At 30.8% G+C, this 72089-nt stretch overlaps 8 protein-coding genes across 12 annotated transcripts in view; 3 read left to right on the forward strand and 5 right to left on the reverse strand.

Annotated features, from left to right (window-relative positions):
- The window catches only part of LOC107413673 (uncharacterized), a 5550-nt gene extending 4896 nt beyond the window's left edge, over positions 1–654 (forward strand). For 2 of the 3 annotated variants that reach the window (XM_048469582.2, XM_048469583.2), the window contains exon 9: positions 1–654. This exon is cut by the window's left edge. In XM_048469582.2, the coding sequence (XP_048325539.1) occupies positions 1–216 (216 nt within the window). In that variant the 3' untranslated portion in view covers positions 217–654. The other variant, XM_048469584.2, reaches the window with a different exon arrangement.
- A 467-nt stretch (positions 655–1121) lies between these two features.
- On the reverse strand, positions 1122–3344 carry LOC125421232 (small ribosomal subunit protein uS12). The gene is made up of 4 exons (XM_048469464.2): positions 3187–3344; positions 2159–2314; positions 1937–2063; positions 1122–1479 (listed from the first exon to the last, which is right to left on the reverse strand). Exons 1-4 carry the CDS (start codon positions 3189–3191, stop codon positions 1339–1341), a joined length of 429 nt encoding a protein of 142 aa, XP_048325421.1. The 5' UTR covers positions 3192–3344; the 3' UTR covers positions 1122–1338.
- Positions 3345–16561: 13217 nt separating this feature from the next.
- LOC107408746 (small ribosomal subunit protein uS12) lies at positions 16562–18806 on the reverse strand. The gene is made up of 4 exons (XM_016016154.3): positions 18648–18806; positions 17553–17708; positions 17333–17459; positions 16562–16885 (listed from the first exon to the last, which is right to left on the reverse strand). Exons 1-4 carry the CDS (start codon positions 18650–18652, stop codon positions 16745–16747), a joined length of 429 nt encoding a protein of 142 aa, XP_015871640.1. The 5' UTR covers positions 18653–18806; the 3' UTR covers positions 16562–16744.
- A 3782-nt stretch (positions 18807–22588) lies between these two features.
- On the reverse strand, positions 22589–23112 carry LOC107413679 (low temperature-induced protein lt101.2-like). Its single transcript, XM_016021692.4, has 2 exons — positions 22942–23112; positions 22589–22775 (listed from the first exon to the last, which is right to left on the reverse strand). Exons 1-2 carry the CDS (start codon positions 23020–23022, stop codon positions 22692–22694), a joined length of 165 nt encoding a protein of 54 aa, XP_015877178.1. The 5' UTR covers positions 23023–23112; the 3' UTR covers positions 22589–22691.
- Positions 23113–31950: 8838 nt separating this feature from the next.
- On the forward strand, positions 31951–37859 carry LOC132805130 (uncharacterized). The gene is made up of 4 exons (XM_060819964.1): positions 31951–32091; positions 32721–32790; positions 34441–34508; positions 36814–37859. The coding sequence occupies exons 1-4, from the start codon at positions 32085–32087 to the stop codon at positions 37107–37109; spliced, it is 441 nt and encodes a 146-aa protein (XP_060675947.1). The 5' UTR covers positions 31951–32084; the 3' UTR covers positions 37110–37859.
- Positions 37860–39457: 1598 nt separating this feature from the next.
- On the reverse strand, positions 39458–42945 carry LOC107413677 (uncharacterized). Of its 2 annotated transcripts, none has more exons than XM_016021690.4 (3): positions 42793–42945; positions 40405–40662; positions 39458–39845 (listed from the first exon to the last, which is right to left on the reverse strand). In XM_016021690.4, the coding sequence occupies exons 2-3, from the start codon at positions 40621–40623 to the stop codon at positions 39732–39734; spliced, it is 333 nt and encodes a 110-aa protein (XP_015877176.1). In that variant the 5' UTR covers positions 40624–40662; positions 42793–42945; the 3' UTR covers positions 39458–39731. The 2 variants fall into 2 exon arrangements, with proteins under 2 accessions (XP_015877176.1, XP_048326583.1); XM_048470626.2 differs by having other exon boundaries at positions 40405–40653; positions 42793–42922.
- A 252-nt stretch (positions 42946–43197) lies between these two features.
- On the forward strand, positions 43198–50902 carry LOC107413680 (protein GET4). 2 transcript variants are annotated; one of them, XM_016021693.4, is made up of 12 exons: positions 43198–43446; positions 44120–44199; positions 44504–44582; positions 45055–45136; positions 45400–45553; positions 46257–46347; positions 47497–47580; positions 48035–48081; positions 49619–49747; positions 50043–50127; positions 50315–50395; positions 50671–50902. In XM_016021693.4, exons 1-12 carry the CDS (start codon positions 43399–43401, stop codon positions 50689–50691), a joined length of 981 nt encoding a protein of 326 aa, XP_015877179.1. In that variant the 5' UTR covers positions 43198–43398; the 3' UTR covers positions 50692–50902. The 2 variants fall into 2 exon arrangements, with proteins under 2 accessions (XP_015877179.1, XP_015877180.1); XM_016021694.4 differs by having other exon boundaries at positions 43390–43446; positions 44464–44582.
- Positions 50903–51318: 416 nt separating this feature from the next.
- LOC107413681 (uncharacterized) lies at positions 51319–53953 on the reverse strand. The gene is made up of 3 exons (XM_048469775.2): positions 53729–53953; positions 52842–53190; positions 51319–51523 (listed from the first exon to the last, which is right to left on the reverse strand). The coding sequence occupies exons 1-3, from the start codon at positions 53887–53889 to the stop codon at positions 51458–51460; spliced, it is 576 nt and encodes a 191-aa protein (XP_048325732.1). The 5' UTR covers positions 53890–53953; the 3' UTR covers positions 51319–51457.
- Positions 53954–72089: the final 18136 nt, after the last annotated feature.

The following is a 72089-nucleotide window of genomic DNA, read 5'->3' on the forward strand; positions in this document are numbered from 1 at the left end:
TCTGCCAGGAACAATAAGGGCAGAAAGCATGTGGAGAGCACCCTTTACAGGCCCATTAAGAAATCTCTTAATGAGTATGAGCTCCCAAACTCAAAATTTCCTAGAGATTATCCATATCAAATTTATGACAAGGAAAATATTTACAGGTTCAAAGATGAAGTTGATGGTATAAGTAGACATATTGGTGCCTTTAAACTTGGCAATAATGCGGTTTGATTGAGCTAAAGGCAAAGACAAACTTGCTCCAAGTGGTCAGCCTGGCATCTTGAAGTCTGAAAAATATGTTTGACTAGCATCTTCATCCTCAGTGAAGTTCTTAACAAAAGGAAATTTCCGTAAGGGATCTTATCTTAAGAATAGTTGAATTTGTTTTGCATATTATTACGTGTAGTATGGATTCTTGAAAAACAGGAATCTGGTGGTTTTCAAGGGCATCAACCATTTAAGGACACTGAGAATAAGTAGGTGAAGCATTTAGTTATTTTGTGGGTTAAAAATAATCGAGGCATCTGATTGTGTTGTGTAAATAGGATGGCGGTGTAAAGTATGCGTCCAAACTTGCATATTTTTGTTATTCTGGTTGTATATTTGGGAAACTAGAGATCCAAATTCTAGTGCTTTTGTTGTGAAATTTATGTTATATGAATTTTATTAGCTTAGTTTATTTTAGGACTAATTCATTTTTCGTTCTCATTAGGTGCAAAATAGGGCAATGTTTATGTCATAATATGAGTGAATTGAGGCTTTCAATAATTAGATAAAACACGTTCCTTAAATCTTTCATCACAAGAAATTGAAATTTACAATACCCTTATGATATCTTAATTTTGTTCTAAAAAGTTCAAAATAGACACTGACACTGACAAAATAAACTTTTGACCTTATACTAAAAGTGCGATGCTATAAATATCGGAACAAAAACAGTTCAATTAACTAACTATTAAACTACCTAAAAGTCTGGTGAAGAAACGACTATACAAATGCAATTTTTTTGAGTGGCAAAATAGTTTCTTTAAACGTCGAAAAGCTCATAATATCAATAATAATTTATAGAACCAAAGACTTGCGATTCATAACGCTATCAATGGGCATATAATCCTACAAAGGGGACACAAATGATATGTAATATATAATACCTCAAAATGACAGAATAACATTAATCATCAATAATCCTCCATTTTCAAAAATTTGTCTCTTTGAACAGGATACAAGCACATATTTGATGATATAACAGTGTTGACAAAAAATCCTCACTGAATTGCACGAACACTATAATCCTACGGAAAAACAAAACTGAGAACGGAGATGTAATGTAAACATCAGCAATCGCCAGTAAGCTTAGGACCTCGGCTTTTCCTTCTTCTCTTTAAAGAGAGCCAAAAGTGACACTCCAGATACCTTCACAACCTTGAATCTGACACCAGGAATATCTCCCACAGCATGCCCTTTCCGTCCAAATCCTGCAATCAAGACTTCATCCTGCAACAGGAATACCATATTTTATAAGCTGTGCAGTTGGACACGTCACAATGATTATAAAACAAAGAACACTTGCAATTCATTCCAAAAGATAGATGAACCCATGCAGTACTCCACAAGCCCCCCAAAGGTGAAGATGGTAGCAGTTAAGGCTAAACACTATATTTGATCAATTTTCATCAGAGGGTTGAAACTCAAGACCACATGTTTTCATCCTCTAACATCCACACTCTAGGGGCCAGACCTCATATATTGGCATAAAAAGAATTAAGCAAAAAAGATAAAAGATAAAAGATAAAAGAGGTCAAACATAACCATAAATTACAAAACAGTTGAAGGTGTCTAGATCTTTTTACTAGATGAATATATTTTATGTTAAACTAAATATTGTGATATTATTATATTGGCATATCATATCCAAAAAACTTGAATTCATTTCCATTGCTAGTAAACTTACATTTTCCTCAATGTAGTTTAAGCAACCGTCATTGGGTACAAAGGCTGCAATCTTCTTCCCATTCTTGATCAGCTGAACACGGGCACATTTTCTAATAGCAGAGTTGGGCTGCTTGGCTTCAATGCCTCTGTATCAAGACCAGTCGCAAATTGTTAATATTCCATGATTTAACTAAAATTACTAGTATGGATTAAATTTATTAACATGGACCATCCATCTCACATCTTTTCTAGAACAATGCCTTTTGCATGAGATGATCCAGCAAATGGTTTTTTCCATTCATTCCCAAGATGGGACTTCTTGTAAGCCTTGTCAGCCCACCTCTGCCTTCTGCGGTGGGACTTCAGTTTACGACCAGCTCCCATTCCACGTGTCTTCCTGCAATTATCGCACATTTCTCAAGTTAAAAAACTTACTTCAATGAGTGAAATTGGTATCTTAATGTAAATCCATCCATCTTCAAGGCTACCAGATATTAGTTCGAAAATTGTAATATGCAACGGGAAGACAAAAGTATCATATAAAGGCACCGCAACATAAATCAATGCGCAAGTTTGTTGACCATCATATTGATCATCATTCGTAGTCTTAACGATATCTAATTGCTTAACTTCCGTCACCTTTTTATATGCTATTCAACCGGCATAATCAATTTCCACTATATAATCATGTTATCTTTCATATTAACTACCAACTCCAGTTTCATACTTACTCATCAGCTTAAATTTTTAAGTAGTTCCTCCAGGTAAAGAACAATTTGCATTTCAAACAGGAGTCGTAGATGTTAATATACAGTGAATTTGGTTGCTTGAAACTCACAAAGCGAAGATGCAAACCATCACAATTTTGCAAGTTTTTTAGCCCAGTAACAGGTATATACTGTAATTATCAGACCCATCAAACTGTAATAAGGTTAAAAAAAAAAAAATGAAAATTGTCGGATATAAAACCTATATTCAAAAAACCTAATTATTCCCATGAATGGTTTTAAGTAGCAGACAACGAAAACGAATTATTCAAAACCCTTTTAGTGTATTGCCCGTTTTCTTTTTTTCAGAAAGCTTGCTAGCCAACTAAGCATTCAAAAACAAAAATAAAAATAAAAATTGAAGTCTTAAAAATATGAAGAAAAGAAAATGTGGTAGAAAGCAAATAATTGTTCTTTTTGGCTATTTTCTTTGAGAAAATGTTCTCTACACGGATCTCAACTACTGATTTACAATAAGAGATAAAAAGAATTAAAAATTTACCCCATGGCTGAAAGATATTGGGTTGGTCTGCTGCTACAGATGAAACTGGAGAGTGGCTAGCTGATTTGCAGAGAAGCAACGGCTGCTTAGAAAAACCCTAGCCTATAATTTTGAATCCCACGAAACCGTGCGTATTTTCGTTATATACTGTTGGTTTGCTTACGTATTTTTTTATTGACGGAAATGGGCTTTGTATTTTAACGATATGACAAATCTGTCATCCTTCCCCGTCTCTTATTTATTTATAAATATTTTATAATTCTACAAACTGTGTTTTAAATTCCTCAAATTGTAATTACATATGATATAGATTTTATTTTTTATTGAGCAATACTACATTTACGAAATTTTTTATCAAAATTTTGATAAACAATTAAGTAATAATTTTTTATTGATATTAAATTAATATTATTTTATGTATATAGACAGATAAATTATTTAAAAAATATTAAATTATGAATATTAAAATTTTGAAAAAATTTGATTACTTTATATTTTTTTGTTTTTTATTTATAATATAATGAAATTAGAGCTAAAATGCTATGTAAATATCAACTTTTTGCAAAATAATGTTAAATGCACCATGCTACCATTTAGTTTGGATAAAGTTCATTTTGGGTTCTTTACATTTTTTTTTCTTTTTTGTCTTTTTTTTTTTTTTTTTTTTTTTTGTTGCATTTGAAACTCTTTGAATTTAAAAAAAAATTATGTTTTGAAGACAATGTGTTAAAAGTTAAGGGAAACCATTAAATTCATCTATTTTTTAACACCAAGTCAAATTTCCTGTTAAAAAACACTAAATTTATTTTTTAGTTTTTTTATCTTTAATTAATTTTAAAATAATCCAAAATTAACTATTTAGCAGACAAAATAATAATAATAAAAGAATTTTAGGCTAAAAAGGAATGGAATTTAACAATTTCAAAGAATTTTAAGCTATAAAGGAATGGAATTTAACAATTTCCGTTATGTTGAACAGTTTATTACCGAATGTAATTTTTTGAAACTTAAAGAAAATTGATTAAAAAAAGTTATAAATAATTCGAAATGATCTATGCTCATACGAGAGGATACATTGTAATGTGCATTTAACTCTAAAAAATACTTTTATATGAAATGTTGGCATGGTAAATCCCTTACATTAGAAATTTAAATAAGTGGGTTATAATAACGATACTAATTTAAATTGTAAAACTTCATTCCACAAAAAGAAAAATAAAGATATAGAAATTTAAATTAGTGACCAGATATATATAAATTAACATTTACAATTACTTATTCTAATATATTTGGTGGTATTAAAATCCAAGATAGTCTAATCCATTAAATACATATAATAATAAAATTTAGCATCACAGTTTTTTTATTTAAAAAAAAATTAACAAATAAATATAAAGAAAATTAGAGCCTTGGATTACTGCTTGCAGGAGGAGTTAGCAAGAGATGGACGCTGCATGGTGATCTTGTGTCAAGATTCAATATCGACCTTTAGCTTTAGGGTTATGGAATCGAACAGTTAGGTATGTTATTGAAAAATTGCTATTAGATTTTATACATTGTATACTAAATATATACATATATATATATATATATATATATATATTTTTTTTTTTTCCATCTTAACTAACCAAAACCTTGTTTTGTGCTTCTTCTGTCAAATTAACAAAAAGAAATGATCACATGCAAAACATGTGAGTCTTCCATAGGGACAAAATTATATTTTTGCCCTTAATTTCTCTCTCTCTCTCTCTCTCTCTCTCTCTCTCTCTCTCTCTCTCTCTCTCTCTCTCTCTCTCTCTCTCTCTCTCTCTCTCTCTCTCTCTCTCTCTCTCTCTCTCTCTCTCTCTCTCTCTCTCTCTCTCTCTCTCTCTCTCTCTCTCTCTCTCTCTCTCTCTCTCTCTCTCTCTCTCTCTCTCTCTCTCTCTCTCTCTCTCTCTCTCTCTCAGCTATGACTTCCACAAGCTTCAAATAGCCAAACCCAATGCTTACCTATGAAGGCTAACTTGAGGATGTAATTTTATGAAAATATCAATAAAAAATATTGTTATGAAAATATCGATAAAATTATGAAAATTGTAAATATTTAATTTAAAATATAAATTTTCGTATATGAAATAATTAATATAATAAAATAATATAAAAAAATATAATAATTAGACTAAAATGATAATAAAATAGTCTATAAATATAAAAAATTATCGTAAGTAAAGAAAATACAAATAATACTAAGGTACATAAAATTCTCAAATATCATTCATAATACACTATCAATACCAAAAAAACTCCTTGGGGTTTTAAATTGATGATCATATTCAGATGTTTCACAAATATAACAATAGACATTCCAACTCATCATATTATAGAAATTTTCTATGTAATTATGGATATGCCAAGCATTCGTTTTGAGATATAGGATAACTAAAGATACTATCACCGTAATCATTGTGAGGATTATGTGATCTCATTTGACCACTTGGATACACAATTGGAATTTCAAAATTTTCTGTAAAAATATCTTTGTACGTCATTTCTACAAAAAATATACTTTTCGCCCATGTTTCTACTTGTTTAGGAGTTCTTAAACCTGAAGAGTTATTTCAGACTATGAACTACTATGCTATGGATGATGCACTTGACATACTTGGCCATGAGAAAGAAGAACTTTTGCCATCCGAGTCTTTGGAACCAGAGAGCACAAGCAAAATTGATAAATGTGATTTGTGCAAAAGTTTAGCTTGGGCTATTGCCTTCTTTACAAATTAAGGCATGCTTAACCTAGCAGAGACCATTTTACAACAATGTTCTCTAACTTTGTGTTGCAACATATGTCAAATGGTAAAAAGTGTGTCATGCATGGTAAGATAGATATTGTACGTATTATTCCTTTTGGTCAATAAATATTATCTATATTAGGACATGCATATTTGTGCATCCATATGCTTATAGTTGTTTATAGTGCTCCTAGAAACTTTTATTCATTGTCTTTTTTAATCGATTGTAAGTATATCTAGCATAAATAATGTACATTCTAAACAATCACATAATTATATTGAAGTCATTAAACAAATTTCTAATGCATCATCATCATCATCATCCTTAGGTGCAAATGATTCTCATTCACAATAAAACTAGTATATTTTAAACAAAAGGCATCGTGTTGATTAATTTTGCATATTGTACATACTGATGAGCTGCAATATTGGAAAGACTTGCACATTAAGTTTCATTTTTTTCCCTAGACAATGCACTATCTAACAACCATGTTTTGTAAGAGCTGCTATTGAACTTTAATGCTATATATCATTGCAAGAGCTTCTTTTATTTTATTTTTCTACATTTATCTTCTAAATATATCATTGTTGTGCCCAGGAGTTTTGGATCCTGAGGAATTGTCCATTGTGAATCAAGGATTCAAGAAACGTGGGACTTCTCTGCCTAGAAGATGTTTGGAGGTCTACAGAGTCAAACTCTACAATAGAGAGTGGCACTTCTTCTTTATCAAGCCTTGTGATTGATATTTTTGAAGATATGAAAGCTTCAATGCATAAATACACTAGTGCATCTGATTTGGCAGCTTCAAGTCTTAAATTGCTAAGAGGAGAAAGGAACATAAATCTCCATAGTAGGTGCACTTATATTCGTGGTATATTATCTAAGAATTGGAAGAGGCAATCATGCCTCCCACTTGTAAAAGAGGAACATTTGTCCAGATTTGGCTTTTGCATCATTTATTTTAACAGTTGGTTATGGTACAATGTTTAATTTACGATGCAGTTGAGGGGTCCACCAAGCAACATGTACATTTTTTTATTATATTGTAGTAGCAATATAGAACATATTTAAATTTTAATGTGGTAGCATACCCCATGCATTCTGTAGCTTCAACATCGTTTGTTTGGAAATTTTCCTATCTTATACGTTTCATTTGTGTAAATGTATACTTGTTTTGTCACTACTTTTCAGCTTCAAAGGAACTGGAGGCATCCTCTCGAACAACGGTGAGTTTTGTCATTGCTCAATGCTCATCTTCTCTGTTAAGTTAGTTTTACACTGAAGTTATACATTTTGAAATTTCAGATGAGGGACATGCCAATTTCTAGAAAGACAAGTACCAAGCTGCATAGAGTAGAGAAGTCTAAGGGGTCTTCTGTATTAGTGGCCTCCCAAAAACAGGTATGTTTTTCTGAACAGCAATGCTGTGTATCCTAACCATGATTCTTTACAGTTATGCTCGCACCACGCACGCATTGCCATGTTGCATTGTGTGGATCCCTCCATAGCTATGTGGCACTCCCTGAGGGTTTTTGTTTGGAAAAAATAATATGAATATATATGTAAATACATGTGGAAAAATTAATGCAAAATAAATAAAATTACATAAAATAATCAAATAAATTTTAGAACGTGTAGATCCTTATTAATTGTCCATTTTTCGTAAAATTGATCGAGGCCTGTGTGGTACCACAGTGTCCTTAAGACGTTTTCGCCCACCGATGTAGGAGTTTTGTGATAAACGGCTGCAAAAGTTTTCAGATCTAGCACCTCTGAAGCTTTTCTCTTCGAACTATCAGTGTATCTTTGCTTTACCACAGTCAATATATTTCTCTCTGGTGTTTCACGTATATTTCTCTGTTTTTTTTTTTTTTTTCTCTGAAAAACCTAAAACTGAAAAATACGTTAAAAGAACGTGTAAAACTCAATCTCTCAAACATTAAGTTTTTGCTTCCTCAAAACACTCAACTCCCACATTCAAAAAAAAAAAATTTATTTTATTTTATTTAATCAAAATGATCAAAATCCTCATTTTTCCAACCAACCCATAGGAAAATTAAAAGCTCAAAATCATTCACATGTGGGCCTCGGCCCAAAACTATAACAATCCCTTACATGAATGATTTGACTTCTAAAACAAAATATGACTCTGATGGTAAAGCTCTCTAGTTGGAACCTGTATAGGATAGGTAGATATTACTCTTTGAACCTTCCCTTGTAAGACTACATCTTCTTTACTGACTTATGGTAAATGTGATATCTTTGAACCATTTTGTCCTTTGTGTAAATGACAACATAGCCAACACATGATTCCTTCCTGGTACACTTCAGTTCGCACTGTTGTGTTCATTTTGGCCCTGAACACCTCCTTGGTTCTGTGAGAGTTTCTAAATAATTGCGCCCAAACAATTCTCCTTTGAAGCGGCCACTCTTCTCTCTCACATAGGTGATTCCTATTCCCAATGTAATCAGCATAACTATGCATAGATTACCACACACACTTATAGGAATCATTAAAAGCACATTTTATACTTAACCTCTTTCTATCACTATTTCATCATAGGAATGGACAGAGGATTAACCCCCACAGTAATCCTATCAGTCTTTACAATTGCGTTGTCTCATTGAACCTAGATCTTGAGATCTCCACTCAACTAGGTTGGGTTTCCATCGTATCGACTTTACTCATGGGTTTCAATTCCATTCCCTTCGATAACTTCTCAACTAATTTTCTATTTAACTCTTTGGCTACCGGATCCGCAATGTTATTTTTCGACTTCACATAGTCTATTGAGATAGCTCTAGTTGAGATTAACTGTCTAATAGAATTGTGTCTACGACGAATATGTCTAGATTTTCCATTATACATAATATTCTGTGCCCTGCCAATCGCAGATTGACTATGACAATGTAAACTTACTGTTGGCACAGGTTTAGGCCACCTAGGAATGTCTTCTAAAAATTGGCGTAGCCATTCTACCTCTTCACCACATTTATCTAATGCGATAAACTCAGATTTCATCATGGATCGAGCTATCACAGTTTGTTTTGAGAACTTCCATGTCACAACTACACCTGCTAATGTGAACACATCGCCACTGGTAGATTTTAAATCCTTGATATCTGATATCTAATTTACATCACTGTATCCTTCTAATATAGTAGGATATCTTGTATAGTGCATTTCATATTCACGAGTATCTCATAAGTATCTTAGTACTCTAACGATCACTTTCCAACGATCTTCATATGGATTACTCGTGTATCTACTTAGTTTACTTATTGCGTAGACTAAGTCTGGTCTAGTGTATCTCATCAAATACATCAGACTTCCAATCACCCTAGCGTATTCCACTTGAGATATACCTTCTTCTTTATTTTTGGATAAGTGTAAACTCATGTCTATGGATGTTCTGGCTATACTAGTATCATCATTACTAAACTTATCTAGCATTTTATCTACATAATAAGTTTGACTAAGAATGATTACATTCGAGGTTCTCGTGATTTTCATACCTAAAATCACATCTACAAGTCCCATATCTTTCATGTCAAATTTGGAATTTAACATAACTTTTGTAGCTCGGATCATATTGTTGTCACTACTTACTATGAGTATGTCATCTATATACAAATATAGAATGAAATATCCATTCTCTGTATCTTTTACATAGATATATTTGTCACACTCATTTATCTTAAACCCATCTTTTAGAATGGCATTATCAAATTTTTGATGTCATTGCTTTGGAGCTTGTTTAAGTCCATATAAAGATTTAATCAATCTACAGACTTTCTTTTCTTGTCCTGGAGCGGTGAAACCCTCAGGTTGCTCCATGTAGATATCTTCATCTAGATCTCCATTCAGAAATGTTGTTTTCACATCAATTTGATGTACTTCAAGATCCCGCAATGCAGCAATCACCAATACCATCCTTATGAAATTTATCTTCGTTACTGGAGAATAAGTGTCAAAATAATCAAGATCTTTTTTTTGCTTGTATCCCTTGATTACAAGCTTGCCTTGTATTTATCTATTATTCCATCTGCTTTCATCTTCCTTTTAAAAATCCATTTGTAACCCAAAAGTTTACAACCTGGAGGAAGATCTACTAATTCCCATGTGTGATTCTGCAAGGTGGAATCAATATCACTTTTTACAGCTTCTTTTTATAAATTTTCTTCAGGAGAATTTACAACCTCTTGGAAGTTTTGAGGTTCACCTTCTAGTATATAAGTAAGAAAATCCAGACCGTAGGATTTTTCAGCTCTTACTCTTTTGCTACGTCTAATCTCAACTTCAGTCTCATCTTCATTCTCTTGTTCTCGATCACTATCGTTATCATCATCACTGATAGCATCGTAAGCTCGTTTAGATGAACTCGGTCCTTCTTCCGCTTTATATGAAAAAATATGTTCGAAAAATAATGCATTTCTCGATTCCATTATTGTGTTCTTATCAATATCAGAAATTTCTAACCTATATACAAGAAACCGATACGCACTACTATTCTATGCATATCCTATAAAAATGCAATCAACTGTTTTGGGATCTATCTTCACCTTCTTAGGTGTAGGTACCACTACTTTAGTTAAACACCCCCATACTCATAAATATTTGTAGGAGGGTTGTCTTCCCTTCCACAACTCATAGGGTATCTTTACTTGATCTTTCCGGGGCACCTTATTTAAAAGGTCGTTCCCCAACAAAATGACTTCCCCCCACAAGTTTTGAGGTACTTCAGAACTTATTAGTATTGCATTTATTATTTCTTTCAACGTTCTATTTTTCCGTTCAACCACGCCATTTGATTGTGATGAATATGGTGGAGTAACTTCATGTATTATGCCATGTTGAGCACAATACTCTCCAAATGAAGTCACATACTCCTCACCACAATCACTTCTGATTATTTTAACTTTCCTATTGAGTTGATTCTCAACTTTCATTTTATAGAGAATAAATTTCTCTATAGCCTCATTTTTGCTCTTTAACAGGTATACATAGCAATATTTCATACTATCATCAATAAAGATGATAAAATACTTATTACCACTTCTAGTCGTTGTAAATTTTAAATCACATACATCACTATATATTAAATCCTAAGGTTCATTATTTCTATCAATTGTTTGATATGATGACCTCATTGATTTTGCTTCCACACAAGTTTCACACTTATGATTGGAATCAATTTCAAACATGGGAATATGATTTTAATTAATTAACCTCCACAGAAAATTATAATTAACATGTCCTAGTCTACCATACAACAAAATGGAAGACTCAAGCAAGTAAACAGAAAAACTACTAGCTTTATTTATTTCTTTACGCTTTACAGTCATTACATTGAGTTTAAATAAACCATTGACTGCATAGCCCTTTCCCATAAACATCCCAAATTTGGACAAAATAATCTTATCTGACTCAAACACTAAGCGAAAACCATATTTGCTCAACAGCAATCCAGATACCAGATTCTTGCGAATGTCTGGAACATACAGTACATTATTCAGAGTCATCTCTTTCCTCGAGGTCATCTTCAGGATTACTTTGCCCGCATCTTGGATTTCTGAGGTAGCGGAGTTATCCATGAATAACTTCTCTCCATTCTTCTTTGGTTTGAAGGAAGTGAACATGCTCCTATCTGAACACACATGGCGAATCGCACCAGTATCTACCCACCATTCTTTAGGATCACCAAGTTCACCTCAGAGATCACAACACTAAGGTCAATGTCATCAACCTCTCGAGTGATGTCCTCCATCACCTGTGCCTGGTTTCTCTTTCTCTTTGGAAGCTTGCATTCCATAGCTCTATGACCCATCTTGTCACAGTTAAAGCACCTACCTTGAAACTTGGCCTTCTTGGAAATTCCTCCTTTAGGCCCCAACTTGGAAGCTTTCCCAGTCTTCTTCTTATTCTTGGAGCTTTGACCATGCTCTACAACATTAGCCTTCAATACGGCCTTCGAAGCTCTCTTATCAGACTTTCTGTTGTCATCTTCAATGCGAAGCTTGCTAATAAGAGCCTCCATATCCATCTCCTTTCTTTTGTGCTTCAGATAATTCCTGAAGTCACTCTAACTTGGAGGTAGCTTTTCAATTATACAAGCCACTTGCAAGGCTTCATTCATGATCATCCCCTCATCAAGCATTTCTTGAATCAACAATTGCAACTCACGCACCTGATTCATTAATGGCTTCACATCCACCATCATGTAGTCCAAGGATCGGCCTGTAATAAACTTGCCAAACCCAGGATTCTCAGTCTTGTATTTCCAGTCCAGTGTTTCCCATCGTTGTTTAGCTGACTTCGTGCCATAATATCTTGCGTACAGGGCATAAGAAAGGCTATTCAGGACATAATTCCAACATAAGTAATTGGAATTATTCCATGCATCCACCACCATAAGTGTATCCCTATCACTCTTTTCATTATTGGATGGCGCATCTTCAATCAAGTACTTTGCAAGTCCCAAGGCGGTCAAATAAAATAGTATCTTCTGCTGCCACCTCTTGAAGTTTGCTCTATTAAACTTCTCAGGTTTCTCTGTGTGACTAGCAGAAAGAGGCATCTGAATCCCAGAAGTCTGATTAGGCACAGTTTTATTATCTTCACTTGCCATTTCTGTACAATCACAAAACAAAAATCAATTAGTTGTTATTTTCTATCTCAACAAACTAATTATAAGCAATTTCAAATAGGAAAACACAAAAAATACGATTTTTAAGGCTTCTGTATACACCACAAAATTACTATATATACTCGAAAATCACAGTTCACATGTCACTATTCATCGACATTGTTCATAGCCACGTGTGTCACTGCACTGACGTGGCACACTGCCATGTGGCACAAAAGCTGACATGGCATCCACCACATCAGCATCGAGCTGAAGTGGCCCATGGCACGTCATCACTCGCTGACGTGGCACACTGCCACGTCATCATATAGCTGACATGGCACATTGACACGTCATCATATCGCTGACATTATACTGCCACATGGATCCACGGCTAATGCGACGTTGCCATGTGGCATGCCTGACACATGGCGTGCCCAGAAGGCAACACGTGGTGGACACTAAGACGGACACATGTCACATGTGACAGTTGACACTTGGCTTCACGCTTGGTCGACACGTCCTAGCCACGGTGCACCACATGGCCTTGCCACTGTGTGACACTTGTCAGCATTTAGTCTCGCCACGTGGCGCTCTATCATCGTGACATGTGCGCGAGCCCATTTCCATTCGGGCCTTTTCTCTTGGGCCTGGGTCTAAATCGGGCCTGGATCCTAGGCTGAATAGTAGCCTGTTCTAACCACGGGCTGGGGGCTAGATCTAATAAAATTTTTAAATCAGTCCCACTTCTCCCAGAACCACCCCATACCCTTTTTTCGACCTAATAATCCTTTTCTGACCCGTCTTCAACCTTTAGCCGGGTTTTCTCGACCCGTTTAATTGGTAAACGGGGTTTTCCGACCTGGTTCGAATGTTTCATCTCTTTTCCACTGTTCCGGTGATAAAAAAATACTGAAAATTCACCAAAAGGCTTAGAAATTCATGGGCAATTCAATTTTGAAAAGAATTTTGAATTAAAACAAAAATTTAATAATTGCCCAAAAATTTTTAAACCTCATGGGTTTGAAGAAATTTTTTTTTTCTCTTTATTAATAAAAACAACAATTATATGTAAAGTACACATATAAAACAAACATCCAAGTAAAATCATCCAACCACGGCATGAAGACATAATTAACAAAAGACATAAAACCCAACCAGTTAAAACATGCATGAGTTCTTTAAAATTTTTTTTCTTTTCTTCAAAACCGAAGCACACAGAAAAGCCTATTTTTCGTAAAATTGACCAAGGCCTGTGCGGTACGATAGTATCCCTAAGACGTTTTTGCCCACCGATGCAGGAGTTTTGTGACGAGATACAACGGCTACAAAAGATTTCAGATTTAGCACCTCCGAAGCTTTTCTCTTCGAACTATCAGTGTATCTTTGCTTTACCACAGTCAATATATCTCTTTCTAGTATTTCACGTATATTTCTCTATGTTTTTTTTTTCGTCTCTGAAAAACCTAAAACTGAAAAATACGTTGAAAGAACATGTAAAACTCAATCTCTCAAACACAGAGTTTTTGCTTCCTCAAAACACTCAACTCCCATGTTCACAAAAAAAAAGATATTGTTTTATTTTATTTAATCAAAATGATCAAAATCCTCATTTTTCCAATCAACCAGTAAGAAAATTAAAAGCTCAAAATCATTCACATGTGGACCTGGCCCAAAACTATAACAGTTTCAACCCAACTGTACAAATTTACAGTCGGGATAGAAAGCTTTTTCCTTTATTGAATGATCTGCATGCTGGCACTTTGATGAGACTTGGAGATGGGGCAATTATTAAGTTAATATAGTCCTTTTTGCAGCCAGTTGTTAAAGTACATTTCATGCACTATTTCTAGGATGAATATGGTCAAGGTGACAAAAATTAATTATTTTGTTGAAGCGTTCCGCTGGAAGTGGGGAAATCAATTCATCATCCTCTCCGAAGCCACCAAAGATATTTGATCGGGTTAAACAAATACCTGCCTCAACAAAAAAGGCTTCCTTAGTTGCTCATGTTGTCAAAGATGGACCACTTGCTTGAACAAATAAGGCTTCCTCAATTGCTAATGTTGTCAAAGATGGAAAACCTGGTTCAGGTGAGAAAATCCCCTAGAATGTGGAATTTGTAGTTTGTATTATTCTTTTATTGGCTCTTATCTTGCCTGAACTGTAATTCAAGCAGGACATTATTTGACCATGATGAGGAAACCTTGTCCAGGGGATTCCTTGTCGAATGTAGTATGGATTCTTTAAAAATAGGAAGGCTTTTTTGATGTGGTTAGTTTTTCTATTCTTTTTCACTGGTATGATGAATGGCTAACAATTTTCAAGTTGGATTTTAAAGTTGTTATAGTTTCATACCACTCACATTGAGCTAATGCTAATGTTAGGTGTTTTTTCCTTCTAGCAGGAAGATTATTCATTGCCAACTGCAGTAAGGAATCTTGCAGTTTTTTTGTGGTAAACAAAGTGCAGAGTCTAGAGTTGGATCTGGCATCAATAATCCTAATGGAGCTACTAACCAAGCTAGATCTAGCAAGCTTCATCCATCAAGAGCATTACCTGGGACTAGCAAGCAAAATGTTTGCCAGCCTTCTATCCACGTAAGGCCTACACATTCGGCACAGATTGAAGAAGTGCAGACTGCATCTGTAGCTGAGCATGCCAAAGAGGACACCATTAAAAATTGCTCCACCATGACTTTTGAAGATGAGAATGATTTGCCTTGCAAAACATGTTGTAAAGACCGCCTGGTAACTGAGAAAGTGGGAAGTAAGGATGATGAAGCTGCAGATTTTGTCATCCGTACCAAGGCAGAAAATGAAGGTACCAAAGGTTCTGCCAGGAACAATAAGGGCAGAAAGCATGTGGAGAGCACCCTTCACAGGCCCATTAAGAAGTCTCTTAATGAGTATGAGCTCCCAAACTCAAAATTTCCTAGAGATTATCCATATCAAATTTATGACAAGGAAAATATTTACAGGTTCAAAGATGAAGTTGATGGTATAAGCAGACATGTTGGTGCCCTTAAACTTGGCATTAACGCGGTTTGATTGAGCTAAAGGCAAAGACAAACTTGCTCCAAGTGGTCAGCCTGGCATCTTGAAGCCTGAAAACTATGTTTGACCAGCATCGTCATCCTCAGTGAAGTTCTTAACAAAAGGACATTTCCATAAGGGTCTTATCTTAAGAATAGTTGAATTTGTTTTACATATTATTATGTGTAGTATGGATTCTTGAAAAACAGGAATCTGGTTTCAAGGGCATTAACCATTTAAGGACACTGAGAATAAGCAGGTGAAGCATTTAGTTATTTTGCGGGTTAAAAATAATCGAGGCATCTGATTGTGTTGTGTAAATAGGATGGCGGTGTAAAGTATGCGTCCAAACTTGCATATTTTTGTTATTCTGCTTGTATATTTGGGATTAGAACTCGTGTTCTATCAATCTAGAGATCAAAATTCTAGTACTTCTGTTTTGAAATTTATGCTTTATACTAATTCATTTTTAGTTCTCATTTGGTGCAAAATAGGGTAATGTTTGTCATAATATGAGTTAATTGAGGCTTTCTATAATTAGATAAAACATGTTCCTTAAAATCTTTCAGCACAAGAAATTGAAATTTACAATACCCTGATCATATCTTAATTTTGTTCTAAAAAGTTCAAAATAGACACTGAGACTGACAAAATTAACTTTCACCTTATACCAAAAGTGCTATGCTATAAAGATCGGAACTAAAACAGTTCATTATCTAACTATTATACTACCTAAATATAAAGTCTCGTGAAGAAACGACTATACAAATGAAATTTTTTGAAGTGGCAAAATTGTTTCATTAAACGTTGAAAAGCTGGACTCATAATATTAATAATGATTTATAGAACCAAAGACTTACGATTCATAACTCTATCAATGTATGATCCTATAAAGGGGACACAAATGATATGTAATATATAATACCTCAAAATAACAGAGAATAACATTAATCATAATCCTCCATTTTAAAAAAATTGTCTCTTTGAACAGGATACAAGCATATATTTGATGATATAAAAGTGTTGACAAAAATCCTCACTGAATTGCACGAACACTATAATCCTACGTAAAAACAAAACTGAGAATGGAGATGTAACGTAAACATCAGCAGTCAGCCAGGAAGTTTAGGACCTTGGCTTTTCCTTCTTCTCTTTAAAGAGAGCCAAAAGTGACACTCCAGATACCTTCACAACCTTGAATCTGACACCAGGAATATCTCCCACAGCATGCCCTTTCCGTCCAAATCCTGCAATCAAGACTTCATCCTGCAACAGGAATACCATATTTTATAAGCTGCGCAGTTGGACACGTCACAATGATTATAAAACAAAGAACACTTGCAATTCATTCTAAAAGATAGATGAACCCATGCAGTACTCCACAAGCCCCCAAAAGTGAAGATGGTAGCAGTTAAAGGTTAAACACTATATTTGATCAATTTTCATCAGAAGGTTGAAACTCAAAACCACATGATTTCATCTTGTAACATCCAAACTCTAGAGGCCAGACCTCATATATTGGCATTAAAAGAATTAAGAAAAAAGGATAAAAGAGGTAAAACACAACCATAAAATTTCGAAACAGTTGAAGGTGTCTAGATCTTTTTACTAGACGAATATATTTTATGTTAAACTAGATCTAAATATTGTGATATTATATTGGCATCTCATATCCAAAAAACTTGAATTCATTTCCATTGCTAGTAAACTTACATTTTCCTCAATGTAGTTTAAGCAACCGTCATTGGGTACAAAGGCTGCAATCTTCTTCCCATTTTTGATCAGCTGAACACGGGCACATTTTCTAATAGCAGAGTTGGGCTGCTTGGCTTCAATGCCACTGTATCAAGACCAGTCACAAATTGTTAATATTCCATGATTAACTAGAATTACTAGTATGGATTAAATTTATTAACATGAATCATCATCTCACATCTTTTCTAGAACAATGCCTTTTGCATGAGATGATCCAGCAAATGGTTTTTTCCATTCATTCCCAAGATGGGACTTCTTGTAGGCCTTGTCAGCCCACCTCTGCCTTCTGCGGTGGGACTTCAGCTTACGACCAGCTCCCATTCCACGTGTCTTCCTGCAATTAACACACATTTCTCCAGTTAAATAACCTACTTCAATGAGTAAAACTGGTATCCAAATGTAAATCCATCCATCTTCAAGGCTCCCAGATATTAGTTTAAAAATTGTAATATGCAACGGGAAGACAAAAGTATCATATAAAGGCACCGCAACATAAATCAATGCTCAAGTTTGTTGACCATCATACCGATCATCATTCCTAGTCTTAACTACATTTAATTGCCTAACTTCCCCACCTTTTATATGCTATTCAACCGGCATAATCAATTTCCACTATATAATCATGTTCAATCTTTCATACTAACTACCAACTCCAGTTTCATATTTACTCATCAACTTAAATTTTTAAGTACTTCCTCCAGGTAAAGAACAATTTGTATTTCAAACAGGAGTCGTAGATGTTAATGTACAGTGAATTTGGTGTTGCTTGAGTTAAAACGAAAATGCAAACAATCACAATTTTGCAAGTTCTTAGCCCAGTAATAAATATATACTGTAATTATCAGACCCATCAAACTGTAATAAGGTAAAAAAAAAAAAAAAAAAAAAATTGTTGGATATAACTCCTATATTCACAAAAACTAATTAGCCCCATGACTGGTTTTAAGTAGCAGACAACGAAAACGAATTATTCAAAACCCTTTTAGTGCATTGCCAACGAATTATTCAAAACCCTTTTAGTGCATTGCCCTTTTTTCTTTTCTTTTTTTTAAGAAAGCTTGCTAGCCAACCAAGCATTCAAACAAAAAAAAAAAAAAAACAAAAAAAACAAAAAAAACAAAAAAAAAAAATTGAAATCTTAAAAATATGAAAAAAAGAAATGTGGTAGAAAGCAAATAATTGTTTTCTTTGGCTATTTTCTTTGAGAAAATGTTCTATACACGGATCTCAACCACAGATTTACAATAAGAGATAAAAAGAATTAAAAATTTACCCCATGGCTGAAAGATATTGGGTTGGTCTGCTGCTGCAGATGAAATTGGAGAGTGGCTAGCCGATTTGCAGAGAAGCGACGGCCGCTTAGAAAAACCCTAGCCTATAATTTTGAATCCCGTGAAACCGTGCGTATTTTCCTTATATACTGTTGGTTTGCTTAAGCATTTTTTTATTGACGGAAATGGGCGCTCTATTTTAACGATATGACAAATCTGTCATCCTTCCCCGTCTCTTATTTATTTATTTATATTTTATAATTCTATAAATTCTTAAAATTGTAATTACACATGGTATAGATTTTATGTTTTTATTTATAATGTAATAAAATTAGAGCTAAAATACTATGTAAATGTCAACTCTCTATGTAAATGTCAACTCTTGCAAAATAGTGTTGAATGCACTATGCTCCCATTTAGTTTGGAAACAGATTGATGACTAAATACACATACCAATGACTAAATAGCAACTCTATCTAATTCACAAATCAAATTGAGCACTAATCCAAAATATAATAATGATCAAACAATGCATTTGGTCTCTAATAAGCATTTAGTCTATGAAAGAGGAAAAATAACATAGATATTATATCTTTTTCTCAGCAAACAATATCTAAAGGAAACCAAGCATATATATATATATATATAACATGGCTTTAATATAATAATAATATATATATACACACATAATAATAATAATATATATATATATATACTACAAAAAACATATTGTGAAATTTATGTGTGCAGCTCTGATAACAATTGTAAAATAAACAAATAGATTATTCTAACATGTAAAAAATCGTACACATGAAAATTTTTCTATACTAAATAATTAAATAATATTGGTATAGCTGCTAACTTCTAAAAGCTGTCATTGATATTTCTATTATAATTTGTGATCCTATAAAATAGAAAATAAAGTGGTAGCAATGCTTAAATGAACATATTCTAACCCTGTCTCATAGAACGATAATGATCTCGTAAATCCTAAGAAAATAAGTTGTATGTATTCTCACAGGCTTGCCCAAGTGATAATGCTTTAGCCTTTTAAGACTGAAGTCATTTACAAGTCACATGGTTTAACCATTAATTTTAACAAATATTAATATAATAATTCAATAATAATATATATAATAAAATATAGATAGGACAAATATGCTTTTTAAGAGTGTTGGTTCTCTAATATAATAGACTAACTGAAATATTATAGAAAATGTGTGTGCAAGGTTTCTATTGAATAAAAATAATTTTTTTTTATTTTATCTTTTGTCTATTTTTTTGTCTAATTTTTAATTTTTTATAGTTTGATCATAAAAATTATTATAAACTTTTGCTGTAAAAAATTATTTGATTTAATTTTGGTTTAATAAAAATATTTTTACTAAAGCAAAAATTCCAATTTTATTTCATCTAATTTTATTTTTCTAATTTCGGTCTAAATTTTTTATGGCATAGGTGTAAAAGATTATTATTAATTTTTGGTCTAATAATTTTTTTAATAGATCAAAATTCCAATTTCATTTTTTCTTTTTTCTATTTTGGTCTTTTTTTATGGTTTGGACATAAACAGTTATTATTACTTTTTGATCCAACAAAATTATTTTATTTAATTTTTTTATTAGACTGAAATTTCAATTTTATTTTAAATTTTTATATTTTTTCAAAATTTAGGTAAAAATATTTAATTTCTTTGCAATCTTAAATTAAATAAAATAGGAATGAACATAATTTTTCAAGAAAAAAAAAACCATAAATATAAAATAGAAAAATAATAAATTTATCTTTTTAAACAAAATATTTTTTATTTTTTATTAAAAAATAAATTTTGACATCAATATGATGTAAGCATACAAAAATCATCCTACGATAAAATTAATTATATAAGCCAATTCGACTAATTTGTAACAAATTTGAAAACTTTAAGAGTTTAATTTAAGAAATTTCCAAATTATAGAATTCAAATTGTGCAACCAAGTACTAATCAACAAGTAACGCATTTTAATATTGATTGGTCAATTTTATATAAATGTAACAAAAACTTTTAATAGAGCGATTAGAGTGATAAATCGAGACTATGACAAAGTATAAGGACAAACTGCTTAAAGGGGAAAAAATAAAAAAAGTTAATGATCCAAATTAAAACTTAGTGAAAATTCAAGGGGATATTTGTAATTTATTCTTTAATATTTATAGTTCATAACTTTATTTTATTTGGAAAAAGTAGAAGCTATATCACTTTTGGACTTTTGCTCTCTCTCTCTCTCTCTATATATATATACAACCTGAAATTTAATTTATATTTATCAATTACTATACCAATTTGAATTATAAATAGAATTTTATTATATTATTCAATTTGTATTTCAGTATTTTTAAATTTAATTTATCACTTTTGATATAATCGAAAAATTAATAAAAAAAAAGCTAATAAAAAAATTTGATATTAAAAATATAAAACTGTTTTAATATTAGTCTAACTGTAGATATATATATAGATATATTATAATGTATATATTTTATTTTAAATATTTTTCATAATTATGATATTTTTAAGAATAAAAATCTAATATGGATAACCTTTTCTCCAAAAAAAAAAAAAAAAAAAAAAAGAAATGTTATGTGTAACATCTCCCATGATCATGGGATGCCCCAATAACTAGTTAAATTGTTATGTGATAGACTTTTCAAAAAAAAAAAAAAAAAAAAAAAAGAATGTCATGTGTAACGTCTTCTGTGATCGTGTGAGGCCCAACAAGGTCGTAGCCTTCGCGTTCGAAACAGAGAAAGATGCACCGTATCCTACAACATCACCGCCTTCGTCTTCCCGGACAAAGAGCTTCTCACGATAAAGATCTTCTCGTCAAAGTGGATTCCGGGGACTCTCAGTCTCTCCTTCCTTTTGACCAACTCTAAGTTCATGTATTAATAAAAAAGCTTCCGAATTTTATTATAAATACTTGAATAAATTGTTATGGTTCACCTTTTTTTTTTTTAAATATAATTTGGACATATATATATTGTTTGTACATACAACAATTTTAATATTAATTGGTTAATTTCATACAAATCTAACAAAAAATTTTAATAGAGGTATGAATTGAGACTATTACAAAGTTTGGAAGGAAAATTGCTTAAAGAAACAAAAAAGTGGTAGAGGCCAAATTGAAACTTGAGTCACAATTTAACGGGATATTTTTTTTAATTTATTCTTTTATATAGTCCAAAACTTTCTTTTATTCGAAAAAGTAAAAAAATATCACTTTTCAACTCTTACGGTATATATATATATATACTTTTTCGTAATATATGTATTTTGTTTTAATATATAATCATAAGATCGTTACAAAATATGTAGAAGCTATATTTTTGTATCTTATTGAAAAAAAATAAAAATGGATTCATTTCAAGAAAGACAAATCCATTATATTTTGTTTCAAAAATTTGTCGGAATTTATTTAAATAGTTGACGGACTGTGTTTGCTAGCCAGGAACACTTCATGGGCAGCGGCCTAGATTTTATATTATTTGAAGCAACAAGTAGTTCTTGATGGGTTTTATGGATCTCACCATTAACCAAGGCTTAAAACAAAACTTCTGCATCATTTGAAGCATATATATATAATCCAAGAATGGTAGGAGGAACACAACTTTTCCAATTTCCCCAAAGAGAACATGCTTTTCCATTTGCCAAACGAACAGATCAAGACTTGTTCTTTAAAAGAGGCCTATATATATTTAAATTAACCACTCTCGTTTATAGTTTGCAATACAATTTTTACCAAGTTTAGCTCTTAAAAAGGATAAATTAATGCAACCTTTTGAGAGATTATTTTGAAGACTTTAAGTAGAAAATTTAATCTATAAACTCTATAAAATTTGAAAGAAAAAAAAGGAGAAGTTTTCCCATAAGAAAAAAACAAAAAAAAAACACCATTATAAATAAAGAAACATAACATCCATATATATATATATATATATATATATATATATTTTAAAGATGTAAATTAAACATGTCAGTTAAAATGATTACCAAAACTATTCAACTATCCAACAAGTACATAGAGTGCATATATGATTCCTGGTATATATCCCAAAATTGTCAGCAACAAATCTATCCAGAATTCCATCTGCAAGTACATACATTCAAACATTACAACAAAATCAATGAAAACCCTTTAAATAATTAAAAATTAAAAATTAAAAAAAGGAGACATTGAAATATAAATCTAATTACAAAAGAACTATTTAATTGGGCATTGTCAAAAGGTGTATATATATATATATATATATTACCGCACAGCCATAACGAAGGAAAACTCCAACGGGTGGAAGAAGAATTGCTAGGATCACTTCCAGGAAAGTTTCAGCGCCCATTTTGAAGAAGATATTGTATATGGTAGTTCAGCTGAGTTTGGAGGAAATTTTCACGTAAAACTTGAACAGAGAAACAGAGTAGACCGGATTTGGTAGAAGTATAAAAGAAGAAGAAGAAAATAAATAAAAATCCGAAGTCAGGTTGGAAACAGGTGTCACTAGTTGACGACTTTTGGGTGCCACGAGAGTGAAATGCTTTACACGTGTGAAGTTGTAGATAAATTTGTTGTCATGCTCATATCCATCTTGATTTGTTAGAATAATTTATTATTATTATTATTTTTTTTGCTATCCTTGGCATTTCTCATTCATGAAACTTGAACTCAATACATTTGTGGGCACAAATAACACTTTACCATTGGAGTTACCGTTTCATGTCTAATTTATTATTCTGATTATTATTGTTATTATTATTTTCATATAATTTATTTGTTACAATCATATCCAAATTGAAGCAATATGTTTTTTTTTATTACTATAATATTAAATATGTTAAATGTATTTATCAAATAATATATATTGAAATATTATTAATTTATATATACATATAACTTAAATATAGATCAATAAATTTTTAAATAAAAATTTATATTAAAAAAATAAATCAATTAAATATTACTAAATTATCAATCATATTTATTTAGTAAAATAAATTTATTAAATATTTTAATAAGTCTAATATTATTATTATTTTATATGATTGGCGTAATTTGAAATTAGAACTCTATATAAGTTAGGGTTGGACATTACCACTAAATTATCCACATAAAGACAATGCAATATGTTTTTATTGCTGCATTTGCATTTTTATTTACAAGGTTGCACTTTATTTTTCTCTTGTTTTATTCATATTATTTTATATTCCAATCCTCTAATTATATTTTTTCAAATTAGGCAACATTTATGCCTTTGATTTTTATGTTTTTCTTTTTTCTTTCTTAAAGGTCACTTAACTTGCATAATTGACTTATATTATCCTCCTTAACAATGCTTTTATACATTCATATATATATATATATATATATATATATGTTTTGTATATATATACTTTACCAATCTTTTATAAAATTAAAAAAAAAATCCTTTATATTGTCTCATAAACTATTACTGACTTATTAATTAAGTCTAGATATATTTTGACAGATAAATTTAATGAAATTAAACATGTACAACTTATATAATTTTATTTTAGGGATATTGGCAATGAAAAATCCTAAACTATACACGTTTTGATACTTTGCACGCTATTTTTTTTTTTTTTTTTTTTTAACATTATATGCTTCAAACTTTACCCTTTTTTTTTTTTTTTCTTTTAAGCACTTTACACTCTATTTCCTTTTTATGTTAACTTTTTAACGGAATTATTATATGACTGACATATGGGACCAAAAGTTAAGGTGTAAAATGCAATTTGTGTAATTTAGGAAAAAATAAGATTTTTTAAAATCTAAAAAAAATATATTATTTTATTTATTAGATGTATTTTTTGGTAGTTATAAAATGTATTTTTTATATTTATATTTATTATTTTAGAAAAAGATACTTATAAGATTTTTTTTATCTTTCAAAAAAATGTTTATTATTTTTTTTATATATATAAAATCTTTACTTTTCGAAACAACTATTTTTTCATGCATGTTCAAATTTTTTGTTGGTCTTTGTTATTATTTCTTTAAAGTTATCTTATATGTAAATATTTTATTTTTATTTTTAAAAAAATTACAAATGTAATTTTTTTTCCAGATTTTTTAACTAACTTATTTTAAAAAAAGGTTAATTTCATTTACATATCCTAAGTTGTACCTTTATTTCAAATTATATACAGAGATTTTACACAATTTAAAAACACCTCCTACCATTAGCCACTTTCTGTTAACCGACAACATCTGATAGCATCTCTCTTAATCGACACTATGAAATGTCCTACATACCTATAGAACTTTAAAAAAATTATATACAAAAAAATAAAATCATTTAGAAATATTTATATACTTATATATAGATAAATATATTATATATTTTAATTTTTCTTTAAACAGTGATTGTTAGGATGTATTTTGTTTAATATATATATATATATTTTTTTTTATAGTTATATATCAATATATAGAATGTTTATTTTGTAAAAAAAAAAAATGTGTTATATAAATTCAATATTTCTAATTACGAAGATAAACAAAAATGTAGTAGAAAAATTTTATTTTTTTTATGTATATTATGTTTTAAGTTTTCTTTACAAAGAGAATGCTATAATTCTCTTTATATAACACTTTATAAATCAAATATTTATTTTTACAAAATGGTAGTAAATCAAATTTAATATTTTTAATTTTTTTGATTATACTATATATATTAATATATTTAATACATAAAATATATGATAAAATATTTACAAATATTTTATATTATATTATAAATATGTAATAATATGTACTTATTTATAAATATTTTACTTTACAAATAAATATATTAATTTTAGTTCATATTATCACCTATTTTATATATATATATATATATATATATATAATATTTCTAAATGATTATATATTATATAATTTTTTTTAAAGTTCTAAAGGTATTTAAGACATTTCATAGTGCCATATTGGATTGTTTTAATTAGAGTATTATTAATGAGTATATTTAGTTATTGATTGTATAAGTAGATTATTCAAATAAAATAAAACTTATATTATGTATGCAAAGGTAGTTAAAATTAAACCTATATACAAATTAATATATATGCATGAAGTGAAATGAATATAATGTTAATTTTTTTTTTAAAGTTTCCTATTATTTGGAGCTTTTACCATGTTATAATTTAATTTTTATTTTTAAAACAATATGTTAACCTAATTTGTGTGTGTAAATAAAAAAAAAATTATTTGTAAATATAAATATATAATATTTACATTTTTAAATATAATGTTAAGGTTTTTTTGTTTTTATTTTATTATTATTTGCGGCTTAGCATATTGTGATTTAATTTTAATTGAGTTTTTAAACAATATATTTATTATTAGTATGGGTGTAAATATAATTTAATTTTTTTTTATAAATATAAATACATATTTATCGTTTGGAGAAAACACCTTTATAGGCGAGTTACCTTCATCAGTTAAGAATTGCATAAAATAGGTAGTTCTTGATGTAGGAGAAAACAAATTATCAAGAGCAATATCGAAATGGATGAGAGGGAGACTTCAAGATATTATTATTCCCAGCCACCGAACCATTTGTTTCCACGAAACCATCCCTTCGAATCTTTATCATCTACGACATTTTTAACTACTGGATTTGTGTGTGAACACCATCTCAGGTAGCATGCCAAAGTGCCTTGGTAATTTTATTGCGATAAGAAAAGAGATTCGTTATCCGTTCCTATAGTGATCAACTACTAATGGTATGGAAAGGAACACTGACAGAATATAGAAATACTTTGGGACTTGGTAATAGCATTGATCTATAAAGCAATAAGCTGGTAAGGGAAATTCCTAAAGAAATCACTTAACTTATGGGGTAGGTTTCTTTGAACTTGTCAAGAAACAATTTGAATTTCAAGTGCCAACACAGATTGGTCAACTGATATCATTAGATGGTCTTGATTTATCACACAATCAGCTTTACGGTCATTTTCCTTCAAGAATCTCTTATTTACATCGTCTTAGCCTGTTGGATTTGTCCAACAACAATTTGTCTGACAAAATCCCAACAAGCACCCAACTCTAGAGTTTTCATCACAATGCAAACATGGGAAATCCTCAGCTTTATAGAGCCCCATTCGGCAACAAGTGTCTAGGAGAAAAACCAGTATTTATTTCTAAGCCTGCCAAAGATGCAGCAGCTAGGGACAGAGATGATGGAGACCGGTTTATAACCAAGGGATTTTGTTTCAATGTTGGATTTGGATTTATAGTTGGATTCTATGGAGTCTGTTTCTCATCATTTTATCAAGTTCATGAAATATGGATATGAAAATCTCTGGGTTTCACACAATCAGAGACAAACATGAGATTGTTCCGATGATATATTCTCAATTCGTCGATTATTGATTGATGCGAATGACTGGCTTTATGAAACGGAAGCATGCATGATGAGAAAAATAAAAGTTGGAAAATCCATGTCATCAAAAGTATATTTAGAACCAATTCGTTTGAGTTCTAGTTTGATAATTAAATTGTAAACTTTATGGTTGAAAAAAATTGTTTTGTTTTGTTTTGTTTTGTTTTTTTGTTTTTTTTTTTTGTTTTTTTTTTTCTGTATTTTGTATTAGTATTTTTTTTTTTTAAAGGATTAATATTCCTTTTGTTGATTGTTACATACTAGAATAGCATGCAAATGAAGTTGTATGTCTCCCGCCATGGTTTGTCTAAGACCATAATCCATCATGAGATGTAAGGACCCATAATATTTGCTTAGACCAAAGGTTTATGCCGCAAAGATGTTTAAATTCCAAACCTCAATACCAATTCCTGAGGATATCTAACCATGAGTCAGGTGTGCAATAGCATAAAACCCTCTATTTGATCAGGCCTTTTAATATTTTAGGTTTTTTTTATTATTATTTAATTTATTTTTAAAAAAATATAAAAAATAATTATAAAAAATTGTAATATTAAATTACTTAGTAAAAAAATACAATAAGATGGCTCCTTTTTATTATTTTAGCTTTTTCATATTAACTAACAATTTATATTTTTAAATGGTATATAATTATTCTTTTTCTTTTTGGTCTCCAATAAATCTACAATTATGGTGTGGTTAACATTTATTATTATTTTTAATTTATATAGCACATAAATACTATCAACCTTTTAATTTCTTATCATTTAAAAAGAATGGCAATGGCTTCTATTGGAAAAGAAAAAGATGTTCAAATGATTTGATTGTTGTAGTTTAATTATTGGTTTTGCATCTAAAAATACAAGAAAATTAAATTTTAAATAAAATTTTAGAAGTGTTAAAATACTATGGCATGTAATTTTGAATCTTTTTTATTTAATACAAATATTGTTTTTGTTCAATGTATTTATTTTTATTTTAAATGTTTATAGAAAAACTAAACTAAAGTAGGCTCAAGGTCCTCAAAATCTTAAGACAAGCTAAAAACCATATTTATAGTGAAATATATTTATGTATCTATGCAGATATTTACATATATATATATATATATATATATATATATATATATATATTTATATCATATTCGGGACTTTTGGTATGCTTGCTCCTCCTAAGTCAAATCGTCTAACATTACCTAAACTACTGATTTTTTTATTTTTATTTTTATTTTTATTTTTTTATTTTTTATTTTTTATTTTTTCCTTTCGGGTGAATGGTAGCAAATGATTATGGATTTTCTCAAAATGGTGGATTTTCTCTAAGGGCATATTTGGTATACGGAATCGATATAGAAATGGAATAACTATTTCATAAAACTAACTATTACTATGTTTGGTAGATATTAAATTTTATGAATATTTATTCGATAGGAATACTTATTCTTTTATTTTAAGGTATAACCTTTCATTTTAGAAAGCTCAAAATGGTTTTCCTTCATTGGAAGGATTAATATTCTTACCTATTTTATAATATATTTAAATTTATATTGATTGTCCTAAACTAAGAATACATAAATAACTATAAAATCTTTTAAATAATTTTTACCAAATTTTATATATTTAAAAAAAAAATGACTAAACATTGAACCTGATACAATATAATAATCAAATATATAAATATGAATATTTATTCATTTTCCTCTATTTAATTCCTATGAATATGTATTCCTATTTTCTCAGAAATAACCATTTATATACCAAACATGATCTAAATTTGTTGTTTCATATGTTATCTGTGAAATTGGATTGATGAAGCAATTGTGTTGATAGTTGAAAACAATACAATAGTTAAAAAAAGAAAAAAAAAAAAAAAGAGACACATTTCATATGATTCAGACATTACGAGACTACCACGCATAGTTTCAATGTTTTTCTTCTTAGTTCTTATCCACCAAAAAAAAAAATGTTCTTCTTGTTTATAAATACTTTAATCAAGACATGGTAGCACATAATGATTGAACATTGATAGTAAAATGGGAATAAAATATAAATGGAAAAAAAATGAAACATCTATGCAAAGATTGTTTGTTAGGTAAAGTCTACTTAATTTATCACTAAACACACTTTTAAAAAAAAATAAAAAAATAAAAAATTAATTGATTGACAAAAAGTATTACCAATTAATTATTGATTTTCACAAAAGAAAATATCTTTAATACAAATATTATTAATTTTAGAGTTCAAATCTAAGTTTTTATTTGAGTAGCACCGGATTGGGTAGATGTCCAAGATTTGCTCCAAAACTGAGAGATTGTTGGATTTATACTCTTGGAGCAAATCAATACCTTGATCATAAGTCTTGTTTAATAATGGGGTATAGGATTTTCAAATTAACTTATTAAATGATAGAGTTTATTTAACTAAGATTTAAGAAGAAATCCATTAATTGAGCCTAAGATGTTTATCAAATCCTAGGAGGTTAGAATTATATATATACTGTCTTCTAGCTTTCAATCATATAAGGTTTTATTTATTATTTTCAAAATTTGGAATCTATTTAGAATTTCAGTAGGAAAATCAAACAGTTTAAGTGAAAAAAAAAATGTGAAGTTTCAATATATTTTTCAAATTAGTATTTTTATTTTCTTGTGATCAAGTACTGTTATAAAAGCTTAAAGTAAAAATTTAGAGTTGGAACATATTGAGAGGTTAATTGGAATGTACTTTAAATGGTGAAAGGGAAAACGAACTTCAATATCTCTCCACCCCTCCTAACGTAAAGAAGTGAAAATTTCAATAAAACAAAGTTGACAAATTATACTTGACTTCATGTTTTTGAAAATTATTATTAACCTTTTTTACTTTTTTAAATCCATCAAAATAGATTCATTTGTTAGTTCAAAGCCAAAGAAAATCAATATTTTATGATTGAATAATATTGTGGAAATATAATCATATTCTTTAATTATTTTATGATTGAATAATATTGTGAAAATATAATTATATTATTTAACCGTTAAATTTAATTAATAAAAATTAACAGATAGAGTCTAAGTAATTTTCTTAAAGTAATTTGCACAAAGTGAAAACGTTTAAATGAAAATTTTCCAGCAAAGTTTTTATCTTTATTTTGGCATTCAAGGGATAAGTTGTGTTTTTCAAACCTTAGGAGTCTACATGAATTTCCCTATAAAAAATTAAATAAATTTTCTAAAATTGTTATTATATGAATAATTCTAAATATAAAATTATTTAATTGTAATATAATAAAATTAGGGCGAAAATACTTTTGAAAAATATGAACTCTTTTGGATTATTATATTAAAATAAAATGTTTGGAATTTGATTATAATTTTAAATTTAAGGCAGTATATCTTTTAAAACTTATATTCAAATGAAATGTTCAATCATAATTTTTTGGAAAGGTTACAAAATATCCCTTTTATTTTCATTCAAGTTTCAATTTGTCTCAAAACTTCTTTTAAAATAATTTCACCTTAAACTTTAACATACTATCAATTTGCCCCCTGAACTTTTTTCATTTGGAAGCAATTTCTCCCCTAAATTTTGAAATAATGTTATTTGCCTCTTCCTTGATTTTATTTTTTTTGTTAGAATTTGAAAAAAAAAAATTACAAAAATACCTACTTGTACTTTCATAGTGTCAGTTTACTCTCTAAACCTTTTCTTTTTTTTTTTTTTAACATTTTTTTCCTAAACTTTGACATGATATCTATTTTTCCCTTTCCCATGTTTTTTTTTTTTTTTTGGTTAGAATTTGAAAATTTTTATACAAGTATTTCATTGATTGTTTATGTGTTGGTCCAAAAAAAGAAAATTGATTGTTTATAAAACTAAAATATGTCTAAATAAAAAAAAAATTACTTATCAAAATTGATAGATAATACTGATAAATAAATCCTTCTGGTTCATTTTTATTAATATTTTTTTGCGACTTTTTATTTTATTTTTTATTTTTATTTTATATCAGCATGACTCTTGTGGGCTATGTGGTATGCCTTATGGTAGATGGTATTAATGTAATACAATATTAAACAAGGGCAAAAAAGAAAATATAAATTTTTTTTATGTCAAAAAAGACATTTTAAGTGACAGTTTAATTCCTACTAAAAACATACTATCTCATATGAGGTTTTTAGCATTAAAAAAAAATGAAAATAAAAATAAATGTTATAAATTAATATTATCATTTATAATTTGTTGATTTTATCCCTACGTAACCTATTATAAAATGAATTAGGTAGCATATTAAATCATAATGGCATATGAATAAGCAACTTTAATATTGAGCAGTGAATTTTACCCAAATTTTAAAGATGGGAAAATAAATATTATATCAAAATTCACAAGGAAATTGCTTCCCCCCCCCCCCCCCCCCAAAACAAAAAAATAAAATAAAATAAAAAAAGAAAAAAAAATGAAAACAAAGTTTAGGACCAAATCGAAACTATATCAAAAAACTTGCAATTTCTTATGAATTTCATTATAATATCAATTTACGCTCTTTCTAATATCTTCTGTTATAGTTTGGCAAAATCAACCAATCTATATGAAAATTGCTTGTTTATGGTTAATCATATATATTTTTTTAAAAAATATTAAAGCAAAAAAAGTGAACCAAAACAATTTATTATTGGTATTATCTTTCAATTTTAATTAGTGAAGTTTAGATTTATACATATTTTAATGTTATAAACAATCAGTTTGAACATTAGGGGTGTGTTTGGTACGTTGGATTAGCTAGGATTAGATGGGACTGTGTCCCAGTCTGATGTTTGATTTGTCATTTTGAGATCGGGACAAGCTTAACCTAAACAGTAAATTTATCCCAATCGATTGGGACACATCTGACCCATCTTCCCTTCAGGTCATTTTTGTCCCAAACTCAAATGAAACCCTAGTTTGTTCTCTCGCCGAAGCGTATCATTGCCTTGCTGGAAAATAGAAGGAAAAATCACATCTGCAACTCTTGGAGAAGAAAACATGGTTGGTGAGTATGTTTTCTTCTTTGCATCTCTGTATCTGTTTTCTTCTTCTTGTGTTGTGACCTTTCTTCTGGTCCTTTGAAATGAAAGCCCATCTTACTCCATCTGGAAAGGGCTTCGATTTGCAAGTAAACCCTAGATTTGCAAGGACCTAGGCAAGTGTCATCTTCCTCTCTATTTTATGTTGTTGTGGGTGTGGATTTGAAACCCAATTTCATCTCTTGCCGACATATCTTTAAAAAAAAAAAAAAACTAAAATTTATACCCAAAATTCATTATTTTTTTCTCTGCGTTTGGGAAATTTGTTTTTTGCAATTTGTGTTTTCTTTCGGGTTGGGAAAGGGCTTCGATTTGCAAGTAAACCCTAGATTTGCAAGCACCCAGGCGATTGTCTTCCTCTCTATTTATGTTGTCGTGGGTGTGGATTTAAAACCCAATTTTCATCTCTCGCCGACATAACTAAAAAAAAAAAAAAAAAAAAAACAAAATTCCTTAAAATTTTTACCAAAATTTGTTATTTTTTTCCTCTACGTTTGGGAAATTTTTTTTTTTGCAATTTGAGTTTTCTTTAGGGTTGGGTTTATATTCGTTTGGCTTGGGCATTGTTCTTCTTCTTCTTCTTATTTCATTGCAGATAAGGCTTTTCATTGCAGAAGATCGAAGGAGCTCACCGGACATCTACATCTCTCGGACAAAAAAACACGGTCGGTCAGTATGGTTCTTACCCTCCATCTCTGCAGCTCTGTATATATGTTTTCTTCTTCCTTCCTTCTATGTCGTGACCTTTCTTCATGTGCCGATCTTACTCGATCTGGAATTAGGCTTCGATTTGCAAGTAAATCCCGGAGTTGAAATCCAATTTTCTTGTCAGAGTAATAGGTTTTTAGCTTAATGTATTGCATATATATATATATATATATTTTTTTTTTATTTGGTCTTGTGTGTCTGAAGTATGTGAAATGGTTCTAACTTAGTTGTTCTTTCTTGATTTGAGTTGGTTTGATTGGTTGTTCTCATTTGTTGTTGATTTCACCTTTGGTTAGTGTGGTATCTGGAGATTGATTTGAAAATGGAGTGTTCTATGTCGGTTATGTGTTTAGATATTGGAATGTCATTGCATTTCTTTTTGGGTGAATTTCATTACCATTGCAAGTAAACCAGAGAAGAGGCAAAATTTTTGCCTAATCTCTATTACTTTCATTTTTGGGTACAAATAGTTATACCTCATAAGCACCAAAATTAGACTCGCTGGAGGTAGAAAAGGATGAAAAACTAGTGGATAATTTATTTTGTACATCTTTTTCAATATTGATGTTTACAGTAGTTGAAAAGGAAAGGAGTAAACTGAGTTTAGAATTTACTTTCTTACACCAAAATCAACCGACATTGAATTTTCTCTCCCTTTGTATCGAACTCTATTCATACTTAAAAGGGTGAAAACTTAAACAAAGACAGACCCTTCTCATTAGGAAAAACTATGCAACTTAGCTAAACTAAGCTTGTGAATAAGCATTACGGTAGCATTGTGTGTATGCATGAATTATGTCATAAATTGTGGTTATCCCAGCGAAGCATGGATAACCCCAATTGTGTGCTGTTTAGTCTTTTGAAAAGGTTTTTTGAGTGATACTATATAAAATTTTACTCTATTTGTTGTGTGTGACAAAAGAAGTGCAAACATGATTAACTTCAGCATCTAAAGACAGTTCAGTTATTGTTGTCATCTTTGTGTGTGGTATGGCTGCTCTGAGCCTATTGTCTTGACAGAGAGAGTCTAATATAACAACAAATAATATGGTTTAGCAACTTCCCATAAGGTTTTCCATAAGGTATAAAATTTAAGTTTTCCTTTGTTGGCTTTCCTGCTTTGTCATTTTTATTTAATTTCCTTAAAGAAAATCTATCTTATGTTCCCTGGTGGCAGTTGTAATACTTGGTTTGAGGAGTTGTATGTTTGTTGCTTCCTTGCAAGGGTTGTATGTTACTGCTATTGAGAACTATGATTTAGATGTTGCTTTCATGTTATTATGACATGCTGGCTTTGTTTTCTAGTTTTAGGATGGTTTTGGGTTTTAAAGTTACCTATTGTTTCCATTATTTTGTTAACTCCTCATGTGACATGTAGTATAGGATAAAATGTTCCTAATTGAGTCGCTAAGGATGCTTATGGTTAATTTTGTTGTATGCATTTAACATTTGTAAATGATGAAGAGTAATCTAACATCTAGTCGAGGTGCAATTTGATATGCAGTCTGGCCAAGAAGAATAACATATTTCTTTTTTTGTCAATTTGATTTATATTAAAAGTTTTTGTCAAGATAACAAATATCTGATTTTATCCTTCACTTTTGTAGGTTTTCTTGGACCAAGGAAGAAAAAAACAATTTGGAGGGTTCCGCCACAGTTTATCAAAAGCTTACAGGCAAGGATTTTGGTTTGGAGGACTTGTTAGAGAATGTGTTGTGATGGATGTTTTGTTTTCTGGCAGTACCAAATGTTCATGTTATTGCTTGAAGTACAGTGTTTATATTTTTGAGATAATATTGTCCTCTCAATTCAAGTGTTGAAGCCACTTTATTAGTTCCAGTCATGAGGCATAGACGTGTGTTTGGTTTTATCTTCTCTCTCTTGGCAAAATATGCATGATTTAGTTGAATAATTTAATGTCTTCAACCAAAATAAACTCTTGTTTGGAAAGTATCTAGACATACTAATATATTGGCCTAATATAACTAATTCCATGTCTCCTAATATAACTAATTCCATATCTCCTAAAAATTTGCCTCTCACACACAATCAAACACACCTTACTGTACTGACCCGATCCATTTTATTGAAATGAGGATATGGAATTGATGCCTTATTTATTTAAAACATGTAATAAAAAAAAAATATAAAATATGTATTAGATTTAACAATAATAAAATATATATTTGATTAAAAATGAACAAATGTTAAAAAAAAAGTAAGTAGAACATAAATATAAATAAATATTAAATATGAAATAAATATTTTTTGTGTTAATCTTTAATTCTACCTCGTTACCATAATCAAATAAACAAAAAAAGAACGTTAATGATTATGTTTCTTTGTCCATTTTTAGTCCCATAGATAATTTTTTCTATTTCATCCAAAATAAATTATGTTTGTTAAATTTAATGTGCTTTCTATTTATTTGTTCTATTTTTTATTTTTTTTTCTTGTAATACATATGAATTGAAGAAAAGTCGTTGCATTCTTTTTGCTTCTAAATGATTCACAATTAGAGTCTTTTTGTACAGCTTTTATGTTGCTTTTGCTTATGTATGTTAGAGGTTACAGGAATCAATTACCTTGGAATGCAGAATTGCGTATGTCTTTTCTAAATAGTTTGTTAGACAATGATGTTAATTGTATTAGTCAACTTAGGATAGATAGGAGAACATTTGATACTTTGTATCAGTTATTAGACGAGGATGAATATTTTAAAAGTGATGGCATTGTTACATTGGAAGAGCAAGTGTGTATATTTCTGCAAATAATTGCTTATCATAAAGAACCGTACAATTATCACTAGATTTTTTAGATTGGGAGAGACGATAAATAGATATTTCAATTCTGTGTTGCATGGAGTAATGCGCTTACTTAAGATTTTGTTGAGACATCCATAACCTGTATCAAATAATTGTTTGGATGATAGATGGAAAGTATTTAAGGTACGTTTGTGGAATGGCTTGGTTATTAATATTATAGTTCAATTATTTGAAACATTATTTGATGTTAGTAACTTTGTTAATGACGTAGAATTGTTTGGGAGCTTTAGATAGAACTTATATTAAGGAGAATGTACCAGAAATCGATAAGCTAATATATTAAACAAGAAAGGATGAGATAGCCACAAATGTTTTAGGTGTATGTAATCCGAGTATGAAATTTATATTTGTATTACTTGGTTGAGAAGGTTCCGCTTCGGATTCAAGAGTACTCCGAGATGCATTAAGTAGGCCAAATGGGTTAAGAGTACTAATCGGTAAGGCTAATTCTCAAATTTTACATTGTAGAAGCCAACATTGCATACACTAATAGGAGATATGTTTTTTTTTTTTTAGGTTGTTATTACGTAATGGATGCTGGTTACACTAATGGTGAATGATTTATTTCACCATATAGAGGAACAAGATATCACATTTCTGAGTGGAAAGATGGTTGTGCACTCATAAATCACAAAGAGTATTTCAACATGAAGCATGCATCTGTTAGGAATGTCATAAAAAGATGCTTTGGGGTTCTTAAAAAGTAGTGGGCAATTTTAACAAGTCCATTTTTCTATCCTATTGCAACACAAATGAAGATCATTACCGCATGTTGCCTTATACATAATCTTATTAGAAGAGAAATGATAATTGATCCTGGAGAAGTTGAGTTTGATATGAGTAAAGATGTTGATGTTAGTACCAAGGATGACATTATATGGTAGATTTCTTCGTCGGACCAATGGACTCACTAGAGAGATGATATAGCTAAGCAAATGTTTGATGAGTGGAGAGGTCCTCGTGGATATTAGTGATCGATTGTTGTCCTTAATGCTCCTATAACTGTTTTATTTTATACTATTTGTTAAACATCTTAGATCATTTGTATGAAAACCAATTTATATTATGTGCCATTGTTGTCATCCGTAAATGATTTTTGCTTATTTGCTTGCTGTTATTGTATTGTTGAAATCATAAAAAATTGTATTTTGATAGAAATGAAAGTTGGAGGTAGCGGTCACAATATCCGGGGGGTTGAATCTAGACGTACATGGAGTATAGGGGAGGAAGATGCTTTGCTGTTTATTTTAGATGAGGTTGTAGCTAGTGGGCAGCGATGTAACACAGAATCATTCAAGCCTGGCACAATTACTATGATTGAGAGGCGATTGGCTAAGATATGTCCTAACTCGGGGTTGCAAGTAAATCCACACATTGAGTCAAAGATGAAAAAGTGGAAGAAGCAATATGGTATAATATACGATATGCTAAACAAAAGTGGCTTGGAATGACTCTCTTAAATGTGTGGAAGTTGATAGTGATGAAATTTGGAAAGTATATGTGCAGCTTTTGAAACTTTGGACATCTTCTTTCATTGAATTTTTTAACTTGATATATGAAGTTATGTTTTTCTATTGTTTACAATTAAAAGTTTATTTTTTTATTTTAGAGTAATACAAGTGCAAAGACATGGAGAGGTAAACCGTTTTTGATGTAGATAGACTTGTTAATATTTTTGGAAAGGATCGAGCAACAGGACATGGAGCACAAACTCCAATTGGTATGGTCAATGATTTGAATTTGAAGAGTGGAAATGAACAATTTAATGATGTGTGTTCTTCAATGTCTATGAATGAAATACATAGTGAACTGTCCACTCAACCCAAATCAAGAGGTAAGAGAAAATCTGGGTTGAAGGATGATGACATTGTGAGCGGGTTTGGCAATGTAGCAGAGAAATTGTTTGATAAATTGGCTGCAAAATTAGATAAATCTGAAGCCAGTTATCCATAATACTTAACTATGGAGCTTGACAGGTTAGGCTTTTCTGTTGATGACAATCTCAAAATCTCTAAGGCAATGAGATTGGATTCATCGAACTTTGAGGTTTTTAAGATTATTAGAACGGATGTGGGCAAGATTGAATTTGCTAGAAAATTTTTAAATTACTCAGTATTGTTGTGGGTCATATATTTAAGATTATGTATGAGGGGATGATAATTATGAACACTTGGATTTGAACTTTATGGACATATGTGGTATGGTAATGGATGTTGGTATCTAATTATGCATGTAAAGACACTTTTATGAAGAATGTGTTATATTTTAGTGTATTAATATGCACTTGATTGATTTAGTTAATTGTTATTTTATTTAATTATATTATTATATTATGTTATAATTTATTATAATATGCAAGAACATTGAATGGTAAGGAGAGAGTTTATGTTGTGTTTAAAGGTAGAAAATAAGGGATATATAATTTTTGGTCTGAATGTCATCAACAAGTGCAAGGATTTAAGGATAATTTATATCAAGCCTGTAATACAACTGAAAAAGCTGAGATAGCATATGCTGAATATATAGAACAAATAATGAGGAATCTAAATGAGGCAAATCCAATATAACATATCACCGCACATACACGTGCCAACTTGAACAATAAGTGGCGTAATGATTTTATAATCGACTGTTTGTTTGAATTACTATCAATGGGTATATTTACTTATTTGGCATAAAAGTAGATTATCGGTGTAAAATCAAATATATACATTTGTATGGAAACAAGTATGTGAAATCGTAGTTATCAACAAGTTCTTAATTAAATATGATGTTAACTTTATTTATTTGTACATATGATTTAACATATTATAATATCATTTTAATTTGTTTTGAAAACCATATATTAACGTAGTTTATGGGTGTAAAAAAAATTACAATTACAAAATTTCATTAATTATCTTTATTTTTCATTAATTATTATTTATAAAATATTATATTATAATTTAATTTTCATTTATTTTTAAAATTATAAATTATTATAGTTTGCGGATGTAATAAAAATTTAAATTTTATATGTGAATATAAATATATCAATTTACAATATTAATTAAGTATATTATTTCTTATTGTAATTATAAATAGAATTTTATAATTTTTCACTTAAAAAAATTAAAAAATTAAAAAATAGTCCAATCTAGTCCAATCCTGCACTAAACATGGAACAACCAGTCTACTATTCAGTTTGAAACTATACCAAACACATGACTGCACTATTCTATCCTGATCCGGACTTTTCCTGCATACCAAACGCTAGCCAACTAATTTTTACACATTTATACATATTTTAAAGATATAGGTAATCAATTTGAGCATTAGCCAATTAATTTTTAAACATTCAAATGAAAACTTTTAGGGAATGGCCTCATCGATATTATGTCAAAAATGCTTCAAAAACCATAAAAATTAAAAAAAATTTACAGGTAGCAGCAAATTGATATTAGCAAATTGATATTATGTCAAAGTTTGAGGAGAAAATTGTTTCAAAAAAGTTTAGGAAATGAAAGCACAGAGTTTTATAATTTTCCCAAACAAATGATAGAACAGTTGAAGGTGATTACATACTTCAATACAATCTATCATCAGTTTTTTACAAGCACATTATGACAACATCAGTTCCTTTTTCAGTTTGGAATATCTGGATTCTGTGGATGATATCACAAACACTTGCAGCCCTAGACCTAGGTTCAATTATCCCAAAAGTTTTGTAACTTTTTTCTGCATTCAGAATTGCATGGCTTAAGACACAGAGAGGTATTTGATTGCAACATTAAAATGCCCAAAAAAAAAAAAAAAATAATAAAAAAAGAAAGAAAACAGTTGTAAATACATTTCGACAAGGATCAAGTCATTACATTGGAAAACAGAGCTTTAAAAAAAAGAAGAAAAATGCTCTCTCAATTGTCTCCTTAATTCACAAGAAAACATTCTTTATGAGGTTATAAGAAAGAGTAGGGGGGAAAAAAAAATCACTTCTAGAAATCTTTCAGTTTAGCTGCTGTAGCCAAAAGAAGCAAGACTACGGGCACTAAAATGTTATCAGCAAAAAGAAAATGGTATTATAGCAATCATATTTAAGGCTGATAAACCTCAGGAAGTTGAAGACCCACACTTGCAGCAGATTTTCCAAGAACTCTTTTTGTCTCATCTGATCTATCCACAGCAATGTTGTAAGAGAACAATAAATCCTGCACAAAAATTATAATGTCAAAATCAGAGTATAAACTAAGATAAATAGTTCTTCATGATACTGATTCATTATCATGATTCATGATTTGTTAATTACCAATAATTATTTTATTGGAATGGAAATTACTATATGCCAGTAAGTAGATGACAAAAACTCTAAAACAAGGTGTCCGTCAAAGACAAAAAATATTTATACTAAATTCAGGCATCACCAATGAAACTTCTGGCTTTCAGAAGCCTTTCAATAATGTCTATTCAGAATGCAAGGAAAGAGATTAAATTTTTATAATTAAAATAAATATATTTCTTACTCTAATAGAATACCATGTCCTATTCCTATACTGTAGTTAAGAAAAAGCTTTAACAGCAATGTTTTTAACTGGTAATGACCCAATTAAAACCTGATTTAATTGAAGAGAAATCATTTTACTGTCTGTCAAGACAATATGAGAGCCAATATTTGAACTCCAAAATATTAGCAAAATGATATTTACTGAAAGATCCTTGCAAAAGAAAAAAGAAACAAGTTTCAGTTAAAGCAGTGAATGAGAGAAGTGCCTTGTGATAGTGTACACTGTTAAGAAGAACAGCATAGTCACGGGCAAGCTTAATTTTCTGCTCAATGGAAGAGATATCTGATAATATGGAATTTTTCCTGAACTCTTCTATTACATATTCTCTGAAATGCTTTTTAGTGTCTTCCTTGCCAATATGCTTCTTGACAGCTCTGAGGAGGTTACGATACACCTTCGCAACTTGCAAGGCTTCAGAACTCATTTCCAACTGTCCTCTGTAGCTGTCTTTGTTCTATTTTTCCTACAGCATGAAGCAGGAGAGATTCAACCACTCGCAGTTTGGGGAAGATATAAAAAACTTGGATTTTTCCAGAAAGCTTGAAGATACAACAAGAAAAAAACTAACAAGTTTAAGGGAAAAGAAATTACAAAGGCTCACATAATGAATCAATATTTTCTAAATTGCAGATTCATGGAAACAAAGAAAAAAAAGTTTTTAAAGAAAAATTCATCTTATGGATCACAGCAAATCTTAAGAACGTCCCACACTACAGTAATGGCCATTTACCTCTGCAGAAATAAATTTTAATGATACAAAGCTCCCCTTCATTTACAAGTTAAACTCAATTTCACCATAAATGTAACAACATTAATGGCAAAAGTCACCCACAGGCAAGAAACCAACAAAACATGGATCAAGACATCTTATCAACCAGGGATAATAACATCTGGATCCACTAACATACCAAAATCAAACAACCTTTCCTTGACCAAAAATAATAATACCATAATCCCCTTGAAATAGAAAGCAATAAAAGAAAAGAAAAAAAAATTCTAATAAATGAGAGACTAAAACGTCAACCATGCTTCATATGACAACTTTGAGCTAACTTATTCCCTACAGTCCAAAAACTCCGTTGCCTTTTATAAGTCCCTTGTATATTAAACTATTTAACTCCCTGGATTACCCTTGTTTCCTTACTCCGCCAGCTTACAATTTTGATTTCAGATTAATGGTGTGTGCTGGGTTTTTAAGTTAATAGTTGAATGAAATTAAGCTACAAAACAAGCATTAGAGTAAGAGCATAAGAAGGATGCAACAATGTATCAAGAAACTTCAATATAGGGAATGAGGGGGAGAGTGAAGAGAGGATAGGAGTGAAAGCTTAGTCTGATGGAATGTGGCAGATTTTTGGCTTGAATGAATTTGGAATGATAGTTTTATAATTATGGAGGATTGAAAATTTTGAGGAGTCTTGGATAAGTGTAGTTTAGGCTTTTAATTTAACATGCTTGGTCCTGATTAATTTTATCATTTGTACACTTTTGGTACAAGAGCTTTTGTATTGTCAATAAAACCCAGAGGAGGTCCATGAAGCTAAGCTAAAAATTCAATTAAATCTATTTAACTAGAGGAAAATGTTATCCATCCAAATGACTAATGATCTGTAATAAATCACAGTTCATAACAATATATAGCCCCACTCTAAAATTGCCAACATGCTTTAACAACTTCCCACAGTTACCACAAAACACTGTTAATCACACAGTTAAAGTCATCATCTTGCTTCTCCCATCTGTTTTGACCAATAGTTCAGCTTAAACTAAGAACCAATCATTCCAGATTTCCCCATTTTACAATAACACTTCCAGAAGTCATAAGGTAAAGAGCTCAAACATCAAAAAGACAGCAGATTTTGACAAACCCCATGCTAATTCTTCGTATATACAGGTCGAAGTAACCAACTAGCAGTATCAGCAAGATAAAAAATATAAGTCATAACAGGAAATAACAATATAATTTCAAATATCCAGAACAAAACTAAAACTCAAATTCAGCACAAGGAGAAAGATATGAGATCACCCTGCACCATATAAGTTGGATTATGTAAAACCACCTCCTTTTCAATTTCTAATCATATCCTAACAATTATCCAAAATTTTCTGAAGAGTGTGCTAATGACTTCTTCAATACATTCAAGAATAAAAACAGAAAAAAACTGAACTAAACATGTAGATTAAGAACAATGTTATTATTCAATTATGAACCAAGTATTAAGCTTAAGTATCTAATGTTACAAGTATTAGTTCACATCTGATTTTTCCAGACAACTATGACATCAAGCACCATGCGTCTCTATTAGACAGAAAAGCAAACACAAGTTGTGCTTGCAAAAAAACCAAGAAAGGAAAAATCGACCAAAAATCATTGTCTTTATTTGCTAAGAATTGACCACAAAACCTTAAATGTTAGCTGAAAATTCTGAAGAGAAAATAAAAATGAAAACAAAAAACAATAAATTACAGAGACCCAATTCAAGTAAATAAACAAACACAAAACCAAACCGAAAATCAAAGAATATAGCGAGAAATAATCCCAAATGAAGAAGAGAATTGCGAAATGAGAAAAAAGGCAGAGACAATAAGGAACCTGAAACGGAAGTAATGGCGAAGCGGAGAGAGACAGACTTCGGAATCCACCTCTAAGCACGTCATTCGCACGTGCAAACAAATATAAAGCTTTGGCCCGAGAATTTTTTTTTTAAAAGAAAAAAAAGAATTTTGAGAATTTACATAGAAAATAATTATTTTTTTTTTGCATTTTAATTGCACTACAAAATATTTTTTTAACATATTTTTGTTATTTATAATTATTAAAAATATCTTTATTATATTATGAAATCATTTTAAATATTAACAAAATATAGATGAGGTAATATAATCATATATATATTTTTAGAATAATCAAATTTAATATATTGTATAAAATGTTTAAAAATATATATTAAAAGCCGTCTGGATATATTTTCCCTAAAAATATAATTTGGAAATAAGACAAAGAAAATAATAATTAATAATAAAAAAAAAAAAACGAGAGAGAGAGGGTCGCAGAATAGAGAGAGAGTGAGCGTTGTGACTTGGAAGAGAGATTTGTAGAGCGTATCAGTTGGAAAACCCTGGTCTTGGCCGGGAGCGATTCAGATCTCTGGAATTTGGAATTCCATTTTATACTTTTTATCCAAAAACAATCCAAGCCATGTCGCGGGAGAGACCCAGAAGAGGCACTCTGCCTCCTGCTCAGGAGGTTTGCCAACCTCCAACAATTAATTTCTCTTCCTCCTCTGATTAACCTTTCATTTTTTTTCTGTTTTGTTCCCGAGAATACTTAAAAAGTAGAAGCTCTTATTTAATGTTTATGTGGGATGGGGGTAAAAGTTTTATTTATTTATTTTTTTTTTTGGGAGCCAAATATTGAGTGAAACAAAAATTTATGGAGTTCTGTGTTTCGCTGACTAAACTATAAATGAAAATTCATTAGATTTTATGTATGCTTTTTTTTTTTTTTTTTTTTTTAAGATATTTGATAGCTGTTAAATGGTGCCTAGTTTTTACATTGGATTTGGTTAATGGTTAAATAGAACATGCTTAAATCCTTATGGATGATGGCAGAAAAATGATAAATACGCTGCTTTTGGTTTATGGGATAGTGGAGGAATACAAAAGATGGTTCATTTTGTTATTTTTCTTTGTTTTGTGTTGCAATTCTTAAACACGATCTCTGTTAGAGTTTGATTTTTGAGTTTCAAAGAATGATGATTAATTTCAATTATTAATTTTTGTGGATCTCAATCATTATGGCAACTAAATGTCCGAAAATACTTATTATAGTGGTGTTCTTCTTGCAATAAGTCTCTTTATTTTGGCTACCAAGCATGATCCTCAATCATAATGTAGCTTGTTTTTGCTTTTAAATGCAGCATATTGACAAATTAGCGAAAGTTGTAGAAGGGGGTAATTGCTATGGGGCTCAACAAATGTACAAATCGATCAGTGCAAGGTATAATCATTTCTTTTTTCTGTTTTGTTCTTGTCCTGTTCATTTACATCTAAACTTTATCTTATGTTTAACACTTGAGATGAAAAATATAATTCCATTGATTATAAATTCTTCATGCATACTTAATTAGTGTGTTTTTAATGAGGGGAAAAAACCCAGTAGTTGTTATTTACTATCACAGATGTAGATGAATTAGTCTGTCCTTATGATTTCATGATGGTCATTTTTCTTCTATGTAACAAGCTATCTTTATTATTAATTCAGGTATACACTGCTGATGAAAGTCGTGCATGCTTTATTGCAGATATGCATCTGCGCAGAGGTATTCTGAAGCTTTGGATATCCTTCAAGCAGGCGCATGCATTCAGCTGGAACATGGACAGGTCATACAATTATGAGCACTTGAATATTTGCATAAAATCTTCCCTTCATTTATATATAACTTAATGTCATTTGAGCACATCCATTGCAAGTATCTGAGATAGGGCTTGTGATATGATAGTATTGGATTGAGCCTTAGCCTACTGTTCAACCATGAGGTCCATGTCTATACTGGTTAACATGTGTGTCTTCATCCATCTGATTTATTATATGTGAACCTTCTTTTTTTCTTTTTTAATTATAACATATCTCTGGTTGAGACAAGTGAAGCTGAAGCTCTATTCCTTTATGATTTGGCCTTTTTTTTATTTATTTATATATATAATTAAAATATTCAATTAGCTATATATATATATATTTAAAAAAAGGGAAAAAAAAAAAAAAGATAGAGAGTTAGCTGAAGCTCTTTATGATCTGTGCATCTAGGAACATATCATAACATTCTGAAGTTTCATGTATATGGAAACATTTCAGGTTACCTGTGGGGCAGAGTTAGCTGTTTTGTTTGTTGAGACACTTGTCAAAGGAAAAGTTCCTTATGATGATGAAACACTTGGTCAGTTTTTAACTTGTGATGTCGTATTATATGCTTATCGATTTTCTCTTGGTTGGTTCTTATCTTTTGCTATTATGATAAGTACTTGTTAAGTTTCCCTTGGTGGTTATAATCACTTTGTTTCATCTTATGCTATATATTCTGAAGTCTTCTAATACGAAAGAAATTGCATCCCATGATTATATGACAATTTATGGTTTTTGGTCTATTTAACATTTCTGGTGTTGTCTTTCTTGGTGATTATGATAAAATATCTTTCTTAGATCGTGCCAGGAAAATTTATGAGAAGTTTCCTAGAATTCCTATTGCGGCACTAAATTTGACTGAAGATCAGGACATCCAACAACTTTCTGAAGCAATTGGGGCGGCAAAAACACGTGTAGAGGGTTGCTCTTCATTTTTAAAAGCTGCTATTAAGTGAGACAATATGCCATTTCTTTTGCTGTAATAATATGCATCTGTCACAATAACATCTTTGCATGGAAGTAATGGTTTGGAAAGGATGTATGTGAAAAATAATCCCTGGGATATTTATTCCAGGAAAAAAGAAAAAAAAATGGTATAGAAAAAAGTAATATCCCCCGCCCGGGGGGGGGTGGGGGGGGGAGGGGGGAGAGAAGGAAGCAGTCTGTTTCATCATTATCAAAAAGGCATTGTGTGGAGTGAAAGCATGTAATTATGCTCAACAGTTTCTAGTTACATATAGTTGGCCATATCTGGGGCTACCATGGGTGAAGGATTGAGAGGTACAATGGGTTGGTGCTTTATATGATATGCCATATTTGGTAGTGATGAAGATTTGAACTGGCTACTTAAAGTTTTGGATTAGATTTTTTATATGGTTCTGATAATTAGAATGGGGCTTAACATGAGGGTTTACAAGACCATACATGCATCTTTGATGGCTTTCAATGTTATTTGAAGTAGTTCTTTTGTCAATGTGCTTGCTTACATGTGATATTAATTGACAATTGTGCAATGTGCAAAACTCACACACACAAAGTCTGTAGTTATGAATTGGTATATATAATATATGCCATATGTATTTCACTTGGACCTGATCTGAGTGACTAATTTAGCACTTCAAATGCAAGCCTAACTTCTTTTTTTGGTTTACCAGGTGGTCTGCAGAATTTGGAGGACCCAGGAATGGTTCTCCAGATCTATATGTTATGCTAGCTGAATATGTATATTCTGAATCTCCTGAGGTGGTAAGTGTTCAGAGTTAAATTTGAAGTGTTCTCATATTTGTTTGTTTACACTCCTATTATATGAGCCTTATCTTTTGTTACTAGCCTTTTCTGACTCATCTCCTCGATGTTTTCCATTTTATTCTGAAATATTAGATGAAGAGAATGCATTGTAATGTAGAAATTATTAAATTTGTTACTGATGGATTGCTTGCAAACCAATTATGTCTATTGTGCTTAGATGACATTTTGAATTGGGTTTATATCATTATTAATGGAATTTGAGCTTATATTTTGCTCATTTTTGTGTAACGGAAAAAAAAAAAAAATCTATACATGTATAAGCAGATTTATTTATTTTTTTGAAAGAATGCTTAGTTTGTTTTAGGATTTACTTAAGATACCAAAAAGTTGCATATTGATGTTTAAACAATTTGGATACTATTACAATCTCACAACTATACCGAATAAAGAAAATCGTTATAGATGCTTAGGATATCATATGTCGGGTTTAGAAACATCTGTGTGCTTCATGTGTCTAATTCTTCTAACACATTTACTCGAAGCCATCACTTGTAATTAGCAGGAAAAAAAAAGAAAAAAAAAAGAGGTGTACGGGAACCAGGATTTAATCTGATTTCTTATATAGTTTATAATTGCATCATCATCATCTCACTCCATGCTGTTATATTACATGATCACGTGATAGTTATGACATTGATAGATATGTATGCTCTTAATAATTGTTACACAAACACGCACGCATAAGGCTGCTACAATTTCTAAATGATTGGGAAATGCTGCATCTGATATTCATGATTTAAAATATGCTTCTGGGAACTCATTGCTGATTGATTGAGTGATTTTGGGTGGTATCTTAACAAACCTGCTTTTGGCCTAAGTGAATGAATCAAAATTTTCAAATGTTTCATACTATAGTATTTCGGTGCCTTTAAATGCATTCTAAACATGATGGAACTAATTTATTTCCCTTGGTCCTGTATGTTTATGGTCCTGAAAGTATTCTATCGTTCAATTTGTGGAAACATACTTTAATTAGGAACATGAACCAAATGATCCGTTAGTCCATTTATGCCTTTATACAGTTGGTTCTTATTGTAACTCGTTAGTGCATGGTGAACACTGATGGAATGCTTATTTGTGCTGCAGGATATTCCTAGAGTTTCATATTATTTTGTCAGAGGAAGCGACCCACATAAATTTGCTTCTGTCCTAGTAAATTTTATGAGCAAGGTTTGCCTTCTCACTTTTACTATTAATGATGTTATTTGTTTTTTGAATTAATTATATATATGATGTGGTATTGTTGTCATGCTTTCATACTAAATCAGGCCATATATGATATCTTTTAGCTAAACTTGTTATCGGTATATGGATGCATTTCCTAAATGAAAATGATATGTTTAAAGGTTTTCATCATAGGAGGTTCCTTTGTGGTTTTACAGTTTCTTTGGTATATCTATATTCTGATATTCAAAGCTTTTATTTTATTTGTTAGCGTTAAGTATAAGTACTTGTTGTTAAGAATTTTATACTTTTTCTTCCTAATAGTGTGATCGGTGTTCGGTTCTACCCTTGTGGTAAACTAGGTTATTGGACCGTTCCGCCGAGTTCCTTCTGCAGTAATCATAATCTGTTCTTTGTTGTATAGTTTTTTTTTAAAGATTCATACTTCTTAATCATGCAGTGTTACCCAGGGGAAGATGATTTAGCTATTGCACGGGCAGTTTTAATGTAAGTTATCTTACAAAAAAGATACTTGTGCACAGAGCAACTATCATGATTACCATTACTATTATGGAATCCTTTCATTGATTTGATATCATTAAGTTAATTGAGCTACAAGTTGAAACTCCTTGGTTGCTTCAATTTTTCCTTGACGTGTGTCTCTGGCCATTGCTATACTTTTAGGTCACTTTTATTTCCTGATGTTTCACTTTTTCCCCACTTTCCTTGTTAGGTTTGATTAAAGGAGACCCTGACAATATTTTGTTTACCAGATGTTTCACTCCTTCCCCACTTTCCTTATCATTAGGTGTGATTAAAGGAGAATCTGACGATCTTTAGAGTCTAAGCTATTTAAGTGTATCTAGCTATTTAGGGATTGATTATCCCTTGCCCTGTTTGACTTTAATAGAACTGCTTGTTGATGACTAATTGCTGGAAAGGTTGGGAGTTCCTCAGCTTTATTTGAGGAACTCTGAAGACGTAGGGATCAATGTTATTGCGCTTGTATTTTTGAAAGCATGTTTGCAGGACTTTTTTTATGAGCAATTTTCTATAGTCATATTAGAAAGAAATTAAATACTTAACTAACTTAGTTAAGGTTTTGATACTTTCTGAAATGCTGTAGAACATAATTAGGTGTGATTAAAGGAGACTCTTGACAATCTTTATAGTCTAAGCTATTTAAGTGTACTTAGCTATTCAGGGATTGATTATCCCTTGCCCTGTTTGACTTTAATAGAACTGCCTGTTGGTGGCTAATGACAGGAAAAGTTGGGAGTTCCCCAGTAAGCTTTAACAGAAATCCAAGCACAACAGATTTTATTTTTATTTTATTTTTGTCTTGGTCTTAGAAAATGTAATCTAAAAATTTTTTGGTCATTTGAGGAACTGTGGAGACATAGGTATCAATTTTGGTGCACTTGTATTTTTGAAAGCATGTTTTGCAGGACTTTTTTAAGAGCAATTTTATATATCATATTAGAAATTAAATATTTAAATAACTACTTAGTTATGATTTGGATACTTTCTGAAATGCTCTAGAACATAATTAGGAAGTCCGCATACTTGCCGGTGGTGGTACCCTGAGGTCCCTCATCATGTCACTGCCTTGTATAATTTGCTTTTCTTGAGGTCTATATCTGCTCTTAATCATGAATATTAATTAATTTACTTTGGTCAAAGCATTCTTATTTATTCGCTAAAAGCTCCAGTAGTATGCATACTATTTGCTTTCTGTTTATATTATGGCCCCACCTTTCATGAAAATTCCATCACTACATGAAAAATTTTGGACTAAACATATGTGAGAAAATATGCACACCAATATAAAAAGGCTGGAAGCAAGGCTATCTTGGGAACTTGAGGAGAATATTGATGAGATTCCACTTTTTATTTTGAATTAAATAGCTCCAACCCACGCCAGAAGAACACTATTCAGGAAAAGCATGCATGGCATGATATTCTTCTTCTTCTTCTTCTCTTGTTTTTTTTGGGTCCTTGAAGTGTGAAGTTTTGCTTCAAGCAAACTATTCATTTTTGGCAGGTATTTATCTTTAAGTAATCTAAGAGATGCTAATCAACTCATTGAAGAAATAAAGAAGCAAGTTGAACATGAGGAGCATGATTTTCCCCAATCAGATTTGATCCAGTTCATCACTTTTCTGTTGGAAACGTAAGTTTGTGTATCTCCCAATAAGCTAGTATCTCAAAGTCAAACAATAATTTTTCACAGCGATAACCATTTATGGTAGTATATTTAGATTTCCTTGTTTAGTCATTCTTCCCCAGATAACGCAACATTAATATTTTTCTCATTTCTTATTTCTCCATCTCTTCTTGAATTTCCCTTTTTCCTTTTCAGTTTTATGCGGAAGATTAGTTGCTCAATTCCAACCTTTAATTTCTTCATTATCCTCTTATTTGTAGTATAGAGTAAAAGGTTGTTCAAATATCAAATTTCAATGCAGGTTGCAGAGGGATGCTTTCCCTCTTTTCAACATGTTGAGGGTGAAGTACAAATCAAGTTTAGACAGAGAACCTGCGTTTAATGAGGTGTGCAATTTTGTTGCCTGTCAAAAAATCAAAACATTTGACAATTTCCTCTTTTTTTTTTTTTCTTTCTTTTTTTTTTTTTCCCCTCTTATGATAATATTTAAGCTTCCTTGTTCTGTTATCAGATTGATTTTCTGTTGGATTTGTGCATGTCCACATTCTAACACACAATGATCATGTTTTTTAGTTGCTAGATGAAATTGCAGAGAAGTTCTATGGAGTACGGCGTAGAAATCCCATGCAAGGAATGTTTGGTGAAATTTTCAAGGTAATCTGCATATTACAGTGATGTTTATTTTTCTTTTTTTTCTAAGAATATAGGAATTTCTTTAAAATCTATAGCAAAGCCAACAAGAAAGGCGACAAAGAAACAGTCCATACTGGAATGAACTATCCAAGAGGCTTTGCCATATATACAGTAATGAACTAGGAAAAACAGAATCAATGCAGATTGATTTGGTCCTTAGATATGGAAACGAGGTATTTCTAAGGACAACAATGATAAACTGGATTCTTACCTAGAATATGGTTCTTATTGTGCAGATGATGGGAGAAATGCAATAGCGATTCTGATCTTTTCAAACCTTGGTGGATCTGGAAATGCTACTTTTATTTTAGCTTTGGCATGAAAGCAATTTTTTTTTTTTTTTTTCTTTTTCTTCTTTTTTACATTTATTTATGTTGGAATTACAAGGGTAATACGTCTTGAGTCCCATGTAGAAGTTACGTAGAATTTGACAAAATGAAATAAGTTTCCGACCCCCATGTTTCGTAACGTTCAAGTTTTTGACCTGTTTTTTCTTCTTTGTTCAAGAAACTCGAACATATGTGAATGAAAAAAAAAAAAAAAAAAAAATTCGAAGTTAGCCTTATTTTATAAATAGTTGGAGATTATTTTCAATTTTTAGTTTTTTTTTATTATAATTGTTATTACATTACTATTTAATTTTATAATTTGTTTCCTTAAAACTTTTTCCTTTTTTTCGGGGTAACATTTAGTTTCTTTGAACTTGTATAATTTTACAATTATTTTCAACTAAAGTAAAACTTATTAAGTAAAAAATTGAAAACCAAAAATATAAACATTAATGAACGAGCATTAAATGTCCTGTTACTGTTCTGTTTTTTGGTTCTAAAGTCTCCATTTTCCCAGCTTCTAAGCGAAGTAAACATATAATAAAAAAAATCAAGTAGAATGTTAAAACTAGTATAATTAGTAAGAGCCCTGTGTGGTTCATTTTTACAACTGGGGATAACATTCCCTGTATTTTAAGGAATAAACAATTATTTCTCATATACAATTATCAGAAATAAATTTGGATGGCACAAACTAGTCTTCAATTAAGAAAATCACTCCATTTTCCTTGGCGAAGTCATGTTTGGTGTGGTCAACAACCTATAGAAACAAAAAATAAAATAAAATAAAATAAAAATAATAATAAATAAAGAAAAAATAATAAATAAATAAATAATTTATTTATCAGTACTCTCTAATTCCTTATGGACTGATATTTACAAACAGAAACATGAAAATACACATTGTTGTTATAAGTACATGCAGAACAGTTTATGAAAGGTGTTCTTAGATATTCAAAAGGTATTCTGGACGGTTTGGAATTGAAGTTGTTAAATACTTCCTTCTCCATGGTATTAGATACTGAAAAGATTGCTAGCAATACTCAGGGGTTGGGATTGCCAATTGAAAATTTGCATGCATACTCAACAATGATTGGAACAAAACATTTTAACATGTTACAATGATTTCCAAACTCTGGAAACCAACAGAAAAACAAAGAAAACATTTACCATCATATAGGAATGATATTAGATTCGAGTTTATTGTTAGTGGGATCCTATTAACCAATTGAACTTCAAATCAAAAAAGAAATACAAATAAATAAAAAGTACTTGCAAGGAACTCTGTTTTTTCTAATGGAACCAAAAAAAATATAAAAATAAAAAAAAACACCAGAAACAAAAGTGGAAAGTGAGCAAAAACAAAAACTTGTTTATGCAACCAACGACAAGGTGAAGAAGGGAAATTGCACTAGCATGCCATAAGAACAAGAAGAGATAAAAATGAGTTCAGCCATTCCTGTTGTGATTGCTATGGTACCAATTCAACCAATCACAAGTGATCAGCATATGAATTTCTCAAGGAAAACAATGGTTCCTGCTTTATGTTCATGCACACCGATAAATGACCAAACCCTATCGAAAACCCAATTAATTTAGTATATACATGTCATCATAGCTTGCCAGCTAATTGGTAATTCTGTCTAGATGTGGTTAGCAACCAGTAAGGTGACGTATAGCACTAAATTAAACATATAAAAGCATTTGATCAACTTCACTGAAAGCAAGAAGGATGGAAACAAGATCATTGCTCTTGACAATAAAGTAAATAAATAAATAAAATAAAATAAAAAATGCTAAAAGTACCTGAACAACTAAGTGCCAGTTAAAACCAAAATTTGGGTTTTTTAGGACAAAGTCGTTCAATCCAATTATGAATAAAATCCAATTCTGGTTCCAAGCCAAAACAAGTACTTGAAGTTCTTTAAATCAGGCAAGCCTTGAAAACTAATTTAGAGAACGATAACAAAACCAAAACAAAAATACAATCCAATGATAGATTAGCATATGCACCCAAAACAGGAATATAAGATTAAATCTCAGTTAAGTAGGGAAGCGGAGCAGAGGAACTAACTTACATTAGTATTGCTGAGTTCCAAATTATAGAAATCCATTACATCTCCCTTGAATATTGGCCCGGCATGCCATGTCCCACGATGAAGCTTAAGAAATTTAGAACCTGTAACCCTGAAAGCGTGGATATCCTCAACACGAGGAGGCACATAAAAATGACCACAGCTAGACTGGACGATGTTGTCATTGATGTTTGAATCCTCCTTAATTTCATTTGCATCCAAAATGGATGGTTTAGCTACTCCAAGATACCAAACATGACCACCAACCGAACCAAGGCACTGTGTCACGTTTGCATGGTGTGTGATATTGGAAAACTTGAGCGGTCTATCTTCTATACGCATAATGTAGAACCTATCCATATACAAAACCAACCATATATCCATCACAAATTCACAACCATCAACAAATTAAATATATATATATATATATATATATATATATAAAGAGCAATCATTATAATTGATGGGCACTTCTAAGTTTAATAAAAATCCATCAAAACCCAAATATTAACTATTACATATCATCCAATAAACTTTGATTTTGATCACTGCAACTTTACAATGAATGGGCATTTCTCATTTTCATCGAAATCCATCAAATCCAAAATATTAACTATTAGATATTCAATAAACCTCGCTCTGAATTGCTACCAGAAACTTCAACTTGGCACCACAGCTATTGAAAAAAAAAAAAAAAATATTCCATGGCAATGTGTAAGGATGCTGAAAATATTCACTAAAATTCGGCTTCAAACAAACTATTGAAATCCGATTGTGTTCATGAAATTATCTAAAAAGCTCAAGCAGCAAAACTTCAAATCTTTCTATGAATATTCTTTTTTTTTGTTTTTGTTTATTATTATTATTATTTTTTTGGTATTGAAATGAACCTGGGAATCCCGCGGCTAAGGTCAAGCTGAGCATCTCGAGGACCGAATTCATCACCGTCGGGAGAGGCCTCAATGACCTGACCGAACTCATGGAAGGTCTCCGGAGTTGCTTCGGTTGGTTTCAGCTTCTTGGCAATCGGGACTGAACCAGTGGTTGCCATTCCTTGATTCTTGTCCCGCTCCAAATGCTCTCAGATAAAGAGGAAATAAAATAACCTTCACAAACTTGTTTTTTCCCAATCCCACTAATCTTATCCATATTGTTCTGCCCAAAAAACAATAATAATAAAAAAATAAAAAATAAAAAAATAAAAATAAAAATAAAAATCTGGTAAATTTGCTATAAAAAAATTAAAAAAAAAGCCAAAAACAATCTACGTTAAATTTCCTACAAAAAGAAAGTTGATTGGTATAGATTTTATTTTAAACTGAAAGTGCGGAACGTAAAAAATATCTTAATTGAACAAAAGATTTAAGAGTTAAAAAATCGTTATCTAATAGTAATACAAACAATACAATACAATTATCCAAAATTATTTAATTATCCAATTCAACACTCACTGACATATTACCCAAAAAAAAAAAAAAAAAAAAGGACCAAAAAAAAAAAAAACCACTAACTGACACTAGTGCCAAAAGATTAAGGAAAAAAAAAATATATATATATATATAACTCACTAACACGGTTCGCCAAAAGTACACTTACAAGGGCAAATGCTACAAATCTTGGTTTGAGTCCAAACACCTTGTCAAATGTTAATTCTTATTGTGTGTTTATTTATTGTTATAATGATGAAGATAATAGCTTCCGTAGTTGAACATTTTTATTTATGCTATGAGACTATAGATTCGAGTCATGAAATGGGATGCAGGAATTTGAAAAAATAATAAACCATGCGAGTGGCCATCTGAAAGAGAGGAGGAAAAAATTGCACGTATAATTTTCTTTTTTATTAATCTATATCATTTTGTACAATATATATATATAAATATATATACAAGATTATCTTTAATTATTCTAGTATAAAAGGAATAAAAAACTGTTCTACAAATAATGATGAAATTAAGGAAGAAATCATTGCAGACAAATTTCACCAGCTAAACTTCCATAAACTCCTTGACCAATTCTAAAATGTGGACCAACCTCAAAGATTGTTGCAATTTACCTTGTAACACTTTTTCTCAAGGTGAAGCATGAATGTTAATCATGTCCAGCTTACTCAGAAGCCGAAGCTCAGTTGTCAAAGGTTTAGTGAAAATATCTGGAACTTGTTTTGTTGTTAATACATGCGAAGTTTGAAGTAACTCTACTTGAATCTTTTCTCGAATAAAATGACAATCTATTTCAATATGTTTGGTCCGTTCATGAAAAATGGGATTGGCTACAATATATAGTGTAGTTTGATTATCACAATATAAAATTGCAAAAGCAGAAAAATTGAGACCAAAATCTGCTAAGAAGATTGAGAAATTTTAACCATTGTATCTCAAAAGCAGCTTGGCCCATAGATTTATATTTTGCTTCAGGAGAAGATTGTGAAACTATATTTTGCTTCTTGGTTTTCCAAGAGGCTGGACTGAATTCAAGAAAAGTACAATAGCCACTTGTAGAACGGTGGGTATCAAGACAACTTGCCCAATCTGAATCAGCATAAGGCATGAGTCGTAGCGGATTAAAGGATGATAAAAAAAAAAAAAAATACCTTTGCCAGGACTCCCTTTTAAATAATGCAGAATGCGTAATGCATCTTCAAGTTGTGGATGTTGTGGTGTTTGCATAAGTTGACTCAACACATTAATAGTAAAAAAGAATATTAAGTTGAGTGATTATCTAATACATCAAATGACCACTAAGTCATCAATAAATAGATAGATCTAGTAAAAGGTCTCCACTTTCAGCATTAAACTTAACATTTTGTTCCATTGGTGTCGTAGAAGTTCGACAACCTAAAATTCCCATGTAATGTAGAATTTAAATAGAATATTTTCTTTGACAAAGAAAGATACTTGTAGATGAATGTGCAATCACAATCTCAAGAAAATATTTCAGTAAACCAAGGTCATTTATACTAAACTTAGTATTAAGCATATTCTTTAAGGCTACAATTTCAGTTTAGTTATCTTCTGCCACCAAAATATCATCAACATAAATCAAAACAGAACCAGAACCAAATGTTATCTGCTTGGAAAAAAGTGTGTATTTTGCCTTTGATTGAGAATAAACCATAAAGATCAAAGAAATACGACTTGCTTGTTTGAGCCCGTATATGGAATTTTTAAGACAATAAACAAAATTTTTTAACACCCCCTAATAGGAACAAACTGGAGGCATTTGCATGTAGACCTCTCCAATAACATTTCCATGAAGGAATAGATTGTTCACATCAAGTTAGTGTAAAGACCAAGTCTTTAATGGTTGCAATGGCAAAAAAACAACGAACGATAGTCATCTTAGCGATAAGAGCAAAAGTCTCATTATATTATATCCCTTCCATTTGCATGAATCCTTTAGCCAGTAAATGGACTTTATATCTCTCAATAATACTATTAGAACGATACTTGATCTTACAGACCATTTGCAATTGATAGGGTGCTTGCCATGTTGTAAAGTTGTGATACTCCAGGTATTGTTTTTCTCAAGTGCATTTATTTCTGCAGACATTGCTTTTCTCCATTATGAAATTTTTACAGCTCGATAGAAATTTGTTGGCTCCATTTTAGAGTTAATAGCTGTAAGAAAAACTTTATGTTTACCATATAAACAAGTACAAGAAATTACTTTGGATAAAGGATGGGAAATACTTGTACCATGAGTTGATGTTGGATGTGGCTAAGATGTTGTAATGGTAGTGTTTCATATGTAATCATTCAAATATCCTAGTGCTAATCGAGTGCAAATAGGTCAAGTGTTTGAGTCAAAAGATTTTGTGCTAACATCATTAGGAGATGAATGAGATAAAAAAGGGGGAAAAAAATTGCATTGTTTTTATTATTATCCTCTAAAATTGGAAGAGGCACATGAGGATCATTATGGTATTCAAAAATTGGCATTTGCATAACTAAATGGTAAGATGACTAAATAGATGAATGAAGGTAAAGAAAAATATTCTCATGAAACAAAACATCCTTAAAGACATAAGTATTGCGAGACTCAATATCATAAATTTTGTATCCTTTTTGTCCAAAAAGATGCTTAATGAATATGTCAGGCTTGAACTGATCATCAAATTTAGTTTTATGAGGAGAAATATTATAGGCATAATAAAGACGACCAAAGACTTTAAGATGTGAGTAAGTAGGAGGTTTACCTAAAACCATTTCATGTGGAGTTTTGCGATTCAAGACTCTCAAAGGAATTTTGTTAATTAAATAAAACAACAGTATAAACATTCACCCCAAAAGTTCAAAGAAAGATTATTTTAAAATATTAATGTTTGAGCAACATCAAGCAAATGGCGATGCTTGCACTCCACAATACCATTTTGTTGTGGAGTGGCAACCCAATTTTGTTGATGAAGAACCCCACGAATTTGCACTAATAATGAAGAACCCTATTATTAGTGCAAATACCTTTGTTAGGAAAAGTAGAATGCAATTCATTGATGGGTATAACAAGAAAACTATTAGTTTGTATTTTCCCTACCCTGGTGTTGTACTGAGCGAAAATAAAAGCAAAAATGTTTTTCAAAATAGATTGAATTTCATTTTTATGCTTCATTGAAAAAACCCAAGTACGACGACTAAAATTACCAACAATCGTAAAAAACAATGTGTACCAGAATTACTAGGAATAGCAAAACTTCCCTAAACATCACAATGAAGCAATTCAAAAGGTGAAATAGTCATTGTATTACTTAAAGGAAAATGATTTCTCATATATTTTCCCAGAGGACACACATACAAATTTTATTGGAAAATAAAACTCTAGAATCAATAGCAGAAATAGAACTGGATGGATTAGCAGTAGGATGACCCAATCTCCATTGCAATCAATGGCAGGTTGGACAATTTTTGATGATGTTAACTACTCAGAAAATGCCACAAACCCATGAGGTTGAGAATGAGAAGCCTCTGATGAACTATTGGTGATAAATGGTGGATATTTGTAACATTTGTGAATACTCTGACCATCTCTTCCATGATGACTACAATGATACTTTGAACATTGTTTTTGCCCAATTATATTCTAGCAGTAATTAGAGCCTTGCGACACTAATGTTGACTCTTCTTATTGAGTATATGATGATACATTAAGTAGTTTTTGCCTCTCTTATTGTAGTACCAATGAATATATTTTATCCATAGTGGAGAAAGTCTCCTGTAGAAAAAGTTGACTTGTGATGGCCAAATATCTATCATTGAGTTCCTGTAAGAATTGCATCTCATGGTCTTGTTGCAATAGATCTGAAACTTCCTTTGCAGCTCCACAAGAACAACTTGGAATTGTTATATAAGATGACAATTCATCCCATAAAATCTTTAAATGAGTATAATACGCAGTGATAGGAAAATTCCTTTGTTTAAATATGAAATTTCCCACTTTATCTCTTAAATCTTTGTGAAATTTGGTTGAGGAAAACATTCTTGGAGGTCCTCCCAAATTGTTTGAGCTGTATCGGGATAAAACTTATTGTAGGATTTGGAATTGGATTCATAAGCCACAAAGAAACCATAAGTCAAAAATTTGGAATCTAGGGCAAATATTGTTCCATCTAAAAAATCCAATTTGTTTCATGCCCTTAGAGCCATATGAATTGATCTATACCAAGTATTGTAATTGTCCCCATTGAGTGGTGGGTTCACAAGCATAACACTTGGGTTATAAGAGTGATTCAACGTGTATGGATCGAAAATAGGGTCTAAGTTAAAAATACTTGGATTAGAAAAAGTCATGTCTTGTCTTAAGAAAAGAGCAGAGAAACTAATTAACCAGAAAAAAAAAAAAAAGATCTATGCTTTGATTACATGAAAGAGAAAAAAAATTGGAAGAATAATTTTCCTTTTTATTAATCTATATCATTCTGTACAATATGTGTGTATATATATGTAGATACTAGCTTATCTCTAATTCTAGTATGGAAATAATAAAAAAATTGCTATACAAAGATAATGAAATTAAGTAAATTAAGGAAGGAATCATTGCAGACAAATCCCACTAGCTAAATTTCCATAAACTCCACATTAAAATGTTGACCAGTCCTAAAGTCGTTGCAATTTACCTATAATACTGTCAAACCTTGATCAAATCGTCCATTGTTTTTGGTCTGGATTTTAGAGAGAAAAAAAATTCTTCTAAGAGAGAGAAATAGTGTGAGATAGAGTGACATGAGAAAGTGAAATGATCTTATTTACCCTAAAAACGCATCATGTAACATGCATGTGACAAGTTCTATTTATTTTTCAATAGATTGACCAATGATATAAGTAAAATGAAAGTTCAAAATGCAAACTGCCAGTAAAAATTGTTTAGAGTGCATAATGACAACCCAAATAAAGTTTGGAGTAAAAAGATATCAATTATTATTATTATTATTATTTCTTGTTTTGGGTTAACGAATTATTTAGATTCATATATCTTTGTTTATGATTTTGGTGACCCTTCTCAAATTCCTAACAATTCTAACACTTTTTTTCTTTTTGGCAATCTATAGCTTTCCATGGTAGTAGCTAAGAATAGTGGTAAATTTATAAAAATTGTTGTGATCATAAATGTCAGAATCCACCTAAGATTTTTTATCGTAATCCTAGACAAGTCCAACTGGAGATATCCTATCGGACCTTTCTACTAAAAATCCATCAATATCTTCTCTAAGGTTTGGACATGCCCCAAAATCTGCTGTATAAAGAACATATTCCAATAATACACCACTTGATTTCTCTCATTTTATTACAAGATCTTTCATAAGAGACAGCACTCCAATAACATCAACATAAGAATATAGATGTAAGAAATAATTTAATAAATAAACATATTTAATAAGACAATGCTAATAATAATAATAATAATAATAATAATAATAACATAATCTCTCAAGAAATTTGGATAACATGCCCGAAGGCTACCATACTTGCCTGAAGGTTACGATACTTATTTGAAAGCTATCATACTTGCCTGAACACTACTATACTTGTCCGAAGACTACAATACTTGTCTGAAGGCTATTATACTTGCCCGAAAGCTACCATACTTGTCTGAAAACTATGATATTTGTCCAAATACTATGATACTTACCCGAATGCTACAATACTTGCTTGAAAGCTAATATTACTTCCAAACCCATTAACACATTCATTTTGACAAAAATGATAGTCATACAGTTGACAACAATATTAATAATAATAAAAACAATAATAATAATAATGATAATGATAATGATAATAACAAATAATAATAGTAACAATAATAAATAATAGATAATACTAATAATAATATTAACTATTACAATTAATAACAACAACACAACAACAACAAAAAATAATAATAACAATACCAATAACAATCAATAGTACTAACAATAATAAATAACAATAATAATAATAATAACAACAATAATAACAATAATAATAATGATAATAATAATAGCAAATACAATAACAATTAATAATAATAACAATAACAAATAATAATAATAATAATAATAATAACAATAATAATAATAATAATAATAATAATGATGATGTAACAATCCGTACCAAAATACCCCTGTTGTACAAGTTTGACCAGATTGACAGTATGTGGTCTAAGGTTGACTTTTTATATGGTTAATACTTTTGGTTTGACTGATGTATCATTGTGTAAAGCTCATCGATATGAGTTCGTAGACCAGCAGCTCGTCAAATTCTAAGTTACGGATAAAAAGTTATGGTTTTACAAAGTTTTAAATATCAGCTTTATATCAATGTCGAAACCAGTCTAGATTTTTGTCTATTAGTGACCCAAGTCTCCATATAAATGTTGGAAAGGGTACCCAATAGGAAAAAAGTCCCAAAATATCCATTTTGTACCCCAAGTCTGACAAAACTCTCTTCAGACCCATGGGTCCGAACTGGGTCACCACAAACCCGTTTTACGCCCAACTAGGTCATCATCGTTTTGTCAAAATCCAGCCACCACTTTGATGCACGTGCCATCCACCCTTGTTACCCACCTCGATATGACATTGCTGGCTTAATTTCAAGCCAAATCACAGGTCGACCCATCAGGATCGGTTGTTTGTAGCCGGCAGCAGCTGTTTTGCATATTCTGGCTGTTTGGCCTTTTTTTGACCATTTCAAACTAACCCTCCATGGTCCATTTGCCAAGATTCCTCACCATTTGAGAGATAAATCAATGTGGAGTTTGGCAGAGTATCGCGACAAGTTTTCTGGTCATCAGTGACACTTTTGGACTGAGATGAGTACACCATTGCATTTCTTATCTCTGGGGCTCTCCATTGATATAAAGTTTATGAATTTTGGAGGTCGTTTGATAATTGTTTCATTTTTTGGTCAATTAGTTAAATACTAAATAAATTTGAGCTGTGTTTGGACAAAATTGAAATTGGATTCGTGAAATTAGATAGTATTAGGACCTGTTAGATGGTTCAATTTTGAAAAATTAACCTTTAGGTGAAAAGCCTCAATTTTGGGTACCAGATCCTAAGGGTATTTAGTATAATTAAACTGGTCAGTGTCCAATTTATGTAATTTTATAGTTATAAATAATTCTAGAAATTTGGTACACACCAATGTCTTTGGGTTAGTTATTAAAGCCTGAGAAATATGTTATTATATTACAGTCACTCGAGTTGAGCCTGAACGTGATCTTGTAGGGGAGTAAGAGTGAGCATTTGCAATACTGTGAGTGATTATAATTTTAAAATGTTTTGGGCATATAGTATAATATATATGTGGTTTGAATATTTTACGTATACACCATTTAATTGAGATATTTGTTTTAAGCATATATGAATATCTGCTTTCACATATATGTGTTATCATTTTTTGTGACTTTTGACAATATTTTGAATGGTTTCCAATTCTAATGAGTTCATGAATGAATTTGTGGTATTTAAATATCTTGGTATTTAAATTGAGATTTTAAATCATTTTGGAAAATAATTGATTGGGAAAGAAAATTGAAAAATTATATGATTTTAAGCATATTCAAATATTTTACACTTTTATGTGCTTAAAATTGGTTTGTGGTGATATATATTTCACTGTGGTATTTTTGGTTTTAGCATGAAATGATGATTTGAAATTTTTAGAAATATTTAAATAAGCGGCTGAATTTGAATATGAGATTATGATTTGTGATACAGTATTGTTTAAAAAAGTACAATCTTGCAAGTTTGTTTAAAGGATATTGTATTGTTTATTTTTAATTAATGTATCGTATAATATCAGTGTTTTGGATCAGTATTATATTATAGTGCGTGGGTTTAGCACAGTGGTGTGAGGTTGGGTTCATCCGGACAATTTATTATTGCCACGGACCGTGAGGTTGGATTCGTCCTGACGGTTTATTATTGCCACGAATCGTGAGGTTAGGTTCATTTCAATAGTTTATTATTGCCACGGACCATAAGGTTGGGTACATCCCAATAGTTTACTATTTCTATGATATCTTTCACATATTAAAGGTCGTGATGTGAGTGTATTCCATGGTTTACAGTTTAATATATCGTATGGTATATTGTATGAGTTTTGAGAATATTGTCAATTTTCCAATATTGTGATTATTACCGCTCTTTCATAATTATTTTGTGAAATTGTGTTCAAAATGTTTTATGCTCAATATTTATATCTTGATTAAGACATTTCATAATATTATCATGATCGTTCATTTTATATCTTTGAGAATCAGTTTTATGATAGTGAATTGTGGTACAAGTTTGGGTTTTACGAAATGATTTTTCAACGGGGAACTTTTCAAATGAATGGAATGGAGGTCTTGAGAGGAAGTTTTATGTAAATAAATAATTATTTTTCTATTATACTATGCGACTCACTGAGATTTCTTTATCTCACATTTTATTTGTTTTAAATTCGTTCCCCTAGGCTTAGGCAGTTAGTAGTAGTCTACGTCATGCACCGCTTGATGAGAATCCACCCATACCCGTACAATCGACTACCCGGTGGGATGCTAAGACGAGACCAATCACTAGGGAACAAGATAGGAAATTCAAGGACAATCTGGTTAGGTTCATCCAAGGAGTGTTTCAATCTCAAGAGGCCATGACAATACCAGAAGATCCGAAGCCCGTCTTATGCATCCAAGTTATGAATGCCGAAATGGACCTAGCAAGCTGTTTTGGTGCGTCTATGGACTCCGGGCAATAAGGACTGAATTTTTTGGTTTATGAATGTGATTGAGCACTCCAAGGGACCATGAAATCATGCCAAGACAGAAGCAAAAGCATTCAAACAACACATATGCGCGTGAAGCTTCATGTTGGTTGAAAATGCTTATTTTGGCGCTGACTTTGACTTCTTTTGTTGATCAAGCAAGTTTGATTTATTCCGATCAAGGGGCAACGTATAGGAATCAATATTAATCCTATTCAGCATCCTAATTGTCATATTGGGGACTAATTTAGAGTCTAAACTAGTTGGTATTTGGATAAAGATAGCTTAGTTGCAAACTAGTCAACTAGTTTCTTAATTTGAACATTTGTTTTTTGTTTTAGGAAATAGTATTTATTTTGGTTTTTAATTATTTATTTGCTGGAAAATTTTCTTTAGGAAAGTTAGAATTTTATTTTTTTGCTTGTAAATTAATTAATTTCTAATTCAAAATAAATGAATTAATTAATCCAAATTAGAATAGGAAAGGAGGTGGAATTCAACCATATTAAGGAAACCACTAAGGTTGCTGGTTATGACCTAATCCTTTAAGGCTTTGTTTTGTATCTTTAGCCTATTTAAATGTTTATTTTCTCAATAATATTCAGTACATCATTCATATAGAAATTTACTTGTGAGAAAGAATTCTCTTTGAACACCTAAAATACTTCATTTGACTTATCAATAGGACATCCATCATCTGTTGTGGCGTCTTCATCATATACTAAGGGTTTTAATCACAAGTTGATTAGCGGTTTAGGGGACCATTAGAACCTGAACTTAACTGTGATCCGGACTAATATAATACGGGTTGAGGAGCAAGTCGACCTATCCTTATCTTTCTAAACTTATTTATTATTTATTTGTACTTCTAAACTTTGTTAACACTTTTAGAATGCTTTGATCTACATATTGGACTCAGTAGAGACCATATTATATATGTATGTAGTTATGGTTTGTAGTACGATAGGCTGGTTGTGGACCATAGTTGTGGACTTTAAGCTGTTGTGGTTTTATTCTATATATATATATATATTGAGGTATTACTAATAATGTATGTGTTCGTTTATCCACGTTTTAAGTGAAGTTCCATTAGATATCCTTTAGGGATATTTTAGTGGGATTTCACTAGGAAGGACCATCCGGAAGATCTTGAGAAGGTTTCCAGGCGGGTCCTGTCAAATAATAATAATAATAATATATTAATAAGAATAACAAGAATAATAATAATAATTATAACAAATAATAATAATATCAAATAATAAATAATAATGAAAATAATAATAACATTAACAGCAAATAATAATAACAATAATAAATAAGAATAATAATAATAATAGATAATCATAATCATGAATTGATAAAATAGAATTAAAATTGACAAATATACTATATAACCTGCACAGTCATAGCAGAGAAACACCTGATGTACCATATAGTTTAATAATGTATGATTCTATGATATCAGTTGTTCCAGGTACACTATTACCAATATGGCGATGGATAGTTGCTTATAATGGCTGTCCAATCTGTCGATTTTGTAGGTAGCAAAAAATGAGATTAGGCTATTTATGAGCCGAATTAGTTTGTTGCCCCCGCACAGTATGTTACACACTAACATATACAATATGTACACATATATATCGAAAGGGCACTTAATGCACCATAACATATACCAGTGCTGTCAAATGATGCTTGACATCCCAAATACCATTTGACAAATAAAGGAAGGAGAAAAGAACTTGTATGCAGGCTCATTAGTGTCCTAATGGTTTTGATGCTAAATAACTTTCCATCCTACAATCAAAGGGGGCGACTGATGCTCACTGTACGAAATATCTGACAACCCTCTCACCCTTAGCTTTACTAGGAATGGTTAAATCTACTGTCCTTTGGTAGAGAGGAGGGTCGACTAATGCTATAGCCACAAAATACTTGCATACCCTTGCTCACCACAGCTCATAAATGATGGCTAAATATAACTTGCGTGCTAGTACATAATATAATAGTACAAAACATCAGTATTGTATGTTGAATAAAAACACTAACTAGTCATATAAAATATATAATTTCAAAAACATCAATTCCTTACAATTACATTTTAAAAATCGCTATTTAATTATTCTAAACAAATAAATAAATAATTATGTAATTAGATATGTGAATGAATAAACAAAGATTCATGCAACCCAAAGTATAATTTTTTAGAGAAATATACTACAGTAACATCATTTTAATATTAAGTAATTTTACAACTTTTAATTCTTTTAAATTAACATGGACAAATAAATAAATAATTAAATAAGTCAATGATGAAAACAATTGGCTTTACAATATCATATGCATATATTCATTTATACTCACGCATATAAATACATAAATATATGCGAATATATTTAAATAACATCATTACTTCATCAAAGCTAAAATTTAAGGTAATCCATTATGCAATTAATTTAAAAAAATAGTGAATCAACTAATAAAGCTATTTTTGAATACACATAACCATCTATAGCCATAAATTTCTCATTATCCCAAATTGAATCTCAAAATCCATCAAGTCTCCTTAAAATTAATTATTTCCTATTTCCAAATAAGTATTATTTACACAAAATTATATACACATAAATATATTTTTATGCACAAAAAATTTTAACATAAATATTTTCTTCAAAACCATAAGATCAATTTTTATGCAACAATTATATTTAAATTGCATAAATTGGCACAATATAATCAAATAACAATGTTTCTTAAATTTAAACATGTACAATATTTTTTGAAAATTAAATTAAATAATTATAATGGCTTGAAAACAAATTTTGAAAATGGACCATTCACTCTAATGATGTTGTCCATCCTTATCCTATTGCAGGATTCATTACAAGTCCCATCGAGTGCCTAACATATAGTAAAAATATTTATTAATTAACATATACATTTTTCAACAATATTGGAATATCTAATTATTTCAAAACTCACTCTCGGTGCTTTGGGTTCACAATGTTGGACGCTAAAGGAGTCCGGCTATACAAAACCCCAATTGGCCTATTTTTCGAAATTTGGGATTTCTCTTAATTACATCTAATTTTATGGAATAGAATATTCCGCTAACTTCTATTACCTACTGTAAACCTATATGTGGCAAGGTTTCTTAGAGAAGACTTCCAATGCAGTCCAAACAACAATTTCTACATTAGCTAAAAAAGGGTGAAATATTAAATACTCAACCATAATTAGCCAACTATATATTAAATGAAAGCCTATAAGACAAGGATCAAAGATACTTAGCTCAAACACATCGAACTTGCCACCAATAGCTGGAAAATGGCCAGAAAGTTTTGGTCAAATTTCAAATTAATGTATCTCTTAAACGACTTGGAATTTGGAAAAATGGAAGCTATGTTTAGGATTAAGGGGTTCAAAATAGGAGGGAGCCCCTTTTGCCAGATTTCTTAGCCCAATTTAGGCAAGTCTGATAGTGGCTGGCTAGGAATTTTGGGTGTTGGCATCGCCATGAGGTGAGCTTCCATCATGGCCAGCTCATATGGCTTGTGGTTGCCAGGACAGTGAAAAATCGACTGGAGCATAGAGAGAGGGAATAGAGAAAGAGAGAGAAGCAGCTCTGGGGGGGGGGGGAGAGATACCTTTTTAGGTGGAGGAAAGAGAAAAGAAAAAGGAAAAGGAAGAGAGGCAGGGTGGCCACATGGCACCCATTGGGATGTTTTCAAAATTCCTCAACATGCTTTTAATAAAACCATCTATAATTTTAGTCTATGAGAAATTAACGCAACTTTGTAGGCCCATATCTTTTTAGCCGTAAGTCTAATTTAAGCATGCCACTCGTCTACAGACTTGTACCGATGAGTACTATCGCATGATACATGAGTCAAAATAAAAATCCATACAATTAAAAAGTCAATCTCGGGCTTCCTGACCAGTCCAAACCGCCCTTTGTTTCGACCATAACACGTTGTTTCGACCATAACCTTCCAATCTCAGGTTCAATTTTGATATACAACTAGTCTATGAACTTGAGTCGATGAGTACTTCACCAAGTGCCTTAAAAAAGAATTCTCATAGTAAAAAAGTTAACCGTGGGACTCAATTGGTCAACCTCAACCAACATTGGTCAAACTTGGTCAAAAATTAAAATTTAGAGTGTTTTCTTGCCTCGAGTTGTCATAGTAAGATTTTTATTGGCGGATAAGGATGATTCATCATATTCTTTCTTCTTTTTCAAATGGTTCTTCTGCAACTGACATAGATGTTTTGTTAGATTTTTGGTTCAAATGATAAATGATGCAAGCAAATTTGGGTGATGTGATGACCAGCTCTGATAAGTAAACTGGAATTTAAAATTTAAAATTGTTTGACCGAGTTTGACTGCATGTGGATCCTAAGTTTGACTTATTCTATGGTTAGTATTTTTGGTTTGATTGGTACATTATAGTGTAAAGCTCATCGATATGAGTTCATAAACTAGTTATAAAAATAATTTTTAGTTTAGGCGTATATGTACATAGGGAAATGTGTCAGGCATTAAACAATTTACAAAATTCCTTTTTTGACCTAAACCCTCCAACAAACCTAAAAATTCATGAAAATGACCCACAACCCCTTTTCCCTTTAATCGGATCGATGTTGATTGCTTGATTTTCTACTACCCAAAACTTACACATGCTAAACAAAAGGATTGCCAAATCAAATTTCGGCTAGTCCCCAAAATTCCCTGGCTCATTGTTGTTGAATGCACAGGGATTGGTTGCTCGAAACCAGCAATGGTGGTTTGTAGGTTTTACCAAAATTTTCCATTTTCTAACCGATCAAAACTAGGCATATCTTCCTCCTATTTTGGACCCTTTAAGCTTCAATCTGACCTCTGTTTATTGAGATTTCTCACTGTTTGAGAAATACATCAATGAGAAGTTTGGCTAAATTTCTTTATGTGATTTTCGATCACCTGTGAAATTTTTGGACTTAGATGAGTATACCAATATGATCCCTATCTCATGGGCTTCCCTTTGATATATAATTTGTTAAGTTTGGATGTCATTTGATTAATTTTTCATTTTTGGACCAATTAGTTTAATATCAGATAAAATTAGACAATGTCTAGTCTAGACAACCTATGACCAAATTGAAGTTAAATTTGTGTTTCTAGGCACTATTAGGACCCAATAAAAGGTTTAGTTTTATAAAATTGCCTTTGGATGAAAGTCCCTAATTCTAGGTATTGGATATTAAGGACACAAAGTATTTGGACCCTTTGGTATCTAAGTTTAATAATCTTAGAGTTGTAAAAGTTATTTTAAGACATTAAAATGCACCAATGCCTTTGGTTTAATTATTAGAGCTTTGAAAAATATTTTATTATTATTTTTAGCACCTGGATTGAGATTGAAGGTGATCCATCAGTGAATCAGGCTTGAGCAACTATATGTGAATGGATTTTATTTTTGAAGATGTTTAAGGTTATAAATATGGTTTATATTATTGATTGCAATTTTTGAAGTATGACATGATTTTATATTCTGGATTAAATGCTTTATATGATTTATTATATTTTAAAATAATTTGAGGTTATGGAAAATAATACTTTTGTATGATAGATATTGTTTTGGGATTATGGATTTATGGATTTTATGTACATCATTACCTTACCATGATTATTGGATTTGATGGATATTGATACGGGCCACCACATTGTCCGACGACTGGAAAAGGGGAAATCGAGTGGGACCCAAGAGAGAGAGAGGGAGAGAGAGAGAAATAGAGGAAGGAAGAAGAAGAAGAGGGGGGGTGGGTAGGTTTTTTCCCACGTGGAGAAAAGAAAAAAAGAAAAAAAATAAAAATAAAATAAAATAAAATAATAAAATAATACTCTAATAATCTAATATTTTATAAAGGATGACACGTGGTGCTTTATAAGCATGGCACGTGGCGCATCCCAACTGGTGACACGTCAACAAATCAAAGACTCCTTTGAATATTCCACTACACGATAAAATCAGTCCCAAAAAAAATAGATATAACTTTACACACCCTGTAACTTTTCAATCGCAGGTCTAAATTAAATATGCCGCTAGTTTACGAGCTCACATCGACGACTATTATCGCTTAGTACAAGAGTCAACATCAAAATCCATATAAACAGAAAGTCAACTTTGGGCTCATCGATCAGGTCGGATCGCATTTTATTTTGACCATAACTTTCTATTCTTAGCTTCGATTTTTGCGTACTACTAGTTTATGAACTCATGTTGATGAGTTCTTTGCCATGGTACCTCAGTCAATATGAAATTCCTCTAATACTAAAAAGTTAATTGTGAGACTCATTTGGTCAATCCCGATTAATCTTGTCAAACTTGGTCAAAAATTCAAAATTCAGGGCATTTTTTCAGATCGGGATATTATATTTGCATGTTGGACTTAAAATATGACTATGATAGTTTAAGATAAGGTTACACCTAGCTTTGGTGTATAACATGGTCCAATAAATTTAGTATATGCAAACCAGTCTCACCAGTTGAAAAATCATATTTTGTTAGTTATTTTGAAAACTTATTTCAATATATGTTTAAAGTCAAGATTATATTTGGAATGGTTAAACAATAAAGTTGTTTATACAAATTGAATATGTATTTAAATTGTCAACAAAATTTTAGAAAAGGAGCAAAATCAACAAGAAAAATAGGAAGGCTACCAGAACAAACCATTGTTCTCGGAATAAGTCATTTGCAAGGATAACTCATGAATCCATAGCTTAGGTACAACAATCTTATTACATGCCATGTGAGCATAATAAGAATTGTACACATACAATGTACATAATAACATTAAGTGTCCATTTTTTCATATGATTTCCTGGAAAGTGATCATGAATTTAATAGATTTAATTTATGATATGTAATGCACTTTAACATGAAGAAAATAAAATGGGTGGATGAGTTATCGAAGGAGGTCTATGTAAGTGTTTGGTAAATGGTAAATACATTTTCTATAAATGAATGAATTATTATAATGCTTTATGTTCTGTGGGTGTAAGAGAAACTAATTAAAATCAGTACCCTAAATTATTAGTGGAAGACATATTTGACATGGTTTTACTACCAAAATCTAGATACATAAGTGGTACGAGCATTGGTCCAAACATATGTGTTGTGCTCAACTAGAAAGGAGCGTTGAAGAAAGTAAAACAAAAATAAAGGAAGATACAAAAGCAAGAGAGGAAGCAGCTAGAGAAAGGAAAGAGAAAATGAAGAAAAAGAATGAAGACTTGTAAGCTAGGATGGCTGAGATGGAAAAGAAATTTGATATTATATCACATGCATTGAATCAAAGGTTTGACTTATTTGAAAGATGAATGGGTTTAACCATTGGTTGGGATGATACCACTGCTAATGATGCTTAAGATATGTATCACTAAACAACCTATTCTAATGGAGACAAAGAGATGTTCTTTCTTATATGTGGGCTGCTTTAATGTGAGCTACTATGGATTTAAGTGCAATTGGAGATAAGTATTGCAACCATTAAGCATAACACAAATATATTAAATTCAATGCTAAACTATACATGACTTCTCTTAGAATTAAACTTAAAAATGGTTGTTGGCATGTTAGATAGTATACACTGTCTATTAAGATCAAACTTGATTTGTGTGTCTGGATCTATAAAAGAAGCTAATCGTTTTTGAGACAATAAACAGGGAAGTCGCCATTGTGATTGATAAGCAAGGATTCAGGGACGTTCTTGTTTGCTAGTTATTAGGTTGGCACAAATGTAGGCTCAACTTGCACGATTAAAATGTAATTTATACATATGTATATATATTGTTGATAATTGCTTATAGAATGGCACGGGGTTGAAGTACAAATTTAATAAATGGTTTGTGTTGGCTGAACTAGCATTGCAAATTAGTGTAATTAATGAACATCAAATTTCTAATTTAAACTTAGTAAGTCATATAAAACTATTCATGTTAGATCCTATGGAAACCGTATACGTGGATGCATTAATATGTACTAGGTTCATATGAAGTGGTGGATCTATTAAATAACACATGTTTAAATTTTCATTAAATGTGAAGTGTTGTGCTTGTGACTTGGAATATGCTTGTAGTTTAGTGTTCTTATTTTACTTCTACTAATGCACTATGGTTGCATGTTAAATATTGGCAGCAAACTTTTGGGAGTGTTGTGGTTTTAGGTTAGGCACCATTTCAAACTTGGTACTTCTATTAAAGAAATGAATAATTTGTCTTTTTGAATTTATGATGGTAGTACTATTTTGAACTTGTACATATGGAAAACCATGTAGGCTGCTAGAAGTGTAATTGTAAAGTTAGGATGGACACGGTGACGCTTGTAAGTGATTAATTTTTCAATGAAGCAATTTTCCAATGAAGTATCTCCATATATGGTTGGCTTCAACAAAAAATTTATATTTGCATGAGTCACCTAACTTGGCACTTGCTTTGGATGGACCAAAATGGGATATTAACTGTTTTGGATGACAATGTAAACATGTGTTTATATATTAATGGAGTTTAGTTTCAAGGTATGTGAATCATAAGTATTTAAGGAGATTGTTGTAGTTATATATTCATAAATGTTATGTATTTTGGCATGGATAAGTAACGTATATGTAAGTCATAAATTACATAATGCATATAAAATATGAGGCCTAAAATAGATAAATGCCTTTTTGACAAACCTTAATATTCACAGTTGCTATTTCCAAACTAAATGTATTATCACTGTTGCAAATGGTGGCAATGTAGCATTGTCACAATATAACATGGTAACAATGTGACAAAACCATGAGTGTCACTACAACTTTATGTGATATATAGAGTATGTCATGCAATAGATTTATGACATACATAAGTTGTTGCTGGTGGTTACGGTGACAAATGTTGTTAGCAAATTAAAATAATAAATGACATAATACAACTATGTCACTTATTGTTTATATGATAAATTGAATTTGTCATATAAGCATTTTGTGTCAAACTTTAAATATGCCACTC

This window comes from Ziziphus jujuba, chromosome 8, assembly GCF_031755915.1.
Source record: "Ziziphus jujuba cultivar Dongzao chromosome 8, ASM3175591v1".
NCBI lineage: Eukaryota > Viridiplantae > Streptophyta > Magnoliopsida > Rosales > Rhamnaceae > Ziziphus > Ziziphus jujuba.

Excerpts from the sequence above, each read along its gene's own strand:
- LOC125421232 (XM_048469464.2), bottom strand. Across the intron at positions 2,064-2,158 it reads GGCATTGTTCTAGAAAAGAT|AGGCATTGAAGCCAAGCAGC; the intron begins GTGAGATGGATG and ends GTCTTGATACAG. Across the intron at positions 1,480-1,936 it reads TAAACTACATTGAGGAAAAT|GATGAAGTCTTGATTGCAGG; the intron begins GTAAGTTTACTA and ends TTCCTGTTGCAG.
- LOC107413681 (XM_048469775.2), bottom strand. The coding sequence starts at position 53,889 with ATGGCAACCACTGGTTCAGTCCCGATTGCCAAGAAGCTGAAACCAACC. Across the intron at positions 53,191-53,728 it reads CTTAGCCGCGGGATTCCCAG|GTTCTACATTATGCGTATAG; the intron begins GTTCATTTCAAT and ends GTATATGGATAG. Across the intron at positions 51,524-52,841 it reads TGGAACTCAGCAATACTAAT|GTTGTTGACCACACCAAACA; the intron begins GTAAGTTAGTTC and ends TTGTTTCTATAG.
- LOC107413679 (XM_016021692.4), bottom strand. The coding sequence starts at position 23,022 with ATGGGCGCTGAAACTTTCCTGGAAGTGATCCTAGCAATTCTTCTTCCA. Across the intron at positions 22,776-22,941 it reads TCCTTCGTTATGGCTGTGCG|ATGGAATTCTGGATAGATTT; the intron begins GTAATATATATA and ends ATGTACTTGCAG.
- LOC107413677 (XM_016021690.4), bottom strand. The coding sequence starts at position 40,623 with ATGAGTTCTGAAGCCTTGCAAGTTGCGAAGGTGTATCGTAACCTCCTC. Across the intron at positions 39,846-40,404 it reads ACAGTGTACACTATCACAAG|GATTTATTGTTCTCTTACAA; the intron begins GCACTTCTCTCA and ends ATTTTTGTGCAG.
- LOC107413680 (XM_016021693.4), top strand. The coding sequence starts at position 43,399 with ATGTCGCGGGAGAGACCCAGAAGAGGCACTCTGCCTCCTGCTCAGGAG. Across the intron at positions 46,348-47,496 it reads ATTCTGAATCTCCTGAGGTG|GATATTCCTAGAGTTTCATA; the intron begins GTAAGTGTTCAG and ends TTTGTGCTGCAG. Across the intron at positions 50,396-50,670 it reads TGTTTGGTGAAATTTTCAAG|ATGATGGGAGAAATGCAATA; the intron begins GTAATCTGCATA and ends CTTATTGTGCAG.
- LOC107408746 (XM_016016154.3), bottom strand. Across the intron at positions 17,460-17,552 it reads GGCATTGTTCTAGAAAAGAT|TGGCATTGAAGCCAAGCAGC; the intron begins GTGAGATGATGA and ends GTCTTGATACAG. Across the intron at positions 16,886-17,332 it reads TAAACTACATTGAGGAAAAT|GATGAAGTCTTGATTGCAGG; the intron begins GTAAGTTTACTA and ends TTCCTGTTGCAG.
- LOC132805130 (XM_060819964.1), top strand. Across the intron at positions 32,791-34,440 it reads CTCTCGGACAAAAAAACACG|GTTTTCTTGGACCAAGGAAG; the intron begins GTCGGTCAGTAT and ends TCACTTTTGTAG. Across the intron at positions 34,509-36,813 it reads AGTTTATCAAAAGCTTACAG|AAATGAAAGTTGGAGGTAGC; the intron begins GCAAGGATTTTG and ends GTATTTTGATAG.